We start from the raw sequence: 72,089 nt of genomic DNA, 5'->3' as shown, positions 1-72,089 counted from the left end.
CCGGAGAAACCCCAAAAAGAGGGAAACAACAGGCACAGCCCTTTCCCCAACCCCAAACCCCACTCACTCCCCCCCCACCCTCCCCTTACCCAAAGCCCTATTTTTTGCAGCTAGGGCTCACCCTGCACAAAAAAGGAGAAACAAATGGGGAAAAAAAAAAAAGAATCTTTCCCCTTCTCCGCCCCTTTATAAATTCAAAGCCCTCCGTCCCCCTCTTTTACTAGGAGGGGGAGGGAGAGGAAAAAAAAAGGGAAAAAAAAAAAACCGTCCACAAGTTCATGTAATTGAAGCTATTTTTCACACATCATAGAAGTTCCCATGACCTAAAGTATGGCAGGTATTTCATCCGTCGTTGTCTCTGGAGGGATCCTCTGCCGACGTTGAGACTGCGATGTACTGTATGTAGATAGAGGCCCACCGTTTCCGAACACACTTAACCAGTCCTGGATTGGCACTGGGGCTATTTCAAGGAAGGCAAATAGATCTAAAAGTTGGTCATGCCACCTTAACACAAACGATTTTTTATTTCTCGTAATCACTAGGTGGAACGGATAGCCCCAATGATATGTAACTTTTATCCTGTGTAATTCTTCTAGTAAAGGTTTCAGCAGGGTTCTCATCTTAAGGGTGTTATAAGAAAGGTCCGGTAAAAAACGGATTTGATTCCCTTCAAAGTCCCATGGACCCTGAGTCCAAGACCGCCTGACAACCTCCTCTTTAAATGAATAATAATGGATTCTAATTAGAACGTCCCTTGGGCGATCCAGACCACGGGTATGTGGGGTCTTGACCCTATGAACCCTATCTAATTCGATATGTTCTGTGAGTGGGCGTTCCATTACACCATTCATAATCTTCACTGCACATTCTTTGAGTTCAGGGCCGGTAACTGACTCCGGCAGACCTCTAAGTCTAACATTATTTCTGCGGTTACGGTTTTCATTATCGTCTTGCTTAAGTTGTAGGATGAGAATCTGTTTTTGTAACATTTGTTGAGAGTGCTCCAATTCATTAACTCTAACATCAATTTGGGACTGCACCTCCTCCATCTGACCCACCCTGTTGTCCACCTTATCCACTTTAACTTTAATCGAATTCATTTCGTCTTTCAAGTTACTCACGATTGTAGTTGCCATGTCGCTTATGTCCTGTTTCGTAGGAATACGGGACACGAATTCTCTCCACTCTGTGACGGGCAAATATTGATGCTTTGTGGTTGGTGGTATCTGTATTGCTCCCTGGTCTTCTGGGGCAGGGTCATGAAGGGGAAGATCTTGAACACTAAGAAGAGGTTCTCCCAACTGTTCCATATTGGTTTTTGAGGTCTTTTTGTGCTGAGGGATGGGGCCCGTGGATACCGCGGTCGGTGGTCGTGTCGGCGCCATCTTAACTGCCGCTGCACAGCTTTGTGTGACTGCAGGTCTTCTTAAAAAGTAAGTAGTGATATCCGTTCGTTTGCCAATGGCCTCTGCTTCTGTCACACTTTGTACGGCAGGCATATATGCTGCACCTGCAGGTACACAAAGCGCCAACTGGCTGAAAACACCGCTTGCAGGGACCTGGAGAAACTATCCCCGTCTAGCAGACACGCGCCGGCACCTCCTCTCCTCACGGGACTCCAGGCTGTTGTGCACGAATGGCGCCAAGAGCTCCGATTTCCACGGGCATACACCGCGCGCTGACCCCCGGACGTAGCCCAAGCCGTTCCGGGACACCGACAGGTACGTAGCTGTACTGTTCCTTGGAGGGTGCCTGGGAGAGCCACGGGCTCCGGCCCACTGATCCCGCTAACAGGGGCTGGGAATGCTGGCTGGCGAGGACAGGCTCCGCTTCTACTCACAGAGCTCCATGCTGCTGCGTGCTCACGGCACCATCATCTGGTCACGCCCCCCCTGGCAAGTGCTCTCTTCCTGCTCACAGTTCCTGTCCCAGCTCCTGATCTTTTAGAGTCATATATTTTGTTTAATTCTTTTTTGAACACGGTTCTCAGATTTTCTATTTTCCCTTTGACATTAACAGAAGTGCAAATTTCATCCAATTTCATATATGCTTCATTTTTTTTTAAGTTTGTCTGAATATTCCTTTGAGTGGACTTTCCAGAGACAGGGCAGGTCTCTATACATTTGTATGAACTGTGGTAAAAAATCTGGTAAGGTAAACTTATCCACCAGAAACAGTCCAGAAACAGATGTGATGCCCAGGAAGCGGCAATGCAGCACCAAGAAAGCAACACCTATGTGCTTGGAGGAAATGATTACCATGGTCAGAATACTGGAAAGAAAAGACTATGATGACAAATATGCACACTATCCAAAACCAAAAACAAGAAAGGACCAAATCGTGGATAAAGTTGTCCATGCCATCAATGCTAAACATGGTGTGCAAAGATCCAAGGACAAGCTTCGTAAACGGTGAACTGATTTAAAACTCAGGGAGGTTGATCAGCTCTGCAAAATCCACAAAATTATCAAGAAAGGTACATTAATTATTACATCAATTATCAGTGGATGAACATGGAAATGCTTATTTTACCTATTTTGTTATGGCTTATATATTTTAAAAACATGTGAGGACCAGTTATAAAAATGCAAACGCTGAACTGCTACCTATATATCCAATATGTTTTTTTATGGTTTATGGTATTTTATTCCTTCTTATTTTAGAAAAAAAAGATAAAGGCAAAATGGTTGTTTCACAAGCAATTGAAGAACACACTGACAATGTAAACAAATAAAGAAGATGATACACTTATACTTATAATTGGAGATGACAACATAGTTGAACCTGCAGAAGATGTTCGTCAATCAAAAGACCAACAAACAGTGTTTTCCATTGGGGAAGAGTGTACTACAGCTGACCATTCCAAATGTCTACATAGAGCTGAGAAGGCACTGGCGACCGAGCATTTCTAGCAGCACAGGTATTTGAATCAAACATATTAGGCATACACATGTTTCAATCTTTCACAAGCCTATATACAGTAATATATATTTGTTTTAATATTATAACATGAGAAGTAAAATAGGGGATTCAATATAATGTGTCCGTCAGCGATTATATTACACAATTACATTCAAACAAATCTGCAATACAATTATGCACAAACTGTTATGTCTATTCTTGTACTGTTCGATCTCTGTCATTGATCTATCCACCAGACTTTATTCAGTATACTTGTGTTTATGTTGTTTAAAATTCCATGTTGGGTTTTCTTGATTTACACAAGTTAGTTTTATGCAGAGCGCAGGTGCCATCTACTGTTCCTTTCTGGTATAGTTTCAGCTGTTCTGCAATAATTGTAAACTCAGAATGTGTTTAATAAAGTTGTTATGGAAGGAAGGAAGGAAGTGAATCAGCCACAATTTTGAGAAGATACAGCAGGGTAGAAAGACATGTTTTTCCCAATCTCTCGCCATCACCGTGAGAGAGCTTAAAAAGTGAGTTCTTGTTATCCCATCCTGTATAATATATCATTGTTTCTTTATCGTATGCAACTTTGTACTGATTGATGTTTATTTTTATCAATTTGTAGTTTCACCTGGCTTGTTCTAATAAATTTGCGATCAAAGAAATATGGTATCTGAAGTTTATGGAGCAGGAAGGTTTAGTTCTCTGTCCTAGAGACAGAACAATCATGCATGCAAACCTTATCATGCACATTGAATAATCTTGCTTAGTGGGCACATGATGTCATTGCTGATCATAGCTGTTTAAAAAAAAAATGCTTTTATTTATATCACTAAGCAATATAGGCCTTGTTATATTACCTAGTGGATAGCCAAAAATGTCTGTGCATCATTTGACGTCATAACCATTTGTACTACTATTATTTTGCATTATGTGCTCAACATGCAGCCTTGCTACTATTATGGGACTGGAGACAAAAACATTTGCACTTTGATTTGTTATTTGAAAAAAAATATATATTTAATTGCAATAAAGTTTGCTAAAAGCAATTTTGCTTGTCTTTACTTTTTAAGCTCAGTTTTTACATGACTGTAGTTAATGGCAAACTGAAATGTACTATGTGTCCTGCTAGCTGAATGTGTATTTGAGTTTGTGTTGATAAAAGATTGTTGTGTGTGTGCACTAACTATCAGAAAATCGGCCGAACGTTTGAAACAATTGAAATTTGCCCGATTTTCCGTATAGTGTATGGCCAGCTTAAGGATCTCTGTGCTGTGCTACATACCCACTGTGATAAGAATGTGGACTGGACACCACAAAAGGCTGTGTGAGATGACTCACATGTTGTTAAAATTTCCTAAGTCAGCCATGGCATTTTATAACACTAGGACACACATAACAGCAGTCATCGTCTTTACATAAATCAAGGAAGGCATCTTGTACAATTAAACTTTTAGCTGCATTAGAATTACGCATTATCAATACTTTGATAGGGTTGACAGGATCTATCACTATCCGAATCTCAGTCTGGTCTCAGCCATCATAAAACTTTCAAGCATTCAGGCTTGAGTAAATAGCAGCTTAACAGACATCCCTCTTCACTAATAGTAACAGACAGTTAGCTGGCACTTAGATTTTTTTCCTCTGAGCTGGAAAATCTTTGTGCTGGGTGAGGCTAAAAGTGTCATGGTTGTTTATCACTGACAGGGTAATGTGAGTTTGACCAGCTATTTAACACAAAATGGCGAAGGTACCCCGAGTCTGAAAAAACGTCCATCACACCCTGTACTGCATGTGAACTGTGATATAATATATGCAATGCTTTCCTTTTGTGGTAAGTGCAACATTCTCATTTCAGTTGGTGTGAGAAGAGTTATTGAGAACCTTTAATAATTTATGGAGGTGCTGAGCCTACCTATTGCTCACCGGAGGTAACAGAGGACACCTTAATCATGCACTCTCTGTCTAGTGAAGTAGAAATTGTATTTTGTGTGATTTGTAAGTATGGCACTCATCTCAGTAATCCTTAGCTTGTTTAAAGCAAAGTTCCACCCAAAAGTGGAACTTACGCCTTACGGCCTCCTCTTTGGCTCCTGTTTGTGAAACTGAGCTTTTGGGGAGGGGGCAGGTACCCAATATTGACAGATACCTGCTCCCACTTCTGTTCCGGCCACTTTAGGTGATTGAAAGCAAAACTTCTTCTTCCCCCCTCCCTCCTAAAGTCTTCTGGGACATATGACAGATTCTAGAAGACTTTGGGACCAGTCACAGAGCGCAGCGCCACTCACGCATGTGCAGGGGGCACCCAGGCTGTGAAGCCACAAGCTGTCACCGCCAAGGGAGGACAAAGGGAGAACAAGGCTGGGGTGAGTGTATATGTATTAAAAGTCAGCAGCTAGAGTTTTTGTAGCTGCTGACTTTAATAAAGAAAAAAATGACTGGAACTCTGCCTTAAGTACTGGCATGTTCTTTTCAGCTTCCTCCACACAACATAACTACTTCAGCCCCGCCCACCGCAGTTTTACTGTGGCAGGCAGGTGCTCCTGGGCAAAGTGACATAGTACTACGTCGCTCGCTCAGGAGACTCCTTGTTAGCTGGGGAGCCAGCGCGTGTGACCGGCAGCTCCGATGGCCGCCGGCCACTCACGATCTCCTGCAGCAGAGAGATACATCAGCAGTCTGTCATTCTCCCTGAAGTGATCACAGAGGCTATGTGATCCTGCTATATAGGATCGTATGTCTCTGTGATTACTTCTCAAGCCACGCCCCCTGACAGAATCGCACCCCTCGGGACACATTTAACCCCTTGATTACCAGTAAAGTTAACCCCTTCCCTGCCAGTGTAATATTTACAGTAACAGTGCATATTTTTAGCACTGATTACTGTAGTAATGTCAAGGGTACCCCCAAAAGTGTCAAAAATGTCAGTTAGGAGTCAGATCTGTCCGCCGCAATGTCGCAGTCCTGCAAAAAAATTGCAGATCGCCGCCATTACTAGTAAAAAACAATAAAAATGACATAAATCTTTCCGTAGTTAGTAAACGCAATAACTTTTGCGCAAACCAATCAAAATATGCTTATTGAGATTTTTTTTACCAAAAATATGTAGCAGAAAACAAATTGGCCTAAAATGTTAAAAAAAAATGATTTTTACATTTTTTTTGAGAATTTAATATAAAAAATGTGAAAACAATTGTTATTTTTTCAAAATTGTCCCTATTTTTTTGTTTATAGCGCAAAAAATAAAAATCGCACAGGTGATCAAATACCACCAAAAGAAAGCTCTGTTTGTGGGGGAAAAAGGACGTCAATTTCGTTTGGGTACAGCATTGCATGTCCGTGCAATTGTCCATTAAAGTTACTCAGTGCCGAAACGCAAAATAGGACATGGTCATTGAGCAGCCAAATCCTCCGGGGCTAAAGTGGATAAACATGTTTTGGTAGGTTAATTGTTTCAATCTAAATTAGTCCTTGTGTTTGTATTGTGTATACTTTTTATGCCTTTGTTAGGGACACAAGTCTGTAAGCTTCTTCAGGGGTCAGGGACTGTGAGAAAGTTATGTAAAGCACCATGGAATTCGCCAGCAGTGTACAAAATGAAAGCAAAACAATGAACATATAGCATGTTTTAAAACGAACTGATGAACGAATGACTACTCTTTTTTGCTAGCAAACATGAAAGTGCGCTGCTTGTTTTTTCCTAAGTGCAAGTTTATTACACTGCACAGTGGCTTAAAATAGAGCCACTATGCAGTACAAAAATAGATTTAGCTAAATATATTTATATACATTGTCACAGCCCTGTTTTGAGCTTGAACTAGAACATCATATACATGACAGTAAAAGTCAGTTCACACTATGGCGACACGGGGGCGACTAGTGAAGTCGCCGTGCACCGCGACTTCGGCGCGACTTACACGGACTTCACATAATGGAAGTCAATGCAAGTCACTCCGACTTCGGTCAAAAGTAGTGCAGGAACTATTCTCTAAGTCGGAGCGACTTGAGTCGCTCCTATTAGAATGGAGCACGACTTGTCAGGAGACCAAGTCGCCTGACAAGTCGCTGTAGTGTGAACCGGGACTAATAGGGAAGAGGGTATGACTGTTAGAGATGAGTGAACAAAATCTGTTCTCTTTATATTTTTCAACATGCTTGTATGTGTCTTTTTTTTTTTTTTTTTCAAATTGCTCTGTTACACCAAACAAAAGGGCTGGCAAACTTGGCTAGAGGGCTGCGAGCCTACAAACACATCCCAACATGCTAATATTAGAACATATGCCTTTCATCATGCATGCTAAAATATTGTGGCACCTTTCTCAAAACACCAGAGTGGTGGACACCGAATGGGGGATACTAAGAACCTTTGGTGCCCTAGGAATGATGCAAACAATAATAGATGTTATTTACAACTTACTTGTTCACATAGGGCAGGTAAGTTGCTATCCCTCTCCTTAATTTGAAGCCATTACACATTCACCCAATACAGGAAAAAAGGCAAAGCAGTAGTAAACCCAAAAGCAAACATTTAATATATTGCAACTTACCAATTCTTAGATGTGGTGCCTGTATTAGTTTCCTTTTTTAGGCTGTCCTTTATTTTCATCTTGTGATCCAGCCAGCAAGTCTGTTGTTTTTAAATAGCACAAGCTTTCCAGCTCTCCTTCAGAATGTATCAGCTTACATGGATAACATAAACCACTTAAAACTGGCAGGGGTGATTAAAATGACCAGCAATTATTTATTCATGCAAAACTTTTATCCCAAAAGGAAAAAAAAAAACTGCTGCAACTGATTATAAAATGTGAGCTGGAGTTTGGCTTAAATTTGTTAGCGTATCTAAATTCGCTCATATTTTTAACACTACCCTGCCCCATATTGACTTCTGCTGTCTGCTGCACCTCCTGCTCTCATTTATCCAGAGTTGTGTCTCATTAATCCAGGAGGTGTGTTACTGGCCAGATCACCAGGTGAAAACAGGTAAAAATACAGGGGCCTAAGATGTTTCTTGCAGAACTTTGGACCTATGATGCCGACCAGGAGAAACCAGTGGGATATGCGGATAGGAGTGTCAGCTGAGCAGTCGATGAAGACACAGGAAGTACAGGCATAAGTTTAGAAAGAACTTTGGCTTGACAGTGGTTTCAGGACAGCGAGAACTTCCAATGACATGAGCAGGCAGGCAGCTGGAGCACTAAACAGAAGTCTGCAGCTAAACCCCAGATTAGTCTAGGCGAAAAATCTGAAGGGTGATATGGGAATGAGCCAGGAACTTTAGCAAACTTGCAGAGAAGGCCAAGCTCAGCAACAAGTTGGCAGTGCAATACAAAATCATAAGCAAAATCAGAGTCAGAGATGTAGCTGAGGTCAGAAACCAAATAAGCAAAGTTACAGTGCAATATCCAAAGGCAGGTCAGAAATTCTCTGGGTCAATGACAAAAAAAGCATTCGATAGGGCATACAGTGTAGATGGGGGGGGGGGGGGGTCCCAGGTAATGTATTGAAGACCAGTCAGCAATGACACTGAGATAGGCTGTCCCTTAATAGGCCATTTGGTGCCACAGACCTATACATGTTGTGAAACATGGGCACGAGTTCACAAACTTCTGTATACAGGCGCATACCTTACCACAACTCTGCGTTTAGAAACATGTACTAAGACATGTGCAGTTATGACACAGATGCCTGAGCCAGCTAATAGGTATTCCCTGATAGCTGCTGATGTCACATTGGTCTAAGTGGTCCAATTTCCACAGTTAAAGTGCATCTGTACTCATGCCTTTAAACTCATTATTGAGAAAACTAATCACATTTTAGGGCATATATTAGGCATATGGAGTAGGAGAGGGTAGGGCCAAGCTCTTCATGGCATCTCAGACTTTGGTGCTGTTCAAAATAAAAAAGAAGTTTACAGGCACTGCTAGGTGCCTGTACTAACATTCCAAGCAGTGAGAATAGTTGTATTAATGGAAGCTTTGCCCAATAATTTGCAGACATTATAGAGTTGTGGCAACAACAGGTGTTACATAAGTAGATCACTTTCTATCTCCAAAGGAACAAAGAAGCATATATTGTTTTTTATTTATTAATGTAGCAGACTTGAATTTCTAATGTTTGAGCAGACTTACTTTTTTTACATGCCCTCTAAATTAGTTAGAAAATGCCACTATGCATTATGTTTGTTATGTGTTCCCATTTACACATCATACCTAAATGAAAAAAAAAAAATCTTACCTTTTAGATGCTTCTAAGGCATGGGTGCTCAACCTGTGGCCCTCCAGTTGTTGTGCAATTACGAGTCCCATGAGTCATTGTAGACAGTTATAAGCATGACTCCAAAGGGCAGAGACATGATGGGACTTGTAATTTCGCAACAGCTGGAGGGCCATAGGCTAAGCACTCATGTTCTAAGGGGAAGGTGGCATGACTCATGGCAAGAAATTCTCAACTAGGCCAGCGTGATCTTTCTCAATAGGTAGGCTGGGGACTGATAGAGAAGTCCAGAGTTAATTATGGAAAACACAGCTTCCCTGCCCCCTCATAACAAAGAGAATAAAGTCAGTTTTTTCATTGCTGGAAGTTCCAGAAAAAAAGCATCTAAAAAAAGTGTGCTGCACTTTTAAAATATTTTTTTTTAGGTTGTGCTATGTGAATGGGCATGTTTAGCAAATGTAAAGTATGTATTATCCCAATTTGTTTGCAAAAGTGGAAATATACCGGGCATGGAAATATCTGATGAGAACTGTCTCTATGAACAGCCAGAATCCATAAAAGTATTCTTAATATGACTTTGGTCAAGGCCAACTACAAAGTTTTTTCTCGATGGTACATGGTCCCCTCCAGGATCGCTCAATTGTTTTGGGGGGATGTGGACAGAAGAGTACCATGTTCTATATATGGTGGACTTATGCCAAAGTCCTACAGTTCTTAATTTTTTCTGTAACTCGAAAACAAGCCACTAACCTTCCAAATTTCATTAATTGTTTGTCATCCACTAACTATCAGAAAATTGGCCGAACGTTTGAAACAATCGAAATTTCCCCATATCCAATATCGACAGATATTTACCCAATATCGACAGATACCTGCTCCCACTTCTGTTCCGGTTACCTTAGGCGATTGGAAGTGAAACTTCTCCTTCCCTCCTCCCTCCCAAAGTCTTCTGGGACATATGACAGATATACAGACAGACAATATACCCAAAATTTCCCAGATAGCACTTTTAATTGAGCCGATCACAGATATCCCTAGGCATACCCAGACGCTCATATTTTATATCTTTTTGGTGGCCAAAATGAGGATCACTATGTTTTGGAAGACATCAGTTGTTTACATAGCTGCCACCAAAAACAAACTTTCATGGATCATGCTCCACGAAAAGCTGTTCAGCATCCTTTAGGACAAGTAAACCTTGTTTGTCTTTCACCTTTCTTACTCTATATTCTTTCCTTTTCTCTCTCTCTTATCTAATCAAAGATTCTTGGTGTTCCTTTATAGATCAGCCCCCCCCTCCTTTTTTTCAGCAGCAATTGCCGGTTCATGCAGGTTAGGGTGACCAGTACCTCCTGCTTTACTTTTGAGAGAAGTTTGGACTAAGCCCTATTTCTATAAGTTATGTGTGACGGGGATATTGGACCTTCGGTTCATTATGCAATTTAGACCCCTGCACTCTCTTTTCTTCTGTAGCATTTTTTGTGAAATTGAGCCTATTTATTATATATAGCGCTTTGTTATATTCTTTGATTTAGACAAAAGTGCGTATTCTCTTTTACCTTATTAAAATAATAAACATATTGAAACAAACAGTGTAAATGTACTTTATGGCTTCCGCTTGTAAAAACAAGTCTGGAAAGTCAGTTGAGAACTAGATTAGAACACTTTCTGTCCCAACAAAGGGGCTAAAGATCTAGAAGTTGTCTTTGTATATTGTATTTTAATGAGGTGAAACCTTTTGTGTCCCTATTGGTCAGGGGGACAAACCTGAGTCTTATCATTTTAAATTGTTCAGAGTAGCTTGCAATCTGCCTGAAGCCTGCTCCAAACAAACAACTTGAAAGGTAAGAAATACATATATTTTTTAAAAATAAATTTTAGGTATGCTGTCTGACTGGGAGCACATAGGAAACATATAGTGAGTTTTTCTCAAATTTAGCTGCAAAAGTGTAAATACTCTTTAAGCTCAAGTCGGAGGGTGCTAAACACTAATTTGAAGCCCAGGTTATCTAGGCCTTATTGTTGTTTTAAAGGCAGTTCATAACTAATGTTTAACTTCAAGTCACAACTTTCCAATGTCCCAAACTGCTCATCGAAGGAGCCAGTCAAAGTTTCTTGTGTTTGCTGTGTGCTTCTTTTGTCATATGAATGTGCATTAAACTTGACACATTAAAAGGGATGATAACACCTTTTTAGGTATGTATATTTCCTTCTCTACTTTGCATAATGTATAAGCACATTAATAAGAGTGTAACTGCATCTTAAATGCACAAATCAAATTGCATGCAATTACATGTTATAAAGAAATTAGCAGTGCAAACAAGAATACCTCCCTTTTTTCAATTGTATATAGGAAACCCTTCTGCCTTTTGGCGATTGATGAGGAACAACAATTTTCATGACTGTGGAATTACATAGAAGCTATATCAGTGGGATTCTCAGTTGCATGAGCTCAAACAATACAGTACCTTTAGATTACAAAAAAAAAAAATTGCCCCTGCCCCATCTATAACTGTGTGCTAACTAAACCCCTGTTTTTAACGCATATAGTTAGATAGGTTAATTCAGTTGTTAAGCAGACTGGTTGGTGAATTAAGCTGGGAATTTTTCTGGTTTTGTTTTGTATGCGCAGCCCTTCCATGTGCCCTTGCTGTGAAGTCCAGTTATAGATGGGGGCAAGGGCCATTTTGTTTATTGTTGATGTATACAGGTGAGGGGCACCTTTGCTGCCATTGTGCTATGCGCTGGGCACCCCTGTACCTTTAAGGGGGACCAGGCTACCTCCAGGCCCACCTGCCCTCTAGATAGATAGATATCTAATAGATAGATATCTATTAGAATGCATGTGCTTCCATTGTGGAGACTCATATAAATTTACAGGAGTTAGGACTGCAAATAATACAGGGTGCCATGAAGTGGCCTTGCAGCTATGCATGCATTTGCAGATGTGTGCTAACTAAACCCCTGTTTTTAACGCATATTGTTATACAGGTTAATTCAGTTGTTAAGCAGACTGGTTGGTGAGTTGAGCTGGGAACTTTGCTGGTTTTGTTTTGCAGTACCTTTAGACTGTCTACCATCCAGGCTCAAATTGGCCCTCTGGAGGCCTCACCTCAGATACCAGTTCAGTGGCCCACACATCAATGTATAGCCAGTGGTGTCCCTAGGCATATGAAAGACTGTGTGACATCACCTCCTCTGTGCACTTGACACGTTCCTTGGAGCTGCCTTCCATATTACAACCAAGATGCAGTCTTTAGGGATGGCTTAGACAGACTGCTCACACATATTCACTTCCTTTTCTCTGCACATATTAAGTGAGTGCACACAGTGGGGTAGGGGATAGAACTATACAGGGGGCATGTACATTATGGATTGCTGGATGTATTTATGGTAAGGTGGTTGTGCACTGGACAGAAAAGCTGATGAATGAATAAAAGTGGGCTTTACATTGTGGGGCTTCTGATGAGATATAACGGTGGTTTAAACTCAAGGGCTTCTGAATAATTAAAGGGAGCTTTTTCATTAGGGGATTGCTGATAGTTATAAGGGGCATCATACTGGGGGAGCGGCTGATAAATATAAAGGATCTTTACATGGGGGGGGGGGGGGGGGCTGCTGATACATGTAAGGAGGATTTACATAGGGAAGGTTAATAATGGAAAAATATATGGGAGTTTACATAAGGGAAATTTACACAGGGGGGCTGATGAATGAAGAAATAGAATGGGGATTTACATTGGGGAGCTGCTGATGGATTATAAGGGGGTTATATTTGAGGACTGCTGAGGAATGAATGTAAAGAGGAGTTATATTAGGGAGCTGCTGATGAATAAATATAATGGAAATTTACAATGGAAATATTGTGAATATATGGGGGTTGCATAGGGTGCTCCTTATCAATGAATACAAGGAAGATTTATATTGGGAAGCTGGATGTATGGGTGGATGGAAAGATAAATATGGATATGAGGTGAATTTGTGGGGGCTGCACATCAGAAAGCATTGTGGGGACTGAATGTGAATCTAATTGGATGTAAGTTGAGGTGAATATGTTAGAGCCTAAATAAGAGGAGTGCTGATAAGAACAAAATATAAAGGGGGACAGTAAGAGTCTAAAACAAGGGCAACAAGTGGTAGCTGAATATGTGCAAGTGGATGACAATTATGAGGCCTTGACCATCCGCACTCTATACACTATATCACACATTGCATACCCACAATGTTTGTTGTTTCATCAGTTGCTAACTACTAAGTTGAGCCAACTGTTTTTTTGAAGTTCAGTAGGCTCAGAAAAAAAGTTTTAGTTCTATGTCTGTGTTCTGTGTGCAGAAAAGCATAGGAAAAGTAAGAGATTTATTTTTTAAAAATGATTATTTTTCTGAGGATGATGTGTCTCTAAAACTCACTTGTGGCACAGTAATTTAGGAGTATTTTGTGGATGCCAGGACTTTGATATATGTGTGCAGTGTATAATGAGAGAGGTCTCAAATTTTATGAACATCCTTTAAACACACCCTTTATTTATTGAAAGGCACATGTGCCAATTTTTTGCCAGGGTGCACTGTAGGCTTCGTATTTAGTATTTTCTCCCATGAGCACCTCTCCTAAATTGTAAGGTTGGAAAATATATATAATGTGATATTGTAGTTGATTTAAAACAGCTATAGAAGCATCATATAATGTATTTTTGCAGTTTTATTATGTGTTTACTGGATGGCGTATTTGCAGTCATGGTATGATATGTTCTTGCTGGGTATTAAAAATTATGTTGTGATTTATTTGCTTTAATGGTCTTATATAATATGCTATGGTGTCATGATATAATGTGCTGTTGTGGCTTGATATAATTGTATTATGATATATTGTACTATAGCAACGCTGTATAGTGTGTAGGTCTGTAATTAAAAATGGTACTTTGTCTGCATCCTACGTACACTACAGTAATCCAGCCACCTGCTGGTTACAGTATTTGTGAATTCTGATCATGTCTTAGAGCACATTTGTTTTTGACCTTTACAAAATTTTAACTTTAATCTTGATCCAAAATTTTATCTTTTTTTGCTGTCTATAAAAGTAAAAAGTATTTTAAATCATGGGGTTTTCTGTCTTCATTATTGGTTAGTTTCATTGACTAGAATTTATGAGCTTTCTTTTTTTTTTTTTTAAATTCAAGCACACACTTTTCTTATGGTCCGTTTCTAAACCAGTGGCCACTGATTATCTAAAGCAAGCTCTGCAGTATTTACTCCCCATACTTAAAGTGTCCTCTCCTCTTCAAAGCAGTAATTATGCCTGAAAAACAGCACTGAGATACCGACTCCAAAGCAGTTGAAATTTGAATAGATTGAAAGTCATGAACATCATATCATGCCCCAGGTTTTTTTTATAGCACTATAATAAGTGTAAATAATATTAAAAAAAAAATTATATATACCTTTACTAAAGTAAATAATCTGCCAGCAGCAAATAGATGTAAACATCTAGAGCTGTCTGCACAAACAGTGCCTTTACATTGTTTCCAGGAAACACTTTTGTGCAAATAACCTATTCAAAAGCTGAAGTTGCACTCCCTTGCCTCATCTCATGGTTTACCATTGACTTATGCTTGTGACGGATGGCTTCAGGATTGGAATATGACCAGACTGTCAGAGGGTTACAAAGCAACATGCACTGACATCTTTGACAGAAAAAAAAAATGTTGTTTTTTTTTTCTAAAGCTAAACATCTTTGGCTAAGTGATAAAAAGCTAACAGCGGCACATTTAGGGTACCAGCATGCATGATTATTTGACTGTTAGGCATGAAAAAGTTCTGTTATGTTTTTTTTATTTTTTGATAACTGTCATATTAATCATTTTTGTCAATAGTAAAAGAAAAGAAAATAGTACCTACCAAATATAAAAACCAAAAGTGATACAGTGTTTCTAGAGAAATAATAAACATCAAACATCAAGAAGGCACACAGGAAACTAACTAATATTTAGGTTTGCAAGTGGTGTTGTAGAGTTTTCTCGTAATAAATGTATTGGGGAGAATATTATCTGGAGTGGTGAGCCCAAAGGGCCCTATAATACCAAGGGTACCAAAAGTCTACACCAAGGGTACCAATAGTCTACATTAGGCATGGTAATAGAATGAGTACAGTCACAGTGTGAATACAGCCTGTGAAAAGAGTTAGCAAGATTCTGTATTACTTTTAAACTGTACAACTATAAAAATAAAGGTGAGAAAAGAAGAAACAAAGGAGAAGAAAGAAGAGAGATGGGTAAAGACAAGGTAAAGGGTTTGGATATCCAATGCCCCCTTACTGCCATCCGGGTCCAGAACCCCCCCTCCCCAACTTGCCATCCATGAAAAGAAGTACATAATTGAGGAGTACTTAGTGAAGTAAAGGGCTCATAATTATTTTATTTTTTTTATAACAAACATGTCATACTTACCTGCTCTGTGCAATGGTTTTATACAGAGCAGCCCTGATTTTCCTATTTTTGGGTTCCCAGATGATGCTTCTCACCACCCCCAAACACCAAGTGCCGCCATAGCAAGCAGCTTGCTCATTCCCAAGCCGGCTGTGTGTGTCCATAGACACAGAGTGCAGCACGGTCCTGTCCACAGCTCCCTTGTCACTTGCTCTGATTAAGAGCAGCTCTCATGCATAGCAGATTGAGATTAGATCGAGATTAGGCTCACGCAAGAATAAGGGGGGGGGGGGCGCTGCATGCAGAAGTTTTTTTCTGGTTCAAACATTTTATTAGAGAACAAAGTAAACAGGTAACAACAATTGGTAAACAGAGTGACAAGATGAGTACAATCCATATGCGCTAACAGAATAACGGCTACAATAACCATGGGTCAAACTTAGGAGTAGGTGTAGGTGGATAAGAGGCAACCAGGGGGGCTGTGGCCAGGACTCTAGCCAACCCACAGGCACCCCATAAAGGGAACACAATGCAGAAGGTTTTTTTACCTTAATGCATACAATGCATTAAGTTAAAAAAAAAAAACTGCAGCGTGTATAGCCACTTTAAAGTGATCATGGTTAGAATATATTTAATGCAGGCCTGAGAAGCATCTATATGCTATGGTTAGATTTAGGGGAACAGTAACATCAGAGAGAGGATATCTGTATGCAATTCCACAAAGTTACGAATCATTCATAAAATGTAGGCTGTTGTGGAGCCTCTGGTGTCCTACAGAATTCCATCTGCTTAATGCAGCAGAAAGAACTCTGTGATTAGCGTTAAAGTCATATGGTCAGACTTTTCCTCTGTGGTTTTTTTTTCTCTTCATTCATTTCCTTAGTGTTTTGCTGGCCTTTAAGTTTTGAAGATAATGGAGCCCTACACTCATTTGTAAAGCGTACTACTGTGTTTTAAAATTTTCTGTTATTTTTTAAAACAACAATGTGGCTTCAGTAAGGCCACCCTACTGTTTTTAAAATTGACCTCTTAGTTTCCTTAAACGGCAGAAAGTGATAAACTTTCTTAGGACTGGGTTTCTACCTTTCCTTCCTTGACCATCCAGTAGGATTACTAAGCAGTATACAAGATGTTAATATACTGTAAAGGCAGCTTTTTCATTTTCAACACACAAAGAAGGAAGGTCATAAAAGTATAGCATCAAATTACTTTATTAAAGCACAATATAAAATTCATGAATGTATGTCCCTAAATTCAAAATTATATTTATAATTATATCTATCCTACTGTGTTGAAGTGCATTGAGACAGATATACAGTATATTCACACTTACTGTTCCCTTATACTAATTTTTCCTTTGAGTATAATATAGTCATTGGTTTAGGAATTTTGCTATTCATACAGTATCACATGATATCAATATTGCCCTGAATCTATGGTGGTGATTTTATGTGATATTTATGGGAGTTTTATGTGCATTTTATGTGATTTTCTGTAGTTCAAACATTCAGTGAACAGCAAACAGTCTTGATTCCCCCTTCCTTTTACAGTAGCATAACTATAAGTATTTAGTCACTCTGACTCTACTTAGCTGGACTTGTTTAGTAATGTAGAAAATGCTTATCAGTCATCCAAGAGTATTAGTCAGTTAAAAAGAGTGTTAGGAACATACCCCATAATTTCTTCTTGCATATTGCAGTGACTCAACTCAGTCACTTTAATCCAATCAGCATGGTGCTATGAAATGTGTCAAGGAAGATTGGCAAAATGTTTTAGGGTGACAGAGTTGCCCAGTGAGGTGTAAGGACTGTGGGGTTTGTGTTCAAGCTCGTGATGACACAGGGTTTGCCATGAACTGTGGCTATTTATCATTCTCTGAACAACCAAGTCACATAGCCTGTTTGCCTGCCCACTAAAGCAACCCTTTGGTTGCTGCAGGAGGCCATAGATTTGGTATTACTACCTCCACTAAATGAGACAGCTTCCTGCACAGGACAATGCATCTGCACTGTTCTATGGTTGCATGGACACTGGTGGCTGCCTGTGTCTTAGAAAACAAAGATTGAATCCCCACCTTACAGCTAAAGAAAAACGAGGGTGCTGGTTGACATCATTGACCAAATGTGGCCACTATATACCTCTTACTTAGTCACATAGAGGGGATAGCCAGATATCTTGGGCTCCTTAAGTTCTTACCCACACCCCCAAATCCACTGGGCCAGTGATGTGGGGAAAAAGGCCTTGTCCCTTTCAACAACATTTTACCAGCCCCCACCCCCTCTAAAAAAAAAAAAAAAGATTCTTTCATTATCTTGAGGACATGTGGCCTGGTATGGTTAAAGAAGGGAGATCCCATGCTTGCTGCCCCCTTTCCAGTCCAGATAGGCCGTATGCTTGGAAAAGTGTATGGTATATGTTTGTGGGAGGAACCTACACTTTCTTTGTGGGGACTTCCTCTTTAAAACAAATACAAAACCCTCATGAAAAATAACTCTGGTACTTAGTCTAAAGGGAAATCCATGCTGTATTTTTTATTTTTTTAAACGTTTCTTGTTAAAATCTATACCAGACCCTCATCAAGAATAAAGGCCTGGCATTAAACTTGGGGGGAGGGGGGGGGGTACACAGTTTTTTATGTGTGGGGTTTCCCTTAAAATTTATATTCATCTTAGACCCTAATCAAGAATAAACTTCTACAGTATCTCACAAAAGTGATTACTCCCCTCACATTTTTGTAAATATTTTATTAAATCTTTTCATGTGACAGCACTGAAGAAATGACACTTTGCTACAATGTAAAGTAGTGAGTATACATCTTGTATAACCATGTACATTTTCTGTCCCCTCAAAATAACTCACCACACAGCCATTAATGTATAAACTGCTGTCAACAAAAGTGAGTACACCCCAAAGTGTCAATATTTTGTGTGGCCACCATTATTTTCCAGCACTGCCTTAACCCTCTTGGGCATGGAGTTCACCAGAGCTTCACAGGTTGCCTATGGAGTCCTCTTCCACTCCTCCATGAGGACATTGAGGAGCTGGTGGATGTTAGAGACCTTGCGCTCCCCCACCTTCTGTTTGAGGTTGCCCTACAGATGCTTAATAGGGTTTAGGTCTGGAGCAGTGGCGGCCGGTGTGTTGGGGGCGCAGGGGCGCCGCCCCCCTATCCATGCGTCCAACCCCTAATCTGCATGCAGGGGTGCCGGACGCATGGAGTTCAATAGGGCTTTTTTTTTTTTGCATCACCTGATTAGAGCCAGGGGCTCTAATAGGGCGATGCAAAGGGTGGACCCGGGGCGCAGAGCAGTACGTCCCGACTCCACCCATTGTGTGACAATAGCGAATGAAAATTCACTATTGTCACACAGATCCTCCTCCCGGCCAATCAAAGGAGCTGGTCTAATACCTGATTCCTGATTGGCCGCAAGGCAAACCCCATGCCATTGGCCGAGGAGGAGGCGGGAGCGAGAGGACCCAAGGAGATGCGCCGGGGGACTGAGGAGAAGCCGCTGCTGCTGCTGATGATCCAGGTAAGTGCACTGGATTGAAGGGGGCACACACGCTGGTCTCTGCATTGAAGGGGGCATGTACGCTGGTCACTACATTGAATGGGGCATGTACGCTGGTCACTACATTGAAGGGGGCATGTAAGCTGGTCACTACATTGAAGGGGGCATGTGCGCTGGTCACTACATTGAAGGGGGCATGTGCACTGGTCACTACATTGAAGGGGGCATGTACGCTGGTCACTACATTGAAGAGGGCATGTACGCTGGTCACTGCAATGAAGGGGGCATGTTGTAACGCTCCTGCGTTTTTGTAGTAGGCTGGATATGCAGCTGCAAAATCTCCACTCAGTAGTCATGTAGAGATGTGTTGAATAACCAGATCCAACTCTCCAGACTCATCACTGTGGGCCTGTCAGCTTCAACATACAGAAATATACACACTCAATAAGATGTTCCTGGAGTGGTGGAATGTATATGACAGTATGAAGGTGTTGTGCTGAAGGGACAGGTGTGAACAGTGATAGAGATGGTAAGTACTTGATAGGTTTGTTCAGGAGAGTACTAGATGGTATCAGGTAGAGTGTTGATAGGTTAGTAATCGAGTATGGTGACAGGTGGTAAGGACAGCAGATGACAATTACAGGATCGACTAACCCAGTGCAAGGATAGATGGTAGTAGACTTAAGAACTAGCAATCTATGTAACAGTGCAGATGATAGATGGTAGTAGACTCAAGAGCTAGCAATCTATGTAACAGTGCAGATAGTAGATGGTAGTAGGCTCAAGAGCTAGCAATCTATGCAACAGTGCAGATGATAGATAGTGTAAGTAGGTTATGGAGGATTCCCCTGTGGGGTACTTATCACTAGTAAATGTTAGTAGTAGAGGGGTCCAGTAGAGAGGGGAAGATCCGGTAGCGAGATACAGGGATCAGTAGCGAGGTTCCGGTCTGCTCCAGGTAGAAGCAACCAGCTGGAGGTTCCGACAGCAAGACAGGCTTGAAAGCATGTGGATACACAAGGCAGGTTGAACGAACGATGTGAGTGAGAACGCCGGCGGTTGAAATAGCCGCTCTGCGGCGCTCAGCGATGACATCATCTGTCTTAAAGGTGTATGCGAACCACCTAGTAAGAAAGGTGGGACGCATATTTGGAAGGAAATAGCTAATTAAGGGTACCAGAATCTTACACATGTACGCTGGTCACTGCATTGAAGGGGGCATGTACGCTGGTCACTGCATTGAAGGGGGCATGTACGCTGGTCACTGCATTGAAGGGGGCATGTATGCTGCTCACTACATTGAAGGGGGCATGTATGCTGGTCACTGCACTGAAGGGGGCATGTACACTGGTCACTACATTGAAGGGGGCATGTATACTGGTCACTGCACTGAAGGGGGCATGTACACTGGTCACTACATTGAAGGGGGCATGTATGCTGGTCACTACATTGAAGGGGGCATGTGCGCTGGTCACTACATTGAAGGGGGCATGTGCGCTGGTCAATACATTGAAGCGGGCATGTGCGCTGGTCACTACATTGAAGGGGGCATGTACGCTGGTCACTACATTGAAGGGGGCATGTGCGCTGGTCACTACATTGAATGGGGCATGTACGCTGGTCACTGCATTGAAGGGGGCATGTACGCTGGTCACTGCATTGAAGGGGGCATGTACGCTGGTCACTGCATTGAAGGGGGCATGTACGCTGGTCACTGCATTGAAGGGGGCATGTATGCTGGTCACTACATTGAAGAGGGCATGTACGCTGGTCACTGCATTGAAGGGGGCATGTACGCTGGTCACTGCATTGAAGGGGGCATGCACGCTGGTCACTGCATTGAAGGGGGCATGTACGCTGGTCACTGCATTGAAGGGGGCATGCACGCTGGTCACTATATTGAAGGGGGCATGTGCGCTGGTCACTACATTGAAGGGGGCATGTGGGCTGGTCACTGCAATGAAGGGGGCATGTACGCTGGTCACTGCATTGAAGGGGGCATGTACGCTGGTCACTGCATTGAAGGGGGCATGTACGCTGGTCACTGCATTGAAGGGGGCATGTATGCTGGTCACTACATTGAAGGGGGCATGTATGCTGGTCACTGCACTGAAGGGGGCATGTACACTGGTCACTACATTGAAGGGAGCATGTATGCTGGTCACTGCACTGAAGAGGGCATGTACACTGGTCACTACATTGAAGGGGGCATGTATGCTGGTCACTACATTGAAGGGGGCATGTGCGCTGGTCACTACATTGAAGGGGGCATGTGCGCTGGTCAATACATTGAAGGGGGTATGTGCGCTGGTCACTACATTGAAGGGGGCATGTGCGCTGGTCACTACATTGAAGGGGGCATGTGCGCTGGTCACTACATTGAATGGGGCATGTACGCTGGTTACTGCATTGAAGGGGGCATGTACGCTGGTCACTGCATTGAAGGGGCATGTACGCTGGTCACTGCATTGAAGGGGGCATGTATGCTGGTCACTACATTGAAGAGGGCATGTACGCTGGTCACTGCATTGAAGGGGGCATGTACGCTGGTCACTGCATTGAAGGGGGCATGCACGCTGGTCACTGCATTGAAGGGGGCATGTACGCTGGTCACTACATTGAAGGGGGCATGTACGCTGGTCACTACATTGAAGGGGCATGTATGCTGGTCACTACATTGAAGGGGGCATGTATGCTGGTCACTGCACTGAAGGGGGCATGTACACTGGTCACCACATTGAAGGGAGCATGTACGCTGGTCACTGCATTGAAGGGGGCATGTAGGCTGGTCACTGCATTGCAGGGGGCATGTATGCTGGTCTCTGCATTGAAGGGGGCACGCTGGTCAGTGTTTTGAAGGGGGCACGCTGGTCACTGTGCATTGAAAGGGGGCACACTGGTCACTGTGCATTGAAAGGGGGCACGCTGGTCACTGTGCATTGAAAGGGGGCACGCTGGTCTCTCTGCATTGAAGGTGGACATACTATATCTTATTTACTGAAGTCCCCTTTCACACTTTTGCGACCTCAAAGTCACGCAATTTTTTACAGCGTTTTTTTGCTGCAAAGCAATGCCTATTACATTTTTCTGTTTGAGCCCCCCCCAAAAAATTTTGAGCACCAGCCGCCACTGGTCTGGAGACATGCTTGGCCGTTCCATCATCTTTACCCTCAGCTTCTTTAGCAAGGAAGTGGTCGTCTTGGAGGTGTTTGGGGTCGTGTGTTGAGGTATTTTGAGGGAGCAGCAAATTTACACTGTTATGCAAGCTGTACACACACTACTTTACATTGTAGAAAACTGTCATTTCTTCAGTGTTGTCACATGAAAAGATATAATAAAATATTTACAAAAATCTGAGGGATGTACTCACATTTGTGAGATACTGTAGTATTGATTTTGGGGGTTTTGCCCCTTGAAATCCATACTATACTCTTAAGGATATGGGTCTGCAAAGAATTTTGTAGGTTCCCATAGCATTGTTTTTACAAAAAAGTGAAGTTTAATTTAGTGCCCATTTTTTTCCTTTCTACAATGTCACAGTTTCACATCTTGCAGATGTGGCACTTCACATGCAGGTTTATGTATGTTTACTTACTACAGGTACTTATATAGCATATATATATATATATATATATATATATATATATATATATATATATATATATATATATATATATATATATATATATATATATATATATATATAGATATAGATATATAGATATATAGATATAGATATATATATATAGATATATATATATAGATATATATATATATCTATATATATATATATATATATATATATATATATATTTATCATTTTCATTTAGTGTTAGGTGAATAAAAGCTTAAGTCCAGCCCTTTACACATACACAGCCATTTTAATGTCAAGTTAGGAGCAATTGCCGTTGAAAGTGAATGCATGTTCTGTAAATAAAAAGCTTATGTTCTGCCATCAATCACAGTATCAGTGAGGCTACGGATAACTGGGTAAAGGTCTGCCAGAAGAGATAATCACTATTCATTTCAACAGCCAATTAGGCTTTCCAGGAAATAGTTTAACAGTTCCTGTGAACTTATAGCAGATGGTTTCAATGACGTACAGCCCTCAAATAATTAAAATGTACAGTACTGTGCAAAAAGTTTTAGGCAGGTGTGAAGAAATGCTGTAAAGTAACAATGCTTTTAAAAATATATATTTGAATTGTTTATTTTTATCAATTTTACTAAATGCAAAGTGAGCAAACAGAAAAAAAATTGAAATCAAATCAATGTTTGGTGTGATCACCCTTCAAACTAGGATCAATTGTTCTAGGTACACTTGCACACAGTTATTGAAGGAACTTGACAAGTTGGTTGTTCCAAACATCTTGGAGAACTAACCACAGATTTTCTGTGGATGTGGGCTGCCTCAAATCCTTCTGTCTCTGTGTAATCCCAGACAGATTCGATGGTGTTTGGATCAGGGCCCTGTGGGGTCCAAAACATCACTTTCAGGGCTTCTCGTTCTTCTTTATGCTGAACATAGTTCCTAATGACATTGTCTACTGTATAAGTTTGGGGCCATTGCCCTGCTGGAGAATGAATTGGGGGGCAAACATTTTCCCCTCTCCCCCCTACCTTTTTTTTCCTTCTCTTCCTTTCTCGTTTTTTCTTCCCTATCTCTCCTTAGCCTCCTCTCTTGATGTCTCTCATCTCCAACTTTATATTTTATACTTGAAATAGTGGCATTATACAATACGTTACCCTGGACATATGCAGGGATTCTCCTTGTATATAATGGCACCTCATGTTTTGCTGGCTTGGAGCCCACATTGGCACTAGACCTGATTTCCTGTTCCCCATCCCTTTGAATCCCAAATGAGTTGCCGATCGAATATTGATTTGATTTGGATTTTTCTTCTGTTCATTTACTTTCCATTTTGTTAATTGAGAAAAATAAATTATTACACTCAAGGCTGCATTTTGGAGGACTGTCTCGGCTTCTTGTGTGTGCTTTGCATAGCTTGATCAATCTACAAAATGTCTGACAAATCAGATATGGCTGAGATTGAGAAATTTGATAAGACCAAGATGAATAAGAAAGAAGCACAAGAAAAAAACTCCCTTCCTTCTAAAGAGATAATTGAACAAGAAAAACAAGTGTCTGATTCATAATGAACCCCCCCACTCCTCCCAATATGCACTGTACATTCCAAAAGCATTTCCTTTTTATTTTCTCTTCTCTTAGCTGTTTACCTTTCTAAGAAATAGCTAAGATACAAAGCGTTAAATGGGTGATCCTGCGAGCTACCATGTAAAAAGTAATGAACTATGCTGCCTGCACTAATCACTCCCCTTATGGTAAGTGTAAATTAAATATTAAAATGAATAAGTGGTGCGCAAACATATATTATATATAGTGACAGATCAAATAATCATTAGTGTAAAATATAAATATATCCGTGAATGCATAACTAAATACAAAAATGAAATGATGTTGTGTGATAACTACCATAAAAATTTAATAAAAACAGAATTTGAATGAAATATATATATGATCCATGAATCAATAATTACAGTGCCTTGCGAAAGTATTCAGCCCCCCTTGAACTTTGCTACCTTTTGCCACATTTCAGGCTTCAAACATAAAGATATAAAACTGTAATTTTTTGTGAAGAATAAACAATAAGTGAGACATAATCATGAAGTGGAACAAAATTTATTGGATATTTCAAACTTTGTTAACAAATAAAAAACTGAAAAATTGGGCGTGCAAAATTATTCAGCCCCTTTACTTTCAGTGCAGCAAACTCTCTCCAGAAGTTCAGTTAGGATCTCTGAATGATCCAATGTTGACCTAAATGACTAATGATGATAAATAGAATCCACCTGTGTGTAATCAAGTCTCCGTATAAATGCACCTGCAATGTGATAGTCTCAGAGGTCCGTTTAAAGCGCAAAGAGCATCATGAAGAACAAGGAACACACCAGGCAGGTCCAAGATACTGTTGTGGAGAAGTTTAAAGCCGGATTTGGATACAAAAAGATTTCCCAAGTTTTAAACATCCCAAGGAGCACTGTGCAAGCGATAATATTGAAATGGAAGGAGTATCAGACCACTGCAAATCTACGAAGACCTGGCCATCCCTCTAAACTTTCAGCTCATACAAGGAGAAGACTGATCAGAGATGCAGCCAAGAGGCCCATGATCACTCTGGATGAATTGCAGAGATCTACAGCTGAGGTGGGAGACTCTGTCCATAGGACAACAATCAGTCGTATACTGCACAAATCTGGCCTTTATGGAAGAGTGGCAAGAAGAAAGCCATTTCTTAAAGATATTCATAAAAAGTGTTGTTTAAAGTTTGCCACAAGCCACCTGGTCAGATGAAACCAAAATCAAACTTTTTGGCAACAATGCAAAACGTTATGTTTGGCTTAAAAGCAACACAGCTCATCACCCTGAACACACCATCCCCACTGTCAAACACGGTGGTGGCAGCATCATGGTTTGGGCCTGCTTTTCTTCAGCAGGGACAGGGAAGATGGTTAAAATTGATGGGAAGATGGATGGAGCCAAATACAGGACCATTCTGGAAGAAAACCTGATGGAGTCTGCAAAAGACCTGAGACTGGGACGGAGATTTGTCTTCCAACAAGACAATGATCCAAAACATAAAGCAAAATCTACAATGGAATGGTTCACAAATAAACATATCCATGTGTTGGAATGGCCAAGTCAAAGTCCAGACCTGAATCCAATCAAGAATCTGTGGAAAGAACTGAAAACTGCTGTTCACAAACGCTCTCCATCCAACCTCACTGAGCTCGAGCTGTTTTGCAAGTAGAAATGGGCAAAAATTTCAGTCTCTCGATGTGCAAAACTGATAGAGACATACCCCAAGCGACTTACAGCTGTATTTGCAGCAAAAGGTGACGCTACTAAGTATTAACTTTAGGCCATCTGTCTACCAGCTGAAGCTCAACAGAAGATGGGTGTTGCAACGGGACAAATGACCCAAAGCATAGAAGAAAATCAACAACAGAATGGCTTAAACAGAAGAAAATACACCTTCTGAAGTGGCCCCCTCAGAGTCCTGACCTCAACCCGATTGAGATGCTGTGGCATGACCTCAAGAAAGTGATTCACACCAGACATCCCAAGAATACTGTTGAACTAAAACAGTTCTGTAAAGAGGAATGGTGAAGAATTACTCCTGACCGTTGAGCACGTCTGATCTGCAACTACAGGAAACGTTTGGTTGAATTTATTGCTGCCAAAGGAGGTTCAACCAGTTATTAAATCCAAGGGTTCACATACTTTTTCCACCTGCACTATGAATGTTTACATGGTGTGTTCAATAAAAACATGGCAACATTTCATTCTTTGTGTGTTATTAGTTTAAGCAGACTGTGATTGTCTATTGTTGTTACTTAGATGATGATCAGATCACATTTTATGACCAATTTGTGCAGAAATCAATATCATTCCAAAGGGTTCACATACTTTTTCTTGCAGCTGTATATATATGGTATATGCCATGTTGATTATATAATATTTATAATATTGAAGTTTATCTTCACATCACTAGCAATGGGTCATATTAATTTTATTATTTTTATTATTATTTTAATTTTGTTATATTGATTTCTCAGTACGTATAATTATATGTGCAGCACTTCAACAAAACATTTGGTTATTAGCACCTACCTAAAGGGAAGTGATCAGTGCCTGCAGCAATTACATAGCTGCTCACAGGATTTTCTTATTTTAACAATATAAAGGTGACTATAGTGCTACTATGCATAAAATACCATACATGTGCACTATAAGTGCACTTAGGTGTAATTGCCAAAAATCACTTAGTGCACATGTATGGTATTTTATGCATAGTAGCACTATAGTCACCTTTATATTGTATTTTTGCACATAACTCTTGCACATTTGTATTGTTTATATACTGCATTTTTTGCACATTGCATCTTTTACACAGTGTATTGCAGTGCATACTGTATGAACTAACTTATTGTTATCTGGTATATGTTTTGCAAATCAACTTATATAGTCAAGGCAGCGCCACCACTCACCCACCTAACCAGCATCACCAAACAAGGATGGGAAATGTCATTATAATGGGGAATTTTATTTATCCAGATATAGACTGGGCAGAAGGGACCGCACATTCATCTAAGGCTCGCCATTTCCTAAATGTTTTGCAGGACAATTTCATGTGTCAGATGGTGAATGCACCAACAAGAAACAATGCGTTACTAGACCTACTGATTAGGAATAATACAGACCTGATCGCGAATGTAGAAATATAGGAAAACTTAGGAAACAGTGACCATGGGTCAATTCGTTTCAGTATACACCACAGAAATAGGAAACACAGGGGTAATACAAAGATACTGAATTTTAAAAGATCCAACTTCCCTAAACTGCGCTCTTTACTAGACGATATTAAAAAGGATGGAATCCTAGGAATAAAGAACAACGAGGAAAAATGGTAGTGCTTTAAGAACATACTAAATAAAGGTATTGGCCAGTGCATTCCAACAGGGAATACATTTAAAAGAGCTAAAATAAACCTTAGGTGGCTAAACTTCAATGAAAAAATGCATAAAAAATGAAAGAAAAGGCTTTAAAAAATACAAGGCTGAGGGGTCATTGGCAACATTCAAACATTACAAAGAATGCAATAAGAAATGATAGAGCGCAATCAAGGAGGCTAAGATAGAACACAAAAGGCACATAGCGGAAGAGAGAAAAAGAAACCCCAAGAACTTCTTTAAGCATATAAATAGTAAGAAAGTGAGGCCAGAACATATTTGCCCCATAAAACATGATGAAGGGAATATGGCTATAAAGGACAGAGAGAAGGCAAACGTTCTGAATAAATTCTTCAGTCTTCACAAAAGAAACAGGGGGATACAGTAACCTAGACTGTAATGTTAATAACATGTCACAGTAAGCACCCTCATGGTTAACAGAAGACAGACTCAGAACTAGACTTGAAAACCTTAACATAAATAAGTCACCAGATGGCTTACACCCGAGAGTCCTTAAGGAACCCAGCCAGGTGATAGCCAGACCATTGTTTTTAATTTTTATGGACAGTCTACTGACGGGAATGTTACCACCTGATTGGAGAAAAGCCAACGTGGCACCAATTTTTAAAAAAGGGCCGAGATATATCCCTGGGAACTACAGGCCGGTTAGCCTAACATCAATAGTCTGCAAGCTATTGGAGGGGATGATAAGGGATTATATACAAGATTTTAGTAATAAAAACAGTATCATTAGTAGTAAGCAGCGTGTATTCATGAAGAATTATTCTTGTCAGACCACTCTATTAACCCTCTATGAAGAAGTGAGCTACCATCTAGATAAAGGAAGGCCTGTGGATGTGGTGTATCTGGAATTTGCAAAGGCATCTGATACATTTCCCCATAAACGTTTTACTATACAAACTAAGGTACATAGTACCTGGATTGAAAACTGGCTTCAGGGGCAAGTCCAGAGGGTGCTGACAAATGGCGAGTACTCGGAATGATCTAGTGTGGAAAGTGGGGTCCCCCAAGGATCTGTCCTGGGACCAATCCTGTTTAATTTATTAATTTGGAGGATGGGATAAACAGTTTAATCTCTGGATTTGCAGACGATACTAAGCTAATCAGGCCAATGACTTCTAGGCAGAATGTGGAAACCTTACAAGAAGACCTGAACAAAATAATGGTGTGGGCATCTACACGCCAATGAGGTTTGATGTTGGAAAATGTAAGGTATTGCATTTGGGTGCCAGAAATACGAATGCAAGTTACTCACTAGGGGGAGTACCTTTGGGGGAATCTAAGATAGAAAAGGACCTGGGGTAGTAGAAGACAAGCTCTTCAATAGCATGTATGACAATGGCAAAGCCAACAGAATGCGGGCATGTAAAAAAAAAGGGGATTCACTCCAGAGATAAAACTATACATTTTCCAACTCTACAAGACTTTGGTCTGTCCACATCTGGAGTATTCTGTCCAGTTCTGGGCACCGGTCCTCAGAAAGGATGTGCTGGAACTGGAGAGAGTCCAGAGAAGGGCAACAAAAATAATTAGGGGAATGGAGGACATCAGCTATGAGGAAAGACTACAAGCATTGAACTTATTCTCTCTGGAGAAGAGACGCTTGAGAGGGGATATGATATCAATGTACAAACACTGTACTGGTGATGACCATAGAATAAGGAACAAACTTTCCAGAGAAAGGGAATACAATAAGACGCGTGGCCACTCACTAAAACTAAAGGAAAAAAGGTTTAACCTTAAAATACGTAAGGGGTTCTTTACTGTCAGAGCAGTGAGGATGTGGAATTCTCTTCCACAAGCAGTAGTATCAGCAGGGAGCATCGATAGTTTAAAAAAACTATTAGATGGGCACCTTAACCACTTGCCTACAGTGCACTTTCACCCCCTTCCTGCCCAGACTGATTTTCAGCTTTCAGCGCTCTCACACTTTGACTGAGAATTACTCAGTCATGCAACACTGTACCCATACAAAAATTGTGTCCTTTTTTTCACACAAATAGAGCTTTCTTTTGATGGTATTTGATCAATACTGGGTTTTTTATTTTTTGTGCTATAAATAAAAAAAGACTGAAAATATCGTGAAAAAACGCATTTTTCTTTGTTTCTGTCATAACATTTTGCAAATTAGTCATTTTTCTTCACAAATTTTGGCCAAAATTTATACTGCTACTTATCTTTGGTAAAAAATAACCCAAATAAGTGTATATTATTTGGTCTTTGTGAAAGTTATAGAGTCCACAAGCTATGGTGCGAATCATTGAAAATTGATCACACTTGATCACACCTGATGTACTGAAGGCCTATCTCATTTCTTGAGACACTAAAAAGTCAGGAAAGTACAAATACCCCCCAAATGACCCCTTTTTGGAAAGTAGACATTCCAAGGTATTTAATAAGGGGCATGGTGAGTTTTTTGAAGTTGTAATTTTTTCCCACAATGCTTTGTAAATTAAGATTTTTTTTTTTTTTTTTTTTACAAATTGCCGTATTAACAGGTTATTTCTCTCACACAGCACATGTATACTTGCAACTACACCCCAAAACACATTCTACTACTCCTCCTGAGTATGGCGATACCACATGTGTGAGACTTTTTCACAGCCTGGCCACATACACAGGCCTAACATCCAAGTAGCAGCGTCCGGCATTCTAGGAGCATAAATTACACATATCATTTCCTGACAACCTATTGCACTTTTGAAGGCCCTGGAGCACCAGGACAATGGAAACCCCCATAAAATGACCCCATTTTGTAAAGCAAACACCCCAACGTATAATCTTTGAGGCATAATGAGTCTTTTGAACATGTCGTTTTTTCCACAAGTTTTTGGAAAATGTGTAAAGAAAATGAAAATGCTTTTTTTTTACACAAAGTTGTCAATTTATGCAATATTTCTAACACATAGCATGTACATAGCAAAAATTGCACCCCAAAATACATTCTGCTACTTCTCCTGAGTATGCTGATACCACATGTGTGAGACTTTTTCACAGCCTGGCCACATACATAGGCCCAACATTCATGTAGCCCCGTCCGGCATTCTAGAAGCAGAAATTACACATAATTTCCTGACAACCTATCGCACTTTTGAAGGCCCTGGAGCACCAGGACAATGGAAACCCCCATAAAATGACCCCATTTTGGAAAGCAAACACCCCAACGTATAATTTGTGAGGCATATTGAGTCTTTTGAACCTGTCATTTTATTTCCACAAGCTTTTGGAAACTGTGGAAAGAAAATGAAAATGCATTTTTTTTTACACAAAGTTGTCAATTTATGCAATATTTCTAACACATAGCATGTACATAGCAAAAATTGCACCCCAAAATACATTTTGCTACTCCTTCTGAGTATGCTGATACCACATGTGTGAGACTTTTTCACAGCCTGGCCACATACAGAGGCCCAACATTCAAGTAGCCCCGTCCGGCATTCTAGAAGCAGAAATTACACATATAATTTCCTGACAACCTATCGCACTTTTGAAGGCCCTGGAGCACCAGGACAATGGAAACTCCCATAAAATGACCCCATTTTGGAAAGCAAACACCTCAAAGTATAATTTTTGAGGCATAATGAGTCTTTTGAACATGTCATTTTTTTCCACAAGTTTTTGGAAAATGTGGAAAGAAAATGAAAATGCATTTTTTTTACACAAAGTTGTCCATTTATGCAATATTTCTAACACATAGCATGTACATAGCAAAAAATTCACCCCAAAATACATTCTGCTATTCCTCCTGAGTATGGCGATACCACATGTGTAATACTTTTACACAGCCTGGCCACATACATAGGCCTAACATCCAAGTAGCGCTTTACACAAAGTTGTCCATTTATCCACTTTAAGACTGGGCCTATTTTTGACACTTGGTGTTTACAAGCTAAAATCATTTTTATGCTAGAAAACTACTTAGAACCCCCAAACATTATATACTTTTTTTTAGCAGAGACCCTAGAGAATAAAATGGAGATTGTTACAATATTTTTTATCACACCATATTTGCGCAGCAGTCTTCCAAATGCAATTTTTTTAACAAAAATTCACTTTTTTTAATAAAAAAAAAAGAAAACAGTAAATTTAGCCCAATTTTTTTCCATAATGTGAAAGATAATGTTACGCCGAGTAATTAGATACCCAACATGTCATGCTTCAAAATTGGGCACGTTCGCGGAATGGCGCCAAACATTGGTACTTAAAAATCCCCATAGGCAACATTTTAAAAATGTCTACAGGTTACCAGCTTAGAGTTACAGAGGAGGTCTAGGGCTCAAATTATTGTTCTCGCTCTAACGATCGCGGCGATACCTCACATGTGTGGTTTGAACACCGTTTACATATGTGGGCGGGACTTGCGTATGCGTTCGCTTCTGCGCGCGAGCTAACGGGGACAGGGCGCTTTAATTTCTTTTTTTTCTTATTTATTTTATTTAATAATTTTTTATTTTTACATGGTTTTTTGAAAAAAAATGTTTTGATCATTTTTATTCCTATTACAAGAAATGTAAACATCCCTTGTAATAGAAATAGGCATGACAGGTCCTCTTTATTGTGAGATGGGGTCAAAAAGACCTCACACCTCACAACTACACTAAAAAAGAAAAATTTTGAAAAAAAAAAAAAACAAAAAGGAAAAAAAAAAAATGGCCCTTTAAACCGGTTGCTAGGCAACGACTTTTGACGTAGCTCCGGTCCTCCAAGACCATAGAGTCGAGTGAGGGGCATCTTGCCCGCACTTGACTTCCTGTCTCTGAGGATCCGGGACTGGATAATTTTCCCTGCTGCCGGCGGGTCCGGTAAGCTAGGAAAACGTCTAGGATGCGGCGGGAGGGGGGGGGGCACCTCTTCCCCTGCACCGTTGCGGCGGATTCCGCGGTGACTTCGCCACTGAGACCACCCTTATCTGAAAGCCGACCGCCCCCCGTTTAAAAAAATACCAGGGTTATGGCAATTATCTGCTGCCATAACCCCAGTATTTAGCTTTAATTGCCAATGTATAAATGACAACCTATCATTTTTGAAGGCCCCTCATATTTTTTACACATAGCATGTACATACCAAGAAATACATTACAAAATACATTCTATAAAGGAAAGTGTAAAAAAATTAGTAGTACTGGTTGTAGTAGTGCAGTTGTCCACAGAGGAGAGCATTAGTCCAGGCAGCAGGCAGGGATATGCTTAGCGACTACAATAGCAATTTTCCAGGCAGCAGGCAGGAATATAGTCTATAGTCTGCGATATTGTCAGCACAGCCGCAGCATTTGTCCAAATGAATTTTCCAGGCAGAGACATGGTCAGCACAGCCATAATATTGGTCCCGATACACTGCAGACAATGATTGTACCACTCTCCAGCTAATATCATGCAGCAGGCAGAGGCATGATGGTAGTAAGCTGAGGGCCTTGTTTAGGTGAGACCTGGGGACAGGGGTAGAGGCTTCTCCCACCCAAATCTCTTTGAAGCCTCCGGACTCCAGACGCTAATCCGGAATTTACAAAACCCAGAGACAACCAAAAAATTGGTTTTCTCCATCCGGAAAAACAACTCTGGAACCCCTCACATATGTGAGACCCCTGTGTACTACAGAAGCAGGGGGCGACAGGTCAGTTCAAGCGGTAGGCAGAAGAATAGTCGGTAAAACAAGCCAGGGTCAGTTCACGTGCAAGCAATCCAATCGGCAGGCAGAAGAGTAGTTGAAAAACAGGCCAGGGTCAGTTCACAGGGAAGCAATCCAAACCGTAGGAAGTAGCGTAATCGGTAAAACAAGCCAGGGTCAGTTCACGTGCAAGCAATCCAATCGGCAGGCAGAAGAGTAGTTGAAAAACAGGCCAGGGTCAGTTCACAGGGAAGCAATCCAAACAGTAGGAAGTAGCGTAATCGGTAAAACAAGCCAGGGTCAGTTCACGTGAAAGCAGTCCAAACAGTAGGCAGAGACATAGTGGAAAAACAGGCCAGGGTCAGTTTATGTGGAAGGCAGTGGCATGGTCATGAGGAAAATTGGTCAGCACAGATGAAAACGGGGAAATGGGCTAGTAATTTACCAATGTATGGTAACGCGTGAAGCATTCTCCAACGCACAGGCCAGGTTGGGAGGGACAGTACCGACAATAGAAGCTGGTATCCTTACGAAACCCCCTTCTGCTGCATACACGGCATCTTTTTTGCCGTCTTCGGCCTGATTCAGACGGTGGAACGTAGTCTGGAAAGTGGCGCTCACTAAGTCGGCTAACAGCCTCAGAGTGAAGGTTTTCTTGGGGGAGTCCTTGTGGGTAGATGAGGGTCGTGATAATTTCTTCAATAAATTTTAGGAAGGAGATGGGGCTTTCAGTGGATTTGGTGTAAATGACATAAGAGTTATAAAAGGCCAATTGAAATAAATAAATTGCAACCTTCTTATACCAGAATCGGGACTTCCTTGTGGCCAAGTAGGGTTGAATCATCTGGTCGTTAAAATCCACCCCCCCCATGTAAAGATTGTAATACTGCACACATGATGGTTTTTGGATGGGACCTCTTCTTCTCCGAACCTCCACTGTGGTGTCGTCATGAATGGTGGACATCATGTACACATTTTGGTTATCCTTCCATCGCAAGGCCAGCAGCTCGTTGTTTCTCAGGGCTGCTATTTCCCCCTTCCTCATTCTTTTATTTACTAAGGACTGTGGGAAGCCCTTCCTGTTCTTCCTGGTGGTTCCGCAGGCCAAGGTTCCTTCAAGGTACAGATGTTTTAAGAGGGGCACGCTGGTATAAAAATTATCCAGGTAAAGGTAGTAGCCTTTCCTCAGCAGTGGGTACGCCAAGTCCCATACAATCTTTCCATTTGTGCCCATGTAGGCCGGGCAGTCAGGGGGATTGAGCTGGGAATCTCTTCCTTCGTATATGCGGAACGCATACAGATATCCCGTAGCTCTGTCGCACAGTTTATAGAATTTTACCCCATATTTGGACCTTTTGCTTGGAATATACTGCTTTATTCCAAGCCGGCCTGTGAAGTGTAGCAGGCACTCATCTACACAAATGTTTTGATTAGGGACGTAAAGTTCTGCAAAACTTTGGGAAAGAAAATTTATGAGGGGGCGAATTTTATACAGCTTGTCAAAATTTGGATGATTTTGGGAGGGGCACTGGCTGTTGTCACTAAAATGAAGGAAGCGCATGATAATTTCATACCGGGACCTGGGCATTTGGGCAGAATATATGGGCATACTGTGTATGGGTTGGGTGGACCAATAGGCATGTCCTTCATTTTTCTTTGTAACCCCCATGTTTATGGTGAGGCCCAAAAACATTTTGAACTCCTCCAAGGTTAACTCTCTCCACTCAAACGGACGGGAATAGGAAGATTGCGGGTTGTTAGCAATAAACTGCTGGGCATACAGGTTCGTTTGGTCCACGATGTATTGCAGAAAATCGTTGGGCAGAAATAAATGGAGAAAATCAATAAAAGAAAAATTTTCTGTATTGGCCTGCACACCTGGCTGTGCGGTAAAAGGGGGAATATTTGCTGATCCTGAGTTGGAGGGCAGCCATCTTGGATTGGCAAGAGCATCTGGGAGGTGGATAGTGGCCCTGGCTCTTGGGGGATGTGACACTCCAGTGCTGGTAGAAGGGGGATTCGAAATTAAGAGTGATGCCGCAGCGCTGGTGCTGGGCCTGGGCATTCGTTCCTGGGGTGTTTCGCTGGGGGCAGAGCGGGTACTGGGCCTGGGCATAGGATCCTGGGGTGTACTGGTGGTGGCAGTGCTGGTGCTGGGCATAGGATCCTGGGGTGTATCCCTTGTGGCTGCCCGGTTTCCAGAGCGCCGTGCCCTTTTGGGAGAGACCCATTCTTCCTCCGAGTCCATCTCCGATCCGCTACTATTGGCGACTTCAAATTCCGAATCGGATTCGGAATTGGACCCGGATACTGATGAGAGCTCCCCGGTGCCCTCATCATCCATAGAGATGATCTCAAACGCCTCCTTGCTGCTGAACATCCTTTTTGACATTCTGGCTGATGGGTGGCAGGTGACGGATAGGTGGCAGGTGACGGTCACTGATGGGGTGACAGATGACGATCACTGATGGGGTGACAGGTGACGATCACTGATGGGGTGACAGGTGACGCTGATTGATGGGGTGACAGGTGACGATCACTGATGAGGTGACGATCACTGATGGGGTGACAGGTGACGCTGATTGATGGGGTGACAGATGACAATCACTGATGGGGTGACAGGTGACGATCACTGATGGGGTGACAGGTGACGGTGATTGATAGGGTGACAGGTGATGGGCGCTGGTCACCGATGGGTGACAGGTGCACCGCTGGCGATGCTTATGGCAGTCTCTGGTGACAGGTGCACTTTATAGGTAGTGATTTTTGGTGCAGTGATAGTGACAGGTGACTGGCTTCACAGCCCATCACATCGTAATCAGCCACTGTCATTGGCTGGTTTACACTGTCGGTGACTAGCTGTGTTCCTAGGGAACACATAGCCACCGACATGACCTCGCTGCGCGCTCCCGATCGCGCATGCGCGGTCATTTTCTGCCGCCCTCTATTGTGATCGGCTGTGTCAATGGAACACAGCCGATCACGTGGGAAACAGCCGTGCCTATTGGCTGTTTCCCCCCTGCCGGTGATGGGGGGTGTCCCTGGGACACGCCGACACCGGCAGTGCAGGGCGGCGCGCCCGCGATCGCGCGCCTGCCCTGCTTAAAGTGCTGCCGTCATATGACGGCGGCCCAGGATAATGGTCGCTCCGCTCCGCCTTCATATGACGGCGGGCGGGCGGCAAGCGGTTAAAGACCACAATATAAAGGGGTATACAATGTACGGTTAACAGCAAACACACACACAATCATCATAGGTTGAACTGGATGGTCTAATTACTTTTTTCAACCTCACAATCCATGTAACCACAACATACAGGGGTATATGATGTACTATTGACAGCAAACACACACACACACACTCATCATAGGTTGCTCTGGATGGACTGATGTCTTTTTTAAACCTCACTAACTATGTAACTGTGTAAAAAATATAGAAACAGAATATACTTTTTCAAAGAGTAGATGGAGTCTAGAGACACTTTAGCTTTTTGTTGATATCTTTGTCCCTTTTGCACATTTTCTCTCACTTCCCTTCTGGTAAAACCTATGTCACTGTGACAGGAAGTATGGAGTAATCTCTTTAATGGAGCTCAAAAAATAAAACACAATAGAGATTGTAACCTTTCACCACTCTATCCAAGCTAAAAGAAGCATCTCTTTTGATTGGAAATACACTTAAGCTTGGCTAAAGAAACTCTAAGAGCCATTAGAAGATTAAGTCCTTGTGAAATAAACACAAGTCAGAAAAGATTTTGTTAAAGGTGCTACTAAAAATACTATTCTTTGTGAGAAATGTAAGGAGTGCCAGTTTCATAAAGAGTGATTTGGATTGGTTTGTAAAAGGCTAAAGGAAAGCCATAGCTCATCCATTGCAATTTTTTCCCACCAATGCTATATGCAGTAATCTATCATGGTTTTTGGGGTTGACTTGATAGAGATGCTAGTGAAGAAAGATGGCAATAGTAAGTCAAACATTGTGCAGGGACAAATAGGTGATGGAAGTACCTGAAAGAAAAGCATAATCATTTTGGAACCTGATCAGACAACAGAGGGGATCAGAGGATACATTTAATGATGTGATGACACAACCCGTGCTTTTAAAAGTATCATAATGGATGGGGTCAGTAATACCCAGCTCACCATATAACAAAAATGGGCTACAGTACGTTCATCACGTTTTTGACTGGTGCGTACCTGTAATTCAGTTAGATACCCATTTAAAGAAAATGTCTTATATTTTGTTTATATTTGGTTACATATAGGACTAAATTCACTTGCTTTTTATTGGTGCACAGCCTCTGCTGGGTGTTTTTTCCAATCCTCTACTATATTATTTTGTAACATGAACTTCACTCCAGCTATTTTAAGGTCATGCCCCCCTATCCCTGAGCTCAGCTCCATATTGAAATACTGCCCACCTTTTCAGTCAGGTAAATGTTAAATATTGCATAACAATATTTATTATTTATGGACTGATGTCTTTTTTCAACCTCACCAACTTTGTAACTATAAGTTTTCAGCTAGCTGGTGGAGTACTAGATTTCTTTCTATACTGAATGCTTACTAGACTGGTCTTAGGTACTTTACTGAAAATGCCTGTTGTTTAGACAGCTCAAAAGTTTAAGCTCAAGTTTATATACAGTATAAACCTGAATGAGTCAGATGTGTGGCTCATTCTGCGTCACATACTTGCTTGCATGCCCTGTTAGATAGATTCATTCAAAACTAGATAGAAATACTGTACTGACTAAAAGCATGCTATGTAAGCAGCTTTTGTAAGCTGCAAATTAAGAGAATGAGAAGAAGCAGGTTTTATTGTTAAAGTATTATTTGATATTCAATAGCCAGAAATATTGTAAAGACTCCATGCACCACTAGTGGCTAAAACTGAACACTATCAAAAAATGTAGAGTTCTCTGTACACCCACCCCCCTCCCAACTACTCCACTAACTTGAGCCACAATGATAGTGTATGAACCGACACATTCACCAGGGCGGACAGCAGGTATGTCTGCCCCGACAAACAGCCCCCCCCCCCATTACACCATGGGAGGAGTTCTCATATTAATTTTACTTTCCTTCTCATCACTCCCTAAACTGTCCCCTAACTGGACCAACCCCAATAGGGCATATTAACTTCTCTCCCGAGACCCCAAAGTTTAACTGCTGTATATGTCCCATGACACTAACCCCCCCCCCCCCCCATGGACTTTTTTGCAAGAGTTCCCTTTTATTCTACACAAGGTTTGTACATTATATATATATGCCAGGCCTGCGAGCCTGCATAATTTGTAACTTTTCATGTCATTCTGATTTTGTTTTTTGTTCTTGAGTTTGCTGTAATTACTCTTGATGTAAACTTTGTTGAAATAAACCCAATAAAACATTTTTGGAAAAAAAAAATGTAGAGTTATTCCTTAACACTTGTTTATTTTCAGAAAGCTAATTCTCTTTGCCATACTGCCAAGGCTGTAATAACAGGTTTTATTCCCATCATATTCATGTTATTAACTGGCCAGTAAACAGTTTAGACTGCTCAAGCATTTTAAGTACTACATTGGTTAACTCAAAAAAACCCAAGTCTATATTTTTCAGATACTTTTCCCCTTATTACATACGTGGAAGGGCTCATTCACCAAGGTTCAAGAGGCTGAAACATTTAAAGAAACCTCCAACTCTCTTGAGATAGCTGACATCACAGCCTTGTGCACAGATCAGATCTCTGCAGTTCTGTTCAGCATCAGTAAGCCAGTTCACAGCATGGTCAGTTACACTGTCACTATGAGACATCATATTATTCATTTATTGGGCCATGGACAACATCCATATTTGATCCTTCTGTCCAGAGGGGATTAACCTCTGTAGGACCCCCTCGGATAAGATTCTCCTATGCAAATGTTTACAACTCTATTATTATGTCTAAGCAAGGATTTCATCTAATTGTATATAAATGATTGCTTTTATTGATAAAATCTCTCTCAGATATAACAGTCTACTTAAAAAAATCTTAAAGGTGTACTTGAAACAACCTAGATTTTAATGCTTTGAATTAAAAAAATAAATAAATAAATACGAAATCAAAATGGCTAAAATCAACTTTGAGAGACAAATAGCGGAGGATAGTAAAAAGAACCCAGAGAAATTCTTTAAATATATCAACAGCAAAAAAGCTAGGGCAGAGCATATTGTACACATAATTAAAGAAGATGGGGGGGATGGTTACAGAGGACACTGAAAAGCAGCTGTGCTGAATGCCTTTTTCTCATCAGTCTTTACTCAGGAAAAGGAGAGGTACACTGACCATGACTGTCTGGTCAGTAGTATTACACAGGACTTGCCGCTATGGCTAACAGAGGGTGAAATCAGGGAAAGGCTGGTTAAAATTAACACAAACAAATCACCAGGCCCGGATGGCGTACATCCTAGAGTACTCAAAGAACTCAGTAAGGATATATCTAGACCACTGTTCCTGATCTTTACTGACAGTGGATGATTACGGCCACACACACCTACACAGGTTGAACTGAATGGACTATTGCCTTTATTCAGCCTCACCTACTATGTAACTATGTAACATTTCATTTTTTGCTCTAAATTCATTCTGCCATTCTGCCTGCTGTCTACCTCAACACTATTGTCCTGTCCAAAAGTGTAATTGTAATTGTGCTGCAACTTTTTGTGTATTGTTTCTCTCTTTTGTCTGGGAAGAAATAAACCCCCTTTTTGAAAAATGCTAATTGTTTTTAATATGGTTGACATATGGCAGCCTCTGGTGCTAATTTGTTAACATGTACCACCTTGATTTATTCTTGAAAAAAAATTGCTTATTTTTAGCTTCAATCTACTTGCTATCTCCCTCAGAATTAGTAGCCTACCCGAAAAGGATTACAAGCTTAGCAGCAAATGTGTCAAACTTGCCAGATTATTGTGGCCTAAAATGGCTTCAAAGCAGTGATACATATTGGTTCATGTTATTGTTACAGTTCATTTTATTTTCAATTTAACACAAAAATACACACATTTTCTATTTTCCAGATGCACTTATGCCCACTCAGTCACTAAGAAAAAGCATGACCCTACAGGCTTACTATCCGTGGTGAAAATCTGTACCCTTTTTTCAACTTAAGTCTTAAAAAAAAGAAACAAATTTGTTAATTCTACATGCAATATGCTTGCTCTCTTCCTCAGAAATAGTGACCTATTCAATAAAGGCTTTAAAAGGTGTGCTGCAGATTTGTGCAGTTTAAGGGTCCCAGCTCAGGCTTTCAAGGTCTGATGCATTGGATTCCACTGACTGGTGAGGGTGCAGGCTGAGGAGAGGTCCGTCCAGACCAAATGCCTACTGCAGAGATAGAAAGAAATAGCCTGGTCACTGCACACCTCGCTCAGCCTGAGTGGTTAGCAGGTAAAAGCTGCCTCCGCTCGATTCATTGAGGCCATGCCCCAGCGGTGGGGCAAAACATGTTGGGGGCTTGGGCTGGATTAATCCAGCTAAAGCGGCTTAACCATTTGGGTAGGGAAGTGTGAAATAAATAGACAACTTTTTTGTTGTGTCTATTTTTGATGCAATATGCCTGCTCAATTCAAAAGAAATGGTGACCTGTCAGAAAAGATGTAATGGCTGTGGTGGTAAACTAAAATTTTCCCTCTTCAGTTTCTGACTCAAGACACCATTTTTTTTTCTTTCCAGATACAATATGCCTGCCTACTTATTCAGAAACTGCAGCCAGTTCATACAGGTTTAAAATCTGTAGTGCAAATCCCTAAGGAATTGTGACCTGTCCAAAAAATGCTTAAACACTGTAGTGCGTAACTGTAAAATGAATCCCTCTTTAGTCTCTGAATCAAGACAACCATTTTTATTATCAGATGCAATATGCCCACCTATTTTCTCAGAAATTGCTGCCTGTCCTTAACATCTGTGGTGCTAAATTGTAAATTTTTGACCTTGTCACTCTCTGAATTAAGACACTCATATGTTATTTCCAGATGTAGTATGCAATGAAATTGAAGCCTGGTGCAAATGTGTAACATTTTTTCATCTTCCGTGATCTAAAATAAATTATTTTTTACTTCCAATGGTAATGTGCTTGCTCTCTCCCTATACAAAATAGGGTTAACAGGTGTGCTGCAAATCTGTAAAATTCTCAGTTTTCAATCTTATGCAAAGAACATGTTTTATTTTTGTTTTGTTTTTTTAAATTAGATCTGCCTGCTCTTTTACTCTGAAAAAGTAGACTATCAAAAAGACTTTTAAAAAAAACTGCTGCAAATATGTACTATTTTTGCTCTTCAGTCTAAACAAAATCTGCATGCGCTAGTATAGTTGAAGGAACATTTTGTCTTTGTAATATAAATGCTCAATTATGGTCTATCACTGCTACACCAAACAATTGTATTTGAAAAATAATTTTCATTTTAAGACCAACTATTTTGAGTTGGTGCTACTGTATAGCCAATGAATAATGAATATTGTAAAATAAACTATTATACATGCAATTTATGTGATGCCACAATACAGTGTCTGTGATGCTGTCCTTGACAGCCATAGTGTTCTGTGAAACCATGTGCATTCATTACCTAAGCGTGTAATTGGAATGGTTTTTCTATTGTCAATGTTGCCTTTTAGGACACCTGAAAAGACCTCCTTTTCTTACTAAACAATACATTTTTAAATTTTTTTCTGCGGCACATGACCCCTGTACCACTGCCTAACTCTACATGCCCTTTGCCAATCTCTTGCTTAAATTGGTTGTTAAGCCACACTGCTAATCCGTGGTCAGTTTACAGGGGGGAAGGCAGAAACTGGAAGGATCAACAAGGTATTTCAGGTGATACAGGGGGCCCAATTTACACAGCACAAGCACTGTGCTGTGTAACATGCTTTAAAGGAACAGGATCTTTATTTTTTTGGGGGATAACAAACACTTTCATAGGTAGAGCTCTATATACTTTTATTATTGATGATAGGTTTGTGCAATATGAGTAAAGTATACAATAATAACAGTAGTAATAATACAGTAGTAATAGAAGACTTTTTCTTCGCAATGTTGTGTAGCCAGTAGCAGACTACAGTTATCTGACACTGCAGACTTATTGTCTGCTCTCTCAGACTGTCTCTGTGCTCCCTTTGTGTTGGTCTTGGATTTCATGCATCATACTCCTGAGACTGGGAGAGAGCATTGTGGGAACTGTAGCCTTCTGGAAAGGTAATATTGCACTGCTGAACTGTTTATGGACCTCACCTCCCAGCAGGCCATTCGCTCCAGGGGAAAATTGTGAAGATACTATAAAGGGATCTGTGGACCAGGCCCATGCTCTCTTGCTTCCCTTGCTTCCCAGGATTCATCATGTGTGCATCAGTCCACCGCAGAGAGAGAGAGGACAGCATGCCACCCAAGTGTTCCTGTAGATAAAATGTGCACATTTTATACTATGTTTTGTTAAGTTCATAATTAGAGTTGAGCGGACACCTGGATGTCCGTGTGGCCCGGACTTTTTCCGAACTTTACCCGGACACCGAACCCCATTGAAGTCAATGGGGACCCGAACTTTCAGGCACTAATATGGCTCTAAAAAAACCAATGGAAAGGGCTAGAGTGCTGCAAATGACAGCAAAATGTAGTTAAGAGCATGGCAAGTGCTCTGCAAACAAATGTGGATAGGGAAATAACTTAAAACAACAAAACAAACAGAAAAATAAAACAATTTTCTTCATCTGTGAAGGACGAGGCCCATATGGAGTAGGAGGGAGTTTGAGGTGGCGGTGGATGTGGCAGTGTAGGTGGAAGCGGAGGTGGAGGGGGACGAGGTAGCCAACACTGCTTTTTTTTAGTCATTTTAAATTAGGGTACACCCCAAAAGAGTGAGAAAGATCAAAAATATAACAATGGCTGGGTAAGGTCGGTATCCATCTCTATTCTGCACAAGGTACGGAAAAGTCCTGTGGGATCCATGCCTGGTTCATTTTAATGAACGTGAGCTTGTCCACATCGTCTCTGGACAGGCGGCTGCGCTTGTCTGTGATAACGCCCCCAGCCGTGCTAAATACACGTTCAGATAAAACACTGGCTGCAGGGCACACCAGCACCTCCAAGGCGTAAAGGGCAAGCTCAGGCCATGTGCCCAATTTGGAGACCCAGAAGTTGAAGGGGGCAGACCCGTCATTCACTACATGTAGGCGTGTGCACACATACTGCTCCACCATGTTGGTGAAATGCTGCCTCCTTCTAAGACGTTCCATATGAGCTGCTGGTGCTGCTGTTTGTTGTGGCGTGCTGACAAAGCTTTTCCACATTTTGGCCATGCTAACCCTGCCTTCTGAGGTGCTGGCGGTGCCCTGATTGCGTTGGCAACCTCTTCCTCCTCCTCTGCCTTGGCCTTGTGCTTCCACTGTGGCCCCGCTGTCAGGTGGGAATGCCAGCAGCATCGCGTCTACCAGCGTGTGCTTGTACTCGCGCATCTTGCGATCACGCTCCAGTGAGTGAATTAAGGACGGTACATTGTCCTTGTAACGGGGATCCAGCAGCGTGGCCACCCAGTAATCAGCACGAGTTAGAATGTGGGCAACTCGGCGGTCCTTGTGGAGACACTGCAGCATGTAATCGCTCATGTGTGCCAGGCTGCCCAGAGGCAACGAAAGGCTGTCCTCTGTGGGAGGTGTATCGTCTGTGTCCTCTGTATCCCCCCAGCCACGCACCAGTGATGGCCATGAGCTGGCCTGGGTGCCACCCTGCTGTGAACATGGTTCCATCTCCTCCTCCATCTCCTCCTCCATCTCCTCCTCCTCATCCTCCAGAACTGTGCCCCTGCTGGACAATTGTGTACCTGGCGTTTGTGGGTGCAGGAACCGACCCTCGGAGCCACTTGTGAATGACTGCCCTGAAAGCCTTGGAAATTATCCCTCTTCCTCCTCCTCCTGTGCCACATCCTCTTCCATCATTGACCGTATTGTTTTTTGAAGGAGGCATAGAAGTGGGATAGTTAAGCTGACAACGGCGTCATCGGCACTGGCCATGTTGGTGGAGTATTTAAAACAGCGCAACAAAGCACACAGGTCTCGCATGGAGGCCCAGTTATTGGTGGTGAAGTGGTGCTGTTCCGCAGAGCGACTCACGCGTGCGTGCTGCAGCTGAAACTCCACTATGGCCTGCTGCTGCTCGCACAGTCTTTCCAGCATGTGCAAGGTGGAGTTCCACTTTGTGGGCACATCACATATGAGGCGGTGAGCGGGAAGGCCGAAGTTACGCTGCAGCGCTGACAGGCGAGCAGCAGCAGGGTGAGAACGCCGAAAGTGCGCACTGACGGCCTGCACTTTCTGCAGCAGCTCTGACATATCGGGGTAATTTTGAAGGAACCTCTGCACCACCAAATTCAGCACATGCGCCAGGCAAGGGATGTGCATCAAACCGGCTAGGCCCAGAGCTGCTTTGAGATTTCGCCCGTTATCGCACACCACCAGGCCGGGCTTGAGGCTCGCTGGCACCAACAACTCATCGGTCTGCTGTTCCATGCTCCTCCACAACTCATGCGCAGTGTGGGATTTTTCCCCCAAGCATGCAAGTTTTAAAACTGCCTGCTGTCGTTTACCCCTGGCTTTTCTAAATTTGGTGGTGAAGGTGTTACGCTGACCGGATGAGGAGGCGGTAGAGGATGAGGAAGTGGAGTAGGAGGAGTTAGGAACAGGAGGCAAACTGAAGCACCCTGCAATCCTCGGCAGTGGAAGTAGATGTGCCAAACAAATTTAAAAGGTGTATTTCACACGTACCGATACAGACTATGCCGCAATTTAATTTTTTTCCCCCCAAAAGGGTGTATATTGAATAGCGGAATAGAAAAAAGTATATAAAATTGTGTATCTCACACGTACAAACACAGACTAGGCCCCGATTACAATTTTTTGTACCCTAAAGGGAGGATGAGGAAGAGGAGTAAAAGTAGGAGGAGTTAGGAACCGGAGGCAAACCGAAGCACTCTGCAATCCTTGGCGGTGGAAGGAGATGCGCCAAACAAATTTAAAAGGTGTATCTCACACGTACCGATACAGACTATGCCGCAATTTAATTTTTTTCACCCCAAAAGGGTGTATAATGAATAGCGGAATAGAAAAAAATTTATAAAACGGTGTATCTCACACGTACAAACACAGACTAGGCCACCGATTACAATTTTATGTACCCTAAAGGGAGGATGAGGAAGAGGAGTAAAAGTAGGAGGAGTTCAGAACAGGAGGCAAACTGAAGCGCCCTGCAATCCTCGGCGGTGGAAGGAGATGCGCCAAACAAATTTAAAAGGTGTATCTCACACGTACGGATACAGACTATGCCGCAATTTAATTTTTTCACCCCAAAAGGGTGTATATTGAATGGCGGAATAGAAAAAATTATATAAAATTGGTGATTTTTCAATAGCAGATGTGAACACAGCAGCGTCTTATGTTTTATGTCATGGTCAGCAGCAGGCTATGAAGGAAAAAAAAATAAAAATTCCCCTTTAATTTGTAATTTTTAAATAGCAGATTAGAACAGCGCTCTGTAGTAAAATATAGCTGAACGCTGCACACAACAGACTGATAAAAATATTTTTTTTTCTCCCTCCTCCTCCTCCTCAGTGGGCTCAAGTGAGGGCAAAAAGATAGTTCACTGCACCACCCCCCACACAGCAAAATCGATGTAGATCGCTAACGGACGATTGTTCTGTCCTGTGTCTCCTAATCTCTCCCTGCCTACTCTCTCCAGCCTGTCCCTAAAATGCTTTTCTATCTTTCCCTGCCTACACTCCGACCTGTCCCTACATTCTTTTCAGCCACAATGTTATTTTTTCCTGTCTCTGTCCCGAATCAGCAGCAGCCAGCACCGTTGTGTGTGCTCTCTCCCTACACTAGAACAGACTGATGCACACCGCGCTGTGTCTCTAGCTTATAAAGACCTGGGTCATATGCTTCAGCTGGCCAATCACAGCCATGCCATTAGTAGGCATGGCTGTGATGGCTTCTATAGCACACCAGTTAAACGCTTGTTGATTGGCTGTTGAAACCGCGCCATTAAAACCGCACCATTACATACAAAACAGGAAATAAAATTACCGAACACGGATTTTAAACCCGAATATACAGTAAAGTTTTCGGGTCCGTGTCCGGGTAACAAAAATCCAATTATCCGGTACAGACCCGAATAATACAGTCCGTGTTCGCTCAACCCTATTAAAGACTTAACAACAAAATTAAATATCACTTATAAACAGGGAGGAGTAATATTTGAACAACCAATAGCCAAAACTTAGGAAACTTAGGAAACTAAACAGCTCAAAGATGACCTATTTAGAAACATGTTCCCCACTTGAATTTAGCACAAACTGAATCTACTACAGTACAAATTTTACCACCTCCTGCCTGTCATATAGTAAAATGACAGGCGCAAGGTGGCTCTCTATCTGGGACGATGTCATATGATGTTGTCCCCTTCTCGCCATGCCTGCACCCCCGCGGGGGTGCGCTGTGTCCCTGGGACATGGTGCTTCCCTGATCTTGGTGAAGAGCGGATGACGAGGCTCTTTACCCATGTGATCAGCTGGGTCTAATCACAGCTGATCGCATGTAAACAAGAAAATGCCAGTTTTTGGCTTTCCTCTCCTCCCACTAAGAGCGTGTGAGGAGAGGAGAGCCAATAAGTGGCATTTCCTCACAGGGGAGACCTGCACAGATAATCAGGGCACTGATTATCCACTTCGGCTTTTACACCTGTTTACCCCATATAGACCAGGGCATGTTTTCACAATTCCACTATGTGTCTATACATGAGTCTATAACTTTGTAACTACTTGTAGCTACAGAAATTACACACACACACACATATATATATATATATATATATATATATATATATATATATATATATATATATATATATATATATTTACATACATACAGTATATATATATATATATATATATATATATATATATATATATTTTTTTTTTTTTTTGGGGGGGGGCTTTCTTTTGATCCTAAAGTCTGAGAATTTTTAAAATGTATTTGCATTTTAAGGGAAAAAAAAGAGTAAAAATGTGAAAAAAGTAATTTTTTCTGCACTTACTGCAACATTAAAATTACATTTTGGTAAACAATCATAATAAATGTATTTATAAAAGAAATGAAGTTTTTTTTTTTGTTTTTTTTTTTTGCATATATTTCATTTTTGTCATAATGCATCAGTACTTTAAATGTTTTGCTGATTTAAAATAAAATAGATATACCCGTAACCACATATATTTTAACAGTAAACATTGCAATGTATATATATATATATATATATATATATATATTGTGACATTTAAAATAGAAACATGGAACAGGAGATGAATCTGTTACATAGTGCTTATACATGGTGATCACTGAAATGAATGGGTTAAGTAGTAAAATAAGGGCATGTCTTGGTTAATTAAGGGTTAAGTAATTTATTTGCACACAAAAAAACATTTTTCTGTTAGCTGCAGCTCTCTCACTCACAGATACTGTCTGTCAGAAAACAGAGGAGATAAGAGAGCTAATGTGTTACTTTAATTATTGTTTACACTGAATGATCATTGCAATAGGCTGTCACAGTGATCAGTCAATGAGGAAGACTTCTGAATCACTCCCAGTCGTAGTATTGGGAGCTCATCTTTCTACAGACACCAGGTCTCACGGGGCTGTGCACGTGAGGGAGTAAGGGAGATAAGAAAGTGCAAGCAGCCTTGTGTACAGAGGAGGGGATTTTATGGACATTTGTAACACACTGAAGGTAGGCAACTGATTATCTGAGCACTGATTATCAGTGCAGCCCCAACAGCGCCCAGCAGTGATGCTAATGAGTACCCATCAGTGATGCCAATCAGTGCCCATCAGTGATGCCAATCAGTGCTGCCTTTCAGTGCCCATCAGTGACGCCTATTAGTGCCCATCAGTGCTGCCTATCAGTGCTAATCAGTGATACATATCAGTGCCAACAGCGCCCAGCAGTGATGCTAATGAGTACCCATCAGTGATGCCAATCAGTGCCCATCAGTGATGCCAATCAGTGCTGCCTTTCAGTGCCCATCAGTGACGCCTATTAGTGCCCATCAGTGCTGCCTATCAGTGCTAATCAGTGATACATATCAGTGCCACCTATCAATGCCTATCAGTGCTGCATATTAATGCCTCCTTATCAACATACACTTGACATTTACTGTAATTTCCTGCTTAAAAAGTTTTTGTTTATAAAAAATAAACTGGCAATACAATATAATTTGCCAGCAATGTTTTAACATTTTTTTTCTTTGTAAATCTTAGTGCTGCTGCAGCTTTTTCTGTGCATCACAGAGATGCCCCTCTTCACAAGCTACCCAGGCATGTTATTTAAAAGAATTTGGCATTTTTAATGTTTTGCTTTATGCATTTAAGCACTAAGTATTTAGCTCCTGCATTGGTACATTCTGCCCAGGGGAGTGCCCACCCCCCTAACTATTTTGACACCCCTTGCCTATTAGCCAAGAAAATGAGAACTTTTAATTTTAGAAAAATTCTGTTCCAATTGATTTCAATAAAGTTTGGGTTTAGCATCTGAACCTCTTTGAACTTCCAAACTGTATCCAGGGCAGTTAGGCTCATTCTACTTAGGAAAGCTTTATAATATACAATATTTATAGTATACAGGTACTGTATTTTTTCATCACTGATACTGGAGACTGGCTGAGGGTTTGCTGGGAATCACAAGATAGGCAGCTGATGACTACCTAAAACACTGCTTGGGGGAGCATAGTTCTAAAACTAGAGCCACATGGGCACTTTTAATATCTTGTTTATGAAAGAGTGATTTCCAGCAGTCTTCTTATTAGGTTAGATCTACAGAGAAGATTTTTAGTAGCTTAGGGAGCCACCCTGGAATGTGCAGTATATTTGCATCGTAGCAAAGCATAAACATTTTTCAAAGGTTTGATTGCTCCCAAAACCTTTAGAACCATTGTGTATACTGTCTTAAGCTAGGTTCATACACTGTGCAGAGCAGCTCACAGCAGGGGGTCCGGTGCATCCCCATTCTTCATTTCAGGGGCAAATCAGGTCCGAATTTGTGCCTGAATTCGGACCTGAAACTAAGCCAAAGACACACAGAACCCTTCTGCAAACTGGACCGTGGCCGACACTGAGCTGTGTGAACTGACTCCATTTACCGGAAACCCGCATCCAATTCACATCAGTGCGAACCCAGCCTTAGAGTAATGATATGATTTTTGTTTTTCAGGTGGTTAATACTATAATGGAGATGTGCAATAATTTAGGATGATCTATATATATTTTTTTTGTCAACTGCTTTTTTTTTTCTTATCTTACCTAAGCAATATACTGTACCTACACAGAACATTTTCATCTTTGTTCACTCTCTTTGCGATTCCTAGCAAGTTCATCACATTTTCTGTTGAAAGCACTGCTAGGCTTTTATAAATATGCTGAACAGATGCAAAAAATACACTTTTTTGTTTCATATAATTACTTAAGCAGGGGTTTGTATAAATCTGTGCAATGTACACAGGGATGTAGCTTTCAGATGAGTAGAAGTTTTATTTTGCAGATGGATGATTTCTTAAGCCATTCTCTATAAATCATTCAAGTCATTTTACTTGTTTTCTGCAGCTTTGATAGAAAAAAAAAACTATGATGGTGATTACCAAGGGCATGAAATAAAGAGCTTCATTTTCTGTAACAGCTGCTGAGACAACTGCTGTGCAAAACTACTCATGTGGCAGGGAAAGCCAAAGTGGAGTCATCTGTTCTTAATGTAAATTGTGTCAGTTTTCTATAAACAGTTGCCAAACAACAGCCAAATGTTGTAAATGTATGAGCAGTTGCAAAGATAGGGGGAAAAAAATGTAATAATAAATTATACTAATATACTTGTAGCTGTTACCTCTTTTCTTGACTTTTATAAATGCACCATATGGATGGCAGCATCATGCCAGCTTACAGAAAAAACTGACAATTACTGCATATCAAATCAAAACCATTGCAAATATGATATAAAACATCTATTTCACATTCTATGTTTAAAACTAAAATAAAACATTTAAAAAGAAAACGAGGGAAAATGCATCTGAGCTCGTTTTGAACAAATGTCTATGGCAATCCTCACATGACATTTAATAGCTGATAAAAAAACAATGCATTATTATAAATTAGTCATTTAGGACTTTAATAAATGAGAACTGAACTACAAAAAAAAAAAAAAAACTATTACTGATTTTTAAATAAAACCTCAAAAAATAGACAAATCATTTTTCTCATAAACCTATTGCTGTACCTGAACCTATTCACTTTGAATACCTAATTATGTCACTTATGTCACTGGAAACAGAAAACAAAGATTCAGTATATTTTGTTTGCAAAGTGAACACTTTTGCTTTAGTAAATCATTAGTAAAATTTCAGCAACTATATTTTTTTGCAAATGCTAATATCCATTTTCAGTGGTAGTTACACTTGCAATGGTTTTCCTAAATAATGTTCACAAAGTGCTTAGGTAGCCTAAAGTGTATTCCATTTTTATAGCCAAATTGTTTTGCTACGAAAAGTATGCGTCCAAATATAAACTGGCTGTGGCAGTGGCGTGCCTAAAAATAAATGTGATTTTGCTACAATACTTTGGGATTAGCATTTTTATATGAACATACTTTGGAGGAATACAAAAGCATCAAGTGTGCATTATATCATGCAAGGAGAAGAAAACTAAGTGTGTGTTACAGAAATGCCATTCATTTTGAAAACACACTAATTAAGTATACCTCCAATGCACCTACGTTGCAGTGTGCCACAGTGCACAGTAGCTTGCATCTTGTGATTTGTGGTGCCTTGTGGTACATTGTCAGATTATTTTTTACTATTCCTTTTGGCCCCTTCAGCTGATATACAGACCTTGAGTTTAAATAGTCTACCTCTTTTTTAGGTCTGTATCTTCCTTCTGGGATGACAGCAATGCAGACCAATTTGATGCAGTGTGCGGTGTATGGTCTGAGCACTGAGAGGCTGACCCCCCACCCCTTCAACCTCTGCAGCAATGCTGGCAGCACTCATACGCCTATTTCCGAAACACAACCTCTGGATATGACGCTGAGCATGTGCACTCAACTTCTTTGGTCGACCATGGTGAGGCATGTTCTGAGTGGAACCTGTCCTGTTAAACTGCTGTATGGTCTTGGCCACCATGCTGCAGCTCAGTTTCAGTGTCTTGGCAATCTTCTTAAAGCCTAGGCTATCTTTATGTTGAATATATAGGTAAAGATTCACACTAAAAATAGAAATAAATAAATCTGATAAAGGCTGCCACCTAAATACAAATATTGACAATATTGTGAGTGTAAAAATTATGTTCATAAGCGGCGCTAAAAATGATGGAGCAGAAGGATCCATCACCAACTTTTGTACAGATGAACACTGGAACCCAGAGTGAGTAATTCAAACTGCTTACCAGACAGAGAAAGAAAAGACGCCTTACAGCAAATCCTCTTTGATAGACCGGGATCACTTCATGCAAGACAACAAAGCTGAATGTCATTTAATCACTCAATTTAAAGGGACTATTTTACCTGCTTACCAGACAGATATACTTTAGAGGCAACATTACAGTGATATGTGATATAAGTGTGGGTGCGCTGATAGGGGTGAAGCTGCTACCTGAACTAAACCTAGTGAAAATGAATATTGAAAAAATAGGTGCGCTAAACAAGAGTGCTGAAATGAATTAACATACTAGCACATATGCAAACAATAAATCACAATAAAATTACAGTGAAAATCGCATAACTGTGTGTGGGAAAAATGAACCAATAGGTGAACGTGATCCGATCAAGGAATTAAAAAAAAACGAATAAAGGTTCAAAAACCAATGATAGTCCACAAAGTCCAAGTAATCGTGATCTTCACCATGTGATGCAATGTGAAAAAGGTGTTGGAAATCAACTTCTGGTGATATTTCAAGTGATATTTACAGTGATTCCCACCACCGACAGGCTTTCCTCCTTACCAGATGGAATTAGGTACGGTGCAGAGAAAGGCTCAATACAGCCAGTTGGGGAGGAGGAAAACTTCCACTATAATTCCACCTTATAAAGTGGCCTCTTACCAGATGGTATATATCTAAGTGCGGGAAGAGTCTCCTAGATGGAGATCCCCTCTGCTGATAGTACCTTTTTAGATATCAACCAAAATATACCAGTTGCACAGAAACAGTTCATTTTAGATCTTTTAATATTTGGCATGGAACATAATTATTTTTATTACAACCAACGATTTTATCTCCAACGTACAGGCGTGGCTATGGGGGCCAAATTTTCCCCCAGTGTAGCGAATCTTTTCATGGCTCTATGGGAGGACCGTAACATCTTCTCCAATAGAGCCAAAGAGCTTGTTTCCTGGAGACGCTACATCGATGACACACTGTTCATCTGGAAAGACAGCGATAACTCGTTAGGAGATTTTATGGACAAGCTAAATTGCAATAGTTGGGGAATCAGATTCTCATATGAATCTAGTTCTGTTTCTGTGAACTTTTTAGACTTGGTGATTTTAAGACAAGGTTCTGGTTTTATTACGAAATCTTATTTTAAACCAACCGACAAGAATGGTTTTATCACGATGGACAGCTGTAATCATCCCACTTGGCTTAAATCGGTTCCCAAAGGACAGTTTAAGAGAATTAGACGGAACTGTACACATGAATCGGATTTTAAAGAACAAGCCACCATTTTAAAACAAAGATTTTTAGAAAAAGGTTATAATTCACAAATACTGGATGAAGAAATAGAACAAGTGGGCCAATTGACCCAAGAAAATCTCATTACATCAAAATCGGTAAATCTCTCTAAGGATTCCCAGTCCAAATTTGAATATGCTTTTGTTACTCAGTTCTCAAGCAATTACAAATGGCTGAACCATGTTTTTAGAAAACACTGGAGTATTCTACAAGGAGGTAAAATATTAGGGTATTCTCTCCCCAATAAACCCAACATGATCTATAGAAAAGCCCGAAATCTCAAAGATTTCATTGCTAGCAATCCGGTAGAAAAACCTATAGTGTCAAATTTTTTTCCAGACATGAAAGGTTTCTTCCCATGCAAAAATTGCCAAATTTGTAAAGAAGCCAAGACAGTTCATACCAATAGGTTCTCATCCACAACCACTGGGAAAGAATATGCCATCAAGGAGTTTATTTCCTGCCATACCAAGGGAGTTATATATCTCCTTCAGTGTGGCTGTGGTCAACAATACATTGGGAGAACTATACGCACAGCAAGCATTCGGATAGGGGAACATCTCTCCAATATACGAAAAGGGTTTGTAGGACACAGTGTGTCTCTACACTTTTCCAAATATCACCAAAAAAATCAGAGGAGTTTACAAATTACAGTTATAGAAAAATACATGCCCCACTGGAGAGGAAGCAACCTCAAAGGTCAATTTCCAGAAGGGAAACCTTCTGGATATATGAGATGAAATGTTTTAGACCTTGGGGGCACAATATTGAATGGGATATCAACTCCCATATAAATAATAGTTGATTAATCTCCTATTCCTTGTATCTTCTTATACATTTTACACATTTTAAAATTTTAATATGTATATTTTTAATATGTAGGTTTTTAATCCTTTAATTTATTAAATATGTGGATCTATGTGCAATTTAGGATATTTTCATATTTTAATATTGTAAATTATGTACCCCTTTTTCCCCATTCCCATCAATATTAATGATGGTATGGGAAGTTGGAGGACGGGACACTTCCGGAGTTTCAATTTACATAAGATTGACCCGATTATAGGATAACACATTCGTCTATATTAATCACTCATTGACTGTTTTTACATCTAATGTGGAAATAGACTATGTTATTCCGAGTCTTTTAAGTTAGAAATAATCTCAGTGGATTGGAAAACAGAGGAAGCCGTTTCCTGTTTTCCCTTGCGGACACCGGAAGTGTCCAATTGTCCAAGAGCTTCTTAAGGGCGGATGTGGCGGCGCGCACGTCCCTCCTATCTCAGCAGGAGTCTCGTCAGAGGAACCGCGTCAGAGAGGAGGCGTGTCGCGCCGCCCCATACGCCACCTATCACTCGATCTGCAACCGAGCATAGGCGCATTATACAGGTTACTCTCGCTGTCTCCTTGCAACATTCATGTAAGTGCATTACCTCTTTTTTTTAATAAAATCTCGGGGGTATTACACTATTGTCTGCTCCTTATTCCTCGCATGTTAATCCGGGGAGTGGAAGTGAGTTAGCGGACTTGCGTGGTTGCGGAGGTGACTTCAGATATCCTATCAGCAGAGGGGACATCCATCTAGGAGACTCTTCCCGCACTTAGGTATATACCATCTGGTAAGAGGCCACTTTATGTTATCGCACAAGTTGGAATTATAGTGGAAGTTTTCCTCCTCCCCAACTGGCTGTATTGAGCCTTTCTCTGCACCTTACCTAATTCCATCTGGTAAGGAGGAAAGCCTGTCGGTGATGGGAATCACTGTATGTATCACTTGAAATATCACCAGAAGTTGATTTCCAACACCTTTTTCACATTGCATCACATGGTGAAGATCACGATTATTTGGACTTTGTGGACTATCATTGGTTTTTGAACCTTTATACGTTTTTTTAATTCCTTGATCAGATCACGTTCACCTATTGGTTCATTGTTCCCACACACAGTTATGCGATTTTCACTGTAATTTTATTGTGATTTATTGTTTGCATATGTGCTAGTATGTTAATTCATTTCAGCACTCTTGTTTAGAACATTACAGTAATAGCTTAACTGGCTGGGTCTCTTCATATAGGATTGATCAACCTCAAAAGCACAGGCATACCGTGTAGATCCAGTCTCTCAGGGATGATCAGCAGGAACCCAAAAAATAAATAACCTTATAGCGTATTATGTTGAAATCAATATCGGAAAGTTTATTGAAAAATGACTTACAATCAGTAAAAATAAAAAGGCAGTGTACACATTCAGTTCAAAATCCGCGGTTCTCAGGGTGTCTTTGTTTCTGTAGAAAGGTCATCTTTATGTAAAGCAACAACTCTTTTTTTCAGATCCTCAGAGAGTTCCTTGCCATGAGGTGCCATATTGAACTTCCAGTGACCAGTATGAGAAAGTAAGAGTGATAACACCAAATTTAACACACCTGCTCTCCATTCACACCTGAGACCTTGTAATACTAATGAGTCACATGACACTGGGGAGGTAAAATAGGTAATTGGGCCCTATTATGGGTGTACTTACTTTTGTTGCCAGCAGTTTGGACATTAATGGCTGAGTGTTGGGTTATTTTGAGGGGACAACACATTTACACATTATACAAGCTGTAAACTCACTACTTTACATTGTAATAAAGTGTTATTTCTTCAGTGTTGTCACATGAGAAGATATATTAAAATATTTATAAAAAAGTGAGGGGTGTACTCACTTTTGTGAGATACTGTGTGTATATATATATATATATATATATATATATATATATATATATATATATATATTTTTTTTTTTTAATTGCTTGCTGCTCCGATCACCGTATGTCAGTTTCCCCAGCTAATGTCTCTGATTACGGACACAGCAGTAAAATGTCACCAGACCATTGCAGCCAGTTAGTCTTTCCAATCACCGCCGCACCAGTCAGTGTCCCTAATCACTGCCACCCACTCACAGTGTTCCTAACCTCTGCAGCACCAGTCATAATGTCCCCAATTACTGCTGCACCAGTCGTTTTGTCCCTAATCAGAACAACACCACTTATAGTGTCCCTGATTACTACCACACCCTATTGTCCATAATCACCGTCAAACGTGTCCCAGTGTCCCTGATCACTACCAGTAACTATGACCCAGTTCACTGCCACACCAGTTACAGTGTCCCTGATCACCACCACCCTAGTCCCAGTGTCACCAGACCATTGTAAGCCAGCAACAATGTCTCTGATTATCACCACACCAGCTCCAGTGTCACCAGACCAGTTTAAGTCAGCAGCAGTGTTCCTGATTGCTGCCACACTAGTCCTCAGTGTCACCAGACCAGTGTAATCCAGCAACAGTGTTCCTGATGACTGCTACACAAGTCCCACACAAGCTACACACTCTAAACCAAATAAATAATTTTCTTTTTATCACAATTGCTCAAATGAATAAAGGCACTTGTAGACTGAACCAGTGTATTTACCACAAGCTCAACAGTAAGGATGTAGATACCTCTAGCTACAGGCCACATATTTTTTCAAATTTGTTTGGACAAGTTTGGGAGAGATAGGCTTGCTTTCATTTTGGTACAGTATTAATTACCAGGTTAATATAGAACTGCTATATTAGAGATGACTTTTCCATTGCAGTAGTATGGCCTTTATGGCATAATACAAAAGCATGCATAGTAGCATCCTAAGGCTTTTAATGGGAATGCTATAGCTAACAAATACGTTTCCAGTCATAAAGCTATTGCAAAGTACAGTCTGGATATAAAGAAGGAGTGCACCTGTGTCCAATAAGCAGTAATAGTAGAAAAGGTGCATGGTATCTGACAGATTCATCCTCAGGATGGGCCTGTCCTGCCAGTTCCAAAATCTCCTGGTTGCTAAGCATTACCTGGCTATTTTAATGAATTTGTTCTCTTAGGTGTGCTGAGAGGAGGCGTTTCAGGAGGGGAAGTCAGAGCTGGAATCACCACTTGCAGGCAGCAAGGTACCATGGAATATGTAGTCCTTAGAAATGGAAAATAAACAGAAGAGGAGAAGCTGCAAGGCAACATGAAAGGAGATTTTTCAAGTATTTGCAGTCAGAAGATGTAATGCACCAGGATATCTAGGGATTGTTTAGATGAAAGCTGTGGTTCTCCAAAGAGGAATATTCCTAAGCGCTTATCTCCTTTATGGGATCTTATGGTCTGGTAAGCAGCCTGTTTGCCCTTACGAGCACCGTGGTGACACTGAAGCACTTTCTTTAAAGTTGTTTTTAGCACAATAGGACTTTTCTTGGACCTGAATGGACTTTGTTTGGACTTTCATGTTTTATTTTTTATGCATTCATGTTTGATTATTCCATATGGTCATTCATTTTGTGGATTTTTGCATTTTTCCACTTTATATGAAATGTTTATTATATGAATTTTTTGCACTATATTTGCCCTTTATTGTATTAATTTTTTGTATTATTACATGGCAGTGGATATGTGATATGGCAAAATATTAATTATCATGTGATTTTTACATTCACACAATGTTTGTTAGAGATAGAGCACTATTAATCTTTTTACAGAATTTGTGTGGTTTAGTATTCAGCTACTTTTGAGTGCAGCAGTCTCACTTTAATTGTGGTGAAGCGCAAGTTCTAGGAATTTTGAACTTAAAGGTATAGAGCCTAGTGGACCAAAGTCCACTTCCAAAAGTTTGTGCCAAAAATTACAACTTCAAAAAACTCGCCATCCCTTTTACAAAATACTTTGGATTTTCTGCTTTCCAAAAAGGGGTAATTTGGGGGATATCTGTACTGTCCTGGTGTTTTCAGTCCTCAAGAAATGAGATAGGCAATCAGTACAGGATTGACAGATTTTCAGATATATACCATAGTTTGTGGATTCTATAGCTTTCCTACAGACTAAATAATATACACAGATTTGGGTTATTTTCACTCCAAAAAAAGTAGCAGAACGCAATTTGGCCTAAATTCATGAAGAAAGATTATTTATTTGCAACATTTTATAACAAAAATAAACAAAAATGCATTACATTTTTTTTTTTTTTAAGTTTATTTAGAAAAATATATAAAAAACCCAACCACCAAAAGAAAGCTCTATTTGTGTGGAAAAAATGCCAAAAACTTTCTTATGGGTACAGTGTTGCATGACTGTGCAAGCGTCATTTTAAGTGCAATAGTACTGAAAGCTGAAAATTGGCCTGGGCAGGAAGGGGGTAAAAGTGCCTGGTATTAAAGTGGTCAAACCCAAAAACAAACAAAAAAATAATAATGAATTGCAGCTTGCCAATCCCTAAATATGATGGCTCCATTTGTTTTCTTTTTTGTAGGTTTTTTCCCCTTTATCTTAACTTAATAATCTGGCCAGTAACACAGAGACACACCTTTTTGAATTCATGACTGTCCTAAAGAATGTCAACAAGCAGATGTCTTAAGGGGGCCATAGACAATGCGAATATCATCCGAAAAACGTAAATGCCAGTGTATTCGAACGATTTTCGTATCGTTAGTGTGGTATGTAAAACATGCGATTTTCGTACGACAGCAAAAATTCACATATCCAACATATTGGGTTTTTCTGAGAAAATTGTCCAAATTTCGTATCATTAGTGGTCGAGTCGTGCGATTCCACAGAACAACACACAACTGCGCATGATTCCGAAAAGAACGACCCGGAAGGAAAATAAAAAGAATATCAACACAAATGACTGTTCGTCAGAAAAAAGGTAATACATCAAATATTATAGGTTAAAGCAAACTCTGCTAAGAGGCCAATATGTGTGCATGAAAAGTGTAAACACAAAAGTATGTGTATTGCAAATTTACTTTTAACACCTTTTTAGCAACAAATGGACCCACTGCATTGTTGTACAGCTGCAGAATAAATGGTATAGCAAGTTTTCTTTATGCAGGATGTATATGTTCCAATATTGTTGGTCATTCATAACATATGGTTCTCCAAATTGTCATTTTAACAGTACATTATTTTTAGGAGAATGTCCTTGTCTATACTACAATAAAGATCAATATCTGTGTATGCAGTTGATATCACATAATGCATGAAATAAAGACACTTGACACCAAACTTTAAATAACCATCAATTTATTGATGAACAATAACTAAAAACTGTAGGTGCGCATGTCCAGCACAGAAACATTTCCATATTTATGATCTCAACAGCTTGTACAGATGTACATCAATTTAGTAATTAAATATGTACATAGAGGCCAAATTTTACAGTACAAAAGTACATAAACACAGTCACATAGTGCAATTGTCTTTTTAATAAAGTGCAAGTCAGAGCAAGGGCCCTTTCACACAATCCAATGAGATTCGCCTGTCATGTTGTCAGGCGGACCTCATTGGAATGTTCCATGCATCCCCATAGGGCAGCGAATGTCAGTGGAAACATGTCCACTGACATCCGCTGCTATCTGACCCGATCAAAGCCTGACGGATGGAAATAATAATTTCCATCTGTCAGGCGGATCGGATGGATATGATGAAAATGGACAGGTGGTTGGTCCATTATCATCAGATTCCCCAATAGAGAACGGTGGGGTTCTGACAACTCTGTCTCCACACACAGAGCAGAGAAAGACCTGTCAGACACCTGCTCATAAGGGATTGGCGGATGGACCCCCCTTTCAGCAGAATGGAGTACGTGGGTGCATGCGGACAGTGTGAATGGGCCCCTACTTTATAACAACCAGTTATGATTTTTAAAGTGCCATAACGAAACATGGTATAACAATAAAAAATGTTTATTTCAATACTATTTAAACTTTTGCTAATTGGTCTATAACATCAGAAATCCTGCCTTGAAACGATTTCATTTTAGTGCATACTTTCTCTATATCGGAATTTAGTTGGATTAAATCAGCAATCATGCGGTTTGCAGATGCAGTTGTAAAGGATGAACTGCCAGCAGTAGACATTGTAAAGCCTAAAAATTACAGTAGAAACATGTTCCAATTAGCATACATTTATGGGACATTTGGTTATGTACCTGAACTGGTGACATTGCTGCTCCAATCACTGCCTTCAAGTGGTGTGAGACATAGCACTGTTGTGTCAGTCGTCATCTCAGACTCTGCACTTGTCTGCTGTTCATTTCCCGCCTCTGCATGTGCCTTTCTGTAATGTCCTTTCAAATTTAAAAAATACATGTCTTAAAATTCAAATACTATTGTTGTGGAATTTTTCCTCAGGTACAAAATACCTGTTACCTGTTAGTCAGTGATACCAAATCAGACAATATATAGCTATATATATAATGAGATCAGACAAGACTCAAGATGGCTGAATCATAGTGACCTGATTTATTACAACATTGCTGGAGTTTATATATACTCAAATATGGGTTTGTCATTACAATCTGACGTACAGAAATGCGTTGTTATTAACATCTTTTATCCAATCAAAGTTAACAACTAATTATAGTAAGCATTATGTCAATCTAGATCGTGATTCTCTGTCATAAAGGGAAATTTCTTGGTGACACACAATAAAAGTTCCAAAGGGGCTTTTTAGAAGATATTATTGGCTATGTGGTCAGCTGTCCAGACAGAGTTGATATTCTGAGAGATAGGGAATTTCCACTGTTTCGTTCATCTGATATATTCTTAGCCTTTGCAAGCTCAGTGACACATGTAAAGAAATCAAAGTAAAATGAGATTAACTCGAAAGACATTTTGTTTAAGATAACCATTCTAAATGCCAGTCAAGGCATCCTGTAAAGGCCAATAAGGTATCCAGAAAATGCGAGATAGGTATGCCACGACATCTCCCCCCTCTTGAGAATTTATTGATCACTAACTACCTATTCCGCTTATCAGATCCCTCCAAGGGAGCAGCCCCTTACGCTTGGAACACTGGCCCAGAGGGCAAACCTCAGTGGGGGGTGTCCGAGTCTTGGTAAGGTTCTGAGGCGGAGATTACTTCATACATGGGGGTTTGAGGTGACAGATTTCTCATTACAGCATACTCAGCATCATCAATCACTTCTCATTTCCGTATAGAGTTGAAATAGGTTGTCTCCTTGGCCTTGGTAACCTTATCAACCAAGCACATAATTATTTTAATTCAACAGATAACTAGAGATCATAATTATCATAAACATCAATATAAATACACCACTTTCATTATTTTAGGAGATAAAGCAAAACCTCCAAAAGACTGTGTTCATTAAGATGGGCGGACACTATTGGAAATAAAGAGGTTGTGGTACCTGTTCCTGTGACACACTGAGAAAGTAAACTATGGGCCTTATTGCCCCAGACACAATAGATTCCCAACCCTGAATGTGACCACCCTGGGTGAAAATGGGTATTAATAACTTTTCTGCATAATACCCCAGTTTCTGTCTGAACAACAGAAACCTGAGGGCTTCTCCTAGGTGAGAAATGTCCATATTGTCATTCAATATGGCTCATATTTTGTTTAACAGTTTCATTTCTGTAATGCATGCAAGTTTCATTTCATGGGCTGTTCACAGTCAGCTGCAGGCAGGATATGTTTATCAGTGCTTGTGAACAGTCCACCCTCCCTACATCAGTTTTATTTCCATAGAACTCTATACACACTGTAGGATTCTTGAAACCTGCGACTTTTGGGGGAATTAACATGTCCTTTTGTGCACTGGTAATGTTTCTATAGGATTTTGAAAACTCTGTCTGATTTAGATCCTCTAATGCAAGTGGGTTTACTAGCACAGGTATAGTCTGGGACTCTGGGTGTAATTGTGGACATATCTAGCACCCTGAGTACCCTGACTTCCTGGCTACCTGGTATTTAAACTTAACAGTACATTGGGCCTTAGGTTGTCTGTCTCTTTTATTGTCCTGCCCCTTCATTATACCCAACATTTCCTTACATATCAAAAATTTAAAGAAAATCATTGTACCACCTTTTTTCAATGACTGGCGTGAATCCATGTATCCCTTCTACCTTGAGGGATGTTGGTGTAACCAATTGCACTCTTAGTAGCCTTACTTTATGACTTAGTATCCTCATTTGGATCTGGTAGGAATGAAAACACACTATTATGCATTTTTGTCAATTGCTTTTAAAGCGCTGCAACACATCTAGTGAGATCTGAGTGTGTGGCTTGCAATTTCTGTGGTAAATAGAGACCTGCTTCAGGTACCCACACCTCTCTTGGGAGTGTTCCTGACAAAGGAAAAAAACGTAAAACAATCTACCTGTTTCTGCTATTATTTTACTCAACTTGTTTTTTTTTTTTACCATACAACCTTTTGTACCTTTCCGCTACTCTGTGAGTGATATGGAGTGTAAAAGGCTTTCTCTATATTTAGTGTGGGTAGGATCTCTTGTAGAACCCTTCCTTTAAAGTGAGTACCCCTGTCACTTTCCATAGTTTCTGGGATTCTATACCTGCACATTACCTGGGGCAAAAGCCTTTTTCCTGTGGTTTGTACTTTACCCCTAGAGACTGGCCAGGCCTTAGGCCATCCTGAAAAATGTCTATACAAAACTAAAACATGTGCATAGGGACCAGACTGTGGGAAATCAATGTAATCTATTTGAACTCCTTGGAAAGGACAGTCTGACTTAGGTGGTGCTTTTATGGGGTGCTTACAGCTCTACCAACATTGTACCTAGCACAGGTAAGACAAGAAGCAGTATATTTTGCAGCTACTCCAGGAAAACCTGGTGCTAACCAGTGTTGTATTACCAAGGTGGTCATTAGAGTCTTTGAGATATGACACGATCCGTGAGCTGCGGCTGCCACCCTCGGGTATAGGGCCTGAGATCAGACAGAAATGCTCCTCCATCCTCCAGCAACCAGTTACATCCTGTGTTGCACCTTTCTTCCGCCACTTCTCACGCTCCAGTGAGGGGGCTTTTTCTGCAATGATATCAAGATTGCCATACTTACAGGAGTTGGTTGCTTTCCTAGGAGTGTCAGTACCCGGATAGGGACCTGTTCCAGTGCAGCCTTCTTCGCTGCTCTGTCGGCCCTTGCGTTTCCTGCAGCTTCTTCTGTGTCCTCTCTTGCATGTGCCTTGGTTTTTTAATAAATGGCCACCTTGGTGAAACACTGGAAGACTAAGAACAGTCTCTATTATATCTGCATGCTTTTTCTTGGCTTATCAGCTGAGGTCAAAAAGCTACAAGCTTTCAAAAATATGACCAAAATCATGTCAATGTGAATGTTAACTCTTTAAAATTCACAGGCCTTTGCCAAAACCATCAGCTGCTTGTGCTTAGAACTTTAGATTTAATGCCTCTGCATTATTTTTGTTTATTTATTGCTGTTACTACTGCATACCCAGTTACAGGCTTACCCTCCTCTGTTTATAAACATGATACATCTACATAAAGGGTCTCATCAGGGCTCCAGAGAGGAGCCTTTTTGGCAGGGCTCAACAATTCAGATTCTGCCATCATCAGCTCAAAAACAGTCATGGGGGGATATTTAACAAACATTTTTTCCCCTCCCCCTCTAATGCCTGCTCCTGTACTGGAAGTAAACTGGCTTAAAAACATTGCACCTGTTTTATCCAGAAGCTCTTTTGCAGGCTGTGGCCCGCACACAGCTTGAGGATCCTTTTATCACTAGGTCAAGCTGGCAAGAGACATATGCTACATACTGGATTAATGGGCACTTCATCTGAAACTGAACACTGACATTTTAACTCAACACAAACATTACTTTTTTTTTTTTTTTTTTTTTTTTAAATGACTTCCCCTTTTCCTTTGAAGCCAGGCAGGAAACCACTCTCACCCCTGCTACTGTTATTCCTTCTGTAAACCTTTCGGACGCTTCTGATGGGGACATGCGGACACAGGTTAGCTGTATACCTTATTTCCTGTCTATCTGGGGGTAGAGGGGGTGGTTGCAATTCTTTGCGCTAATGTCCTGTCTTTACACTATTTGTAGTAGGTCACTTTTTATACACCCATAATGACAGGAAGTAATGTAATTTTATCTTTCAAACAAATATCCTCTAAAACTTTGTCCCGAATTTCAAAAATCTTATCAGAGGTTCCTCTTTGGTTACGGAGGGTGCCCCTGAAATACCACTTAATATACCATAATAATTTAAAACGTTATTCTATTTTAAAACTTTTGGCTCAGTGCCAATAGGGTTCAATGGTCATGTTAATTGCGGTAACCCTTAATGTCTAAACAAAGATTCCTGGTTTAAAGGGCAACATATTATTTTTCATCTTAGTTTAATTTAATACAGAATAACCCCAAAAATATCATATGCCGTTCATTTATCATATAAAGAAACAATCTTTTCCTCCGTGCTACAAACTCCCAGCTTATAAACTACTTCCTCTTTTTTATATCAAAGACACAGAGCCTGTTTTTTTTTTTTTTTTTTTTTTCAGAATTAAAGGGCAATGAGCATCCTTACATTCTACTATTGAATACAAGATTGCTGTGCTTTCTCATGAAACAATTCAACACATTATTGTTTATACTTGTTTCAACTCATTTATCATAATACTCATTCAACTTCATACTCTCCTGCTTCTATATTTCTGCAACTGATTTTAAGTTTGTTCTTGCCAAATCTGTTTCATACACTTTACAAAAATCTGTCATATCCTATCTTATCTTATCCTACAACTAGGATTATTAGCTGTCCAACTACAGAACACTTTAATTGGCTGTGTAGCCCAAAGACTATGCTCCCAGAGCATTTAATCTTCGAATGCAAACTCCCTGGTCTGCCCCATTTATCTGGTAACCCTGTTACCCATACACTCTAAGGCCATGGTCCTAATGACCTTTCCCATCGACCCCTGGTCGGTATCTACGGAAACCCAGTTTCCCATTTCACTGTTATCCAAGAAATAGAATAACTACCTATAACTCCCAAGTACCCTGACCTGGACTTCGGCCCTCATAGCCGATACACAATATCAGGTTAACTCCCAACTACCCTGACCTGGACTTCGGCCCTTAGCCGATACACAATATCAGGTTAACTCCCAACTACCCTGACCTGGACTTCGGCCCTTAGCCGATACACAATATCAGGATAACTTCTAACTACCCTGACCTGGACTTCGGCCCTTAGCCGATACACAATATCAGGTTAACTCCCAACTACCCTGACCTGGACTTCGGCCCTTAGCCGATACACAATATCAGGATAACTTCTAACTTAAAATCAGCCTATTACCATATGCATATGTTTACATATATATATATCATAGAGATAGAAACCTTCTAGATGTATACGAAATGTCAGGCTAAAACAGTCATATACATTCAATGCCTGCTACGTCTCAAATGGACACTCCGAAATGAGACCGCTTTACCAGAACACAACTGGGGGTCACGTTCCTGCGTGTCCAAGACACCCACAGCGGTGAGGGTTGACCCAACCTCACCTTTCGCAACAATATATACACCGACTAAGGGTTTAGGTTCTTTAAGAGGGTATTACGTCAAAAATAAAACAGAGTTACCTGGACGTCATTGGATGGACTGAAAAACATTGTAAGCAGACAATGGGCTTACCTGGCCAGATATTTTCAGTGTATCCAATGCAGTCCAGATGTCTCACTCCGTCCGCAGATGACGTCACCTCTCCTGGGCTCAAGCTCGCCAAATTGTTGTGGAATTTTTCCTCAGGTACAAAATACCTGTTACCTGTTAGTCAGTGATACCAAATCAGACAATATATAGCTATATATATAATGAGATCAGACAAGACTCAAGATGGCTGAATCATAGTGACCTGATTTATTACAACATTGCTGGAGTTTATATATACTCAAATATGGGTTTGTCATTACAATCTGACGTACAGAAATGGGTTGTTATTAACATCTTTTATCCAATCAAAGTTAACAACTAATTATAGTAAGCATTATGTCAATCTAGATCGTGATTCTCTGTCATAAAGGGAAATTTCTTGGTGACACACAATAAAAGTTCCAAAGGGGCTTTTTAGAAGATATTATTGGCTTTGTGGTCAGCTGTCCAGACAGAGTTGATATTCTGAGAGATAGGGAATTTCCACTGTTTCGTTCATCTGATATATTCTTAGCCTTTGCAAGCTCAGTGACACATGTAAAGAAATCAAAGTAAAATGAGATTAACTCGAAAGACATTTTGTTTAAGATAACCATTCTAAATGCCAGTCAAGGCATCCTGTAAAGGCCAATAAGGTATCCAGAAAATGCGAGATAGGTATGCCACGACACTATACATATATTTAAAAGCAATCACACTATGCATGTTTTTTATGTCTAGAAGACGAAAATACACTGTAGATATGCATAGATAATTCAAATGATGCAAGCTGTGTGTAGTATGCAGTATCTACATGCACATGGCACATGGCATATACAGAACATACACTCACACAGAAAAACCCAAGAACATCATACATTCTTTTTAAAAAGTTAATACTTACTTTTTTGAATAATTTTATTGATTTTCCTGAGCTGATGGGATTCTCTGGATTTTAAGTCAGACCAGCGTTTTCTCACTTGATCTTTAGTGTGTTCAACACCATGGTTTTTATGTAGGACACGTATAACTTTCTCCAAAATTTTATCTTTTCTGATATTTTTTTTAGGCTAGACTTGCTTGCGACAATCATAATCCTTCTTTTGAAGAATGTTCACCATGTCCACCATCTCCTCCAAAGACATGTTGGTGGCTTTCTTCTTCCTGGGGCTTGTCACTATGGTTGTCTGGTGACCTTCTTCCACCTCCACGATTTGGTGTTCGTCATCTGTGACAGACCTTTCGCTATGTGAAGCTGCCATGTCTTGTTCCTCTGCCATGAGTTCTCCCACAAGGCTCCGAAAGAAAGAAGAGGCGGGGCCTGTACATGATATATAACGCACGTGCGCATTGCACGAATATACAGCGACTTTTCGGAACGTAGGAAAGTATATTTGTGCAGAGAACGCTGAACACACATCCCTGAGGTAAGTTCCAACTGCTGACTCTCCATTGCATACTTTACTTGTTTAGACTGAAATAATGTGTTTTATGTTAATATATGGTAGTTTGTGACTGATAGAAGGTCCTTTTGCAGTATAGGAGCTGTTATAAAAGGTTAAAAATTAGACATCACTCCTGTGCAAACTTTTATGAGTCACAATTCATGGCACATGGCTCATCCATTATATGAACAGACTGCATGAAAATTTCATAGCTTGTTAGTTCTAGTGTCTTCAGTATTATTTATTGTTCTTATTTTATTATTATTAATGTTCATATTCATTATGTGTTCTATTTTACACATGTATAAGAATGCTTTGTAATGTAACTTAGTAAAATATATATTTTCTTATGTTTTATTTTAAAAGGAGAATGCCTCTCACATTTACATCTACTGAGTTCCTTCCCCAATTTATTGATAAATACAGAGAATTATCTTGCTTATGGGATGTGAAGTCAAAGGATTGTTCGAATAGATATAAGCGTGATGAGGCCATCAAAGAATTAACGGAGCTATGTAAAGAGGTTTGCAAAGATCCCACTGAACTATATGTTAAGCACAAGATTGCTAACTTGCGCACCATTTTTAACCTCCTTAGCGGTAATCCCGAGCGTGACTCGGGGTTGATTTTTCATATCAGGATTAGTGCGAACACGGACTGTATTATTCGTGTTCGTACCGAATAATTGGATTTTTTGTACCCGAACACGGACACGGACACTTTACTGTATGTTCGGGTAAAAATCCGTGTTCGGTCGTTTTATTTCCGGGTTTTGCATGCTTTCAACAGCCAATCAACAATCGTTTAACTGGTGTGCCTTAAGCCATCCCAGCCATGCCTGCAAATGTCTCAGTAGCTGTGATTGGCCGTCTGAAGCATGTGACCAAGTCTTTATAAGTTCCAGGCAGCCGCAGCGTCTTCATTCTGCTGCTTAGATCAGGGACAGAGCACACATCAACGTGCTGGCTGCTGATTAGGGAAAGACAGGCAGGAAAAAACCATTTGTGTCCGGATAGAATTGAGGGACAGGTCGGAGTGTTTAGGCAGGGCAAGTTGTAGGCATTTTAGGGATAGAGTCTGCTGAATTATAGGGTCAGTGTCTTCTACAAAGTACAATCGATATTGCTGTGTGGGGGGTGGGGTGACTCTGCACTCAATCCTGATCTACGATCTCTTCTCAATCCTGTTAGGGAGAGGCTGCTGCTGCTGAATTTTAGGGAAACTGTGTTCTACAAACTACAATCGATATTGCTGTGTGGTGTGGGATAGGAGATAGGCAGGTGTCAGTGATCCACATCCATTTTTCTGTGTGTGAGCTGCAGTGAACACAATCTTTTTGGGCTGCAGTGAACACAATCTTTTTGGGGTGCAGTGAACAACGTCCTTTTTGGGGTGCAGTGAACAAAATCTTTTTGGGGTGCAGTGAACAACATCCTTTTTAGGGTGCAGTGAACACAATCTTTTTGGGGTGCAGTGAACAAAATCCTTTGTGGGGTGCAGTGAACACAATCTTTGTGGGGTGCAGTGAACACAATCTTTTTGGGGTGCGGTAAACAACATCCTTTTTGGGGTGCAGTGAACACAATCTTTGTGGGGTGCAGTGAACACAATCTTTTTGGGGTGCAGTGAACAAAATCCTTTTTGGGGTGCAGTGAACACAATCTTTGTGGGGTGCAGTGAACACAATCTTTTTGGGGTGGAGTGAACAAAATCCTTTTTGGGGTGCAGTGAACAACATCCTTTTTGGAATGCAGTGAACAAAATCCTTTTTGGGGTGCAGTGAACACAATCTTTTTGGGGTGCAGTGAACAAAATCCTTTGTGTGGTGCAGTGAACACAATCTTTGTGGGGTGCAGTGAACACAATCTTTTTGGGGTGCAGTGAACAAAATCCTTTTTGGGGTGCAGTGAACAACATCCTTTTTGGGGTGCAGTGAACAAAATCCTTTTTGGGGTGCAGTGAACACAATCTTTTTGGGGTGCAGTGAACAAAATCCTTTGTGGGGTGCAGTGAACACAATCTTTGTGGGGTACAGTGAACAGAATCTTTGTGGGGTGCAGTGAACACAATCTTTGGGGGGTACAGTGAACACAATCTTTTTGGGGTGCAGTGAACAAAATCCTTTGTGGGGTGCAGTGAACACAATCTTTGGGGGGTACAGTGAACACAATCTTTTTGGGGTGCAGTGAACAAAATCCTTTGTGGGGTGCAGTGAACACAATCTTTTTGGGGTGCAGTGAACAAAATCCTTTTTGGGGTGCAGTGAACAAAATCCTTTTTGGGGTGCAGTGAACAACATCCTTTTTGGGGTGCAGTGAACAAAATCCTTTTTGGGGTGCAGTGAACACAATCTTTTTGGGGTGCAATGAACAAAATCCTTTGTGGGGTGCAGTGAACACAATCTTTGTGGGGTACAGTGAACAGAATCTTTGTGGGGTGCAGTGAACACAATCTTTGGGGGGTACAGTGAACACAATCTTTTTGGGGTGCAGTGAACAAAATCCTTTGTGGGGTGCAGTGAACACAATCTTTGGGGGGTACAGTGAACACAATCTTTTTGGGGTGCAGTGAACAAAATCCTTTGTGGGGTGCAGTGAACACAATCTTTGTGGGGTGCAGTGAACACAATCTTTTTGGGGTGCAGTGAACAAAATCCTTTTTGGGGTGCAGTGAACAACATCCTTTTTGGGGTGCAGTGAACACAATCTTTTTGGGGTGCAGTGAACAAAATCCTTTGTGGGGTGCAGTGAACACAATCTTTGTGGGGTACAGTGAACAGAATCTTTGTAGGGTGCAGTGAACACAATCTTTGGGGGGTACAGTGAACACAATCTTTTTGGGGTGCAGTGAACAAAATCCTTTGTGGGGTGCAGTGAACACAATCTTTGGGGGGTACAGTGAACACAATCTTTTTGGGGTGTAGTGAACAAAATCCTTTGTGGGGTGCAGTGAACACAATCTTTGTGGGGTGCAGTGAACACAATCTTTTTGGGGTGCAGTGAACAAAATCCTTTTTGGGGTGCAGTGAACAACATCCTTTTTAAGGTGCAGTGAACACAATCTTTTTGGGGTGCAGTGAACAAAATCCTTTGTGGGGTGCAGTGAACACAATCTTTGTGGGGTACAGGGAACAGAATCTTTGTGGGGTGCAGTGAACACAATCTTTGGGGGGTACAGTGAACACAATCTTTTTGGGGTGCAGTGAACAAAATCCTTTTAGGGTGCAGTGAACACAATCTTTGTGGGGTGCAGTGAACAAAATCCTTTTTGAGGTGCAGTGAACACAATCTTTGTGGGGTGCAGTGAACACAATCTTTGTGGGGTACAGTGAACACAATCTCATACTTCTGAAGATTTGAGGGTGCTGCCTGTTCCATACTCCTCCTCCTACTGCTCAACCATCCTTTTAGGGGTACAAACAATAGTAATTGGGGCCTAGTGTGGTGGTGTACGTGTGAGATACATACACTTTCTTTTTGATCATATTTTCTATTCCGCTATTCAATTAAAACCTTTGGGGATCAATTAAATTGCGTGATAGTCTGTGTCGGTACGTGTGAGATCCACCTTTCCAAGTTTTTGGGGTTCATCTCATACTTCTGAAGATTTAAGGGTGCTGCCTGTTCCATACTCCTCCTCCTACTGCTCAACCATCCTTTTAGGGGTACAAACAATAGTAATTGGGGCCTAGTGTGGTGGTGTACGTGTGAGATACATACACTTTCTTTTTGATCATATTTTCTATTCCGCTATTCAATTAAATCCTTTGGGGATCAATTAAATTGCGTGATAGTCTGTGTCGGTACGTGTGAGATCCACCTTTCCAAGTTTTTGGGGTTCATCTCATACTTCTGAAGATTTGAGGGTGCTGCCTGTTCCATACTCCTCCTCCTACTGCTCAACCATCCTTTTAGGGGTACAAACAATAGTAATTGGGGCCTAGTGTGGTGGTGTACGTGTGAGATACATACACTTACTTTTTGATCATATTTTCTATTCCGCTATTCAATTAAAACCTTTGGGGATCAATTAAATTGCGTGATAGTCTGTGTCGGTACGTGTGAGATCCACCTTTCCAAGTTTTTGGGGTTCATCTCATACTTCTGAAGATTTGAGGGTGCTGCCTGTTCCATACTCCTCCTCCTACTGCTCAACCATCCTTTTAGGGGTACAAACAATAGTAATTGGGGCCTAGTGTGGTGGTGTACGTGTGAGATACATACACTTTCTTTTTGATCATATTTTCTATTCCGCTATTCAATTAAAACCTTTGGGGATCAATTAAATTGCGTGATAGTCTGTGTCGGTACGTGTGAGATCCACCTTTCCAAGTTTTTGGGGTTCATCTCATACTTCTGAAGATTTGAGGGTGCTGCCTGTTCCATACTCCTCCTCCTACTCCTCAACCATCCTTTTAGGGGTACAAACAATAGTAATTGGGGCCTAGTGTGGTGGTGTACGTGTGAGATACATACACTTTCTTTTTGATCATATTTTCTATTCCGCTATTCAATTAAAACCTTTGGGGATCAATTAAATTGCGTGATAGTCTGTGTCGGTACGTGTGAGATCCACCTTTCCAAGTTTTTGGGGTTCATCTCATACTTCTGAAGATTTGAGGGTGCTGCCTGTTCCATACTCCTCCTCCTACTCCTCAACCATCCTTTTAGGGGTACAAACAATAGTAATTGGGGCCTAGTGTGGTGGTGTACGTGTGAGATACATACACTTTCTTTTTGATCATATTTTCTATTCCGCTATTCAATTAAATCCTTTGGGGATCAATTAAATTGCGTGATAGTCTGTGTCGGTACGTGTGAGATCCACCTTTCCAAGTTTTTGGGGTTCATCTCATACTTCTGAAGATTTGAGGGTGCTGCCTGTTCCATACTCCTCCTCCTACTGCTCAACCATCCTTTTAGGGGTACAAACAATAGTAATTGGGGCCTAGTGTGGTGGTGTACGTGTGAGATACATACACTTTCTTTTTGATCATATTTTCTATTCCGCTATTCAATTAAAACCTTTGGGGATCAATTAAATTGCGTGATAGTCTGTGTCGGTACGTGTGAGATCCACCTTTCCAAGTTTTTGGGGTTCATCTCATACTTCTGAAGATTTGAGGGTGCTGCCTGTTCCATACTCCTCCTCCTACTCCTCAACCATCCTTTTAGGGGTACAAACAATAGTAATTGGGG

The sequence above is a fragment of the Pelophylax lessonae genome (assembly GCF_965119305.1).
Source record: "Pelophylax lessonae genome assembly, chromosome: 5".
Lineage (NCBI taxonomy): Eukaryota > Metazoa > Chordata > Amphibia > Anura > Ranidae > Pelophylax > Pelophylax lessonae.
This window is presented reverse-complemented; position numbering follows the sequence as displayed.